This window comes from Palaemon carinicauda, unplaced genomic scaffold (assembly GCF_036898095.1).
Source record: "Palaemon carinicauda isolate YSFRI2023 unplaced genomic scaffold, ASM3689809v2 scaffold140, whole genome shotgun sequence".
Lineage (NCBI taxonomy): Eukaryota > Metazoa > Arthropoda > Malacostraca > Decapoda > Palaemonidae > Palaemon > Palaemon carinicauda.
In genome coordinates this window covers 133,486-205,574 of record NW_027168927.1, presented here as the reverse complement: position 1 = coordinate 205,574, position 72,089 = coordinate 133,486, and the positions used below count along the sequence as shown (strand labels likewise).

General features: G+C 38.0%; 2 long non-coding RNA genes across 2 annotated transcripts; one reads left to right on the top strand and one right to left on the bottom strand.

Annotated features, from left to right (window-relative positions):
• Positions 1–2,039: 2,039 nt before the first annotated feature.
• On the top strand, positions 2,040–15,592 carry LOC137635554 (uncharacterized). The gene is made up of 3 exons (XR_011042710.1): positions 2,040–2,317; positions 7,383–7,567; positions 10,367–15,592. It is a non-coding gene; the product is annotated as an uncharacterized lncRNA (long non-coding RNA).
• A 31,434-nt stretch (positions 15,593–47,026) lies between these two features.
• Positions 47,027–56,718, bottom strand: LOC137635560 (uncharacterized). The gene is made up of 3 exons (XR_011042716.1): positions 55,579–56,718; positions 55,054–55,227; positions 47,027–49,259 (listed from the first exon to the last, which is right to left on the bottom strand). It is a non-coding gene; the product is annotated as an uncharacterized lncRNA (long non-coding RNA).
• Positions 56,719–72,089: the final 15,371 nt, after the last annotated feature.

The following is a 72,089-nucleotide window of genomic DNA, read 5'->3' as shown; positions in this document are numbered from 1 at the left end:
GTCTTGGATGTCATAAAACGTTTTCTTAGGCATCGAAGAACTCGTCAGCAATGGTGCACTGACAGAATGTGGGCAGCATTTTACCTAGGACTTCTTATTGATTCGCAGCCAAGATCATGTAAGTAGAGGACAACAAGTGTAGCATAGAAGGAGCTTCGTACCATTCGAGCAGTCACTCGACTCAAGAGATATGTACGTCTCTTTGGCATCTGTGACGCACAATTTGGATAAATCTCTTCGTAAAGTTATTTAAGTCTTTCCTTGGAGAAGGAAAAAGAAGAGTTTGAGAACGTTTTAGAAACAATAAATAACTGGATACATAAATAAAAATGATACAGATTTAGGAGATGAAAAGATGTTGGTGCGAAGACTTAAATCTCAAGACTTTATGCAGAAATATGAATTATGATACAGTGCAATAATCATATATGAACTTTTAGTGTCATTGAGATTCTTAGAGATTTTACACTCCATCATTTTTTACATACATACATACATATACCAAGGCACTTCCCCCAATTTTGGGGGTAGCCGACATCAACAAATGAAACAAAAACAAAAAGGGGACCTCTACTCTCTACGTTCCTCCAACCTAACAAGGGACTCAACAGAGTTCAGATGGTACTGCTAGGGTTCCACAGCCCAACGTCCCACATTATCCACCACAGATGAAGCTTCATAATGCTGAATCCCCTACTGCTGCTACCTCCGCGGTCATCTAAGGCTTCGGAGGCAGCAGCATTTTTTAGTTGGAAGAAAAATGACGGGGTCTGGTGTATCCACAAATTGCGAAGGCAGGATTTGGAAGCCGAAGACATGATCGGAATCTCACTTATAAGAGAAGTCCCAACACAGCATAGGTATATTTGATTTTTTATTTCTGTATTTTATTTCATCATCATCATCATCATTTCAGCCTTCAAAAGTCCTTTGTTGGATGTAGGCCTTCCCCAGGTTCCTCCACAGACTTCTATCGCAAGCTATTCTGTGCCACTGTAGCTTATGTTGGTCTAAGTCATCTCGCCAGCGGGTTTTTTGTCTTCCTCGGTTTCTTGTGTATCCTCGGGGTGTCCAGAAGGTTGTTCGTGATGTCCACCGGTTGTCTGTCATCCTGGCAATGTGCCCCGCCCAGTTCCATTTGAGCTTGCTAATGGTTTCAAGGATATCCATTACTTTAGTTTTTTAACATATTTTATTTAGGGAAATCTTAATCATTATACTGAGGGGGAATTCAATGCATTCAAGTATATGTGCTTGTAGTTTATTTGTAGGTTGTGTTGCGTCTATTGAAAATGCCGTTTAAATCTAAAAACTTTTTATTATGGTTTTGTGCTTGAATTTACCTATGATGTTTTGCCTGTTAGAGGCGAAACAGTACTCTGAAAATGAGTCTTAAGTTTCATGGAAAATGGAGTGTAGGATGTGCATGATTTTAGACGAGACGTTCATATTTTGAAGACCCTTTATTATTCATTGTGGAATAGCTTAACGAATATGTAGTCTGCTATTAGGCTGAGAAATAGGTAAAAGATAAGGCTTGCTACCTTATAGATGCATTTATATTAACCCTTTTACCCCCAGGCTATTTGGAAATTTCCAACCCTTAACCCCCAGGGGGTTATTTTTTTTCCCAGCACATTTTGCAGTATATTTTTTTAAAATTGCTCTAACAGCCTTAATTTTTGTCATAGAGAGGTCAGGTTGGTCTCATTCTCTTGGAATATGCCTGAATTTTCTCAAAAAATTCTCAAAAATATGAAAAAAATTTTTTTTATAGCATTTTTTTGCAAGGACGTACCGGTACGTCCATGGGGGTAAAGGAATGGCTTTTGTGAAACGTACCAGTACGTCCTTTGGGGGTAAAAGGGTTAAAGATAGGATTTTCTTCATATTGAGAAAGATCAGAATTAGGAAGTATTCTGGTTTGAGAGTAAGTTGATTATTGTTGAGTCATGGCCATTATAAGCAGCTTTGATATCCACAGAATAGTTTTGGCACTTCAAAATATATCATTAATTTTTTTCTTTTTGCAGACCCTGTGAATGATGCCTCATTTGATGTATGACTGCCCTTGGCAGCAGTGAGTGTCTGGAAGAAAGTGACGACTCTATATCGAACAACAGAAGTTAATGATTTCATCGTAGTGGCTCGTATGGAAAAGAAGCTCCAGTTCAGGGAAAGTCTTCTCATGGAGAATTATCTTGACACATGTTCCCGGGATTGCGGGATATCACATGATCATATTAAGACGTAGAAGAAATTACCGATGGAGATCCCATTGGAATAACAAAAGTCATATTTAGATGAATATGCCGTGGTAAGTAGTGTAGATGTGACTTATACAAGCTGTAAGCAAACACTGTGTTCCATTTTCTATTTTATAATCTTTTGTTAGTATCAAAACATCTTTGAATATTTTGTGCTTCATAAACCCTTTTTTGTTCCTACACACAATACAAACGTTCGACTTCGGCAAGGCTGGAAATGGCCGGTTAAACTTTTAACGAGGTAGTACCGTAGTAGTTGGCGGGTGGCAAGTAGGCCACCCCCAAGGTAGCGTAACATTTGCTTTGACTTAAGCCACTGAAGAGTAAAGACGTACTTTTCGGTGTCATTGTGCTGTTGTGGCCTCTCCCCTGTGAGCGTGTTATTATCAGCCTGCACAATTCCAGAGAAGATCTTAGAGTTCTCCCTTCTCCCGTGTCGTCTTTGCTGAGTATTCGCCGCAACTTCTGAAGGAAAACGAGTAGTAGTAGTCCAGGAAGTCCGATCAACAGGAGTTACGCCCGACCGTTTCTCTCCCGTTGGAGAGACATTGCTGGTCGCAGTAGTTTCAGAAACCTCCCTTCTTGAGTGAGTTCCAAGTGTTGTCTAATAGCGGGAAAAAACGCTGGTTTACACAACATTAACCCTTTTACCCCCAAAGGACGTACTGGTACGTTTCACAAAAGCCATCCCTTTACCCCCATGGACGTACCGGTACGTCCTTGCAAAAAAATGCTATAAAAAATCTTTTTTTCATATTTTTGATAATTTGTTTAGAAAATTCAGACATTTTCCAAGAGAATGAGACCAACCTGACCTCTCTATGTCAAAAATTAAGGCTGTTATAGCAATTTAAAAAAAATATACTGCAAAATGTGCTGGGGAAAAAATAACCCCTTGGGGGTTAAGGGTTGGAAATTTCCAAAGAGCCTGGGGGTAAAAGGGTTAAGGAGTGTCTGGATACTCGGTGGAGATGTTTTCACACCAATTTCTTGTGCTTGGTTTAGTGCCAGTTGTGAAGGTTGAGAGTTGTCCCATAATGGGAAAAAACATCTGTTCTCACAACTTACAGACTGAGTATACCACCAAAGAATGGGAGTGCAGGGCATTACTAGCCAGAAACTAGCATTCCCTTTTATTCTGGCTCCATGGGAACAGGAATACTGGATGTAGAGAATTCATAGCTTCAGTTAAAATTACAAATATAATCATGAAAATTTTGAAGAGGAAAAGAAATTTTTTATTTTTATTTTATTTGTAATTGTTTTTTTTACGATTTAATTTCATGGAAGTGATTCTGAATGTGATTTTTTAAAAAATCAAACACTTGTAAAATGTAAACAAAAATATGTTGAGGTTCGAGCTGCAAGTTAGGAAGTCATTTGGAGTCACGAGCTTACGGAAGCAACACAAGAGTGTGACTCTTGTAAATTGTTCAACCTTATTTGGAGTTGTCGACTGTTTTTAACCCTTTTACCCCAGGCTATTTGGAAATTTCCAACCCTTAACCCCCAGGAGGTTATTTTTTCCCCAGCACATTTTGCAGTATATTTTTTTTAAATTGCTCTAAAAGCCTTAATTTTTGTCATAGAGAGATCAGGTTGGTCTCATTCTCTTGGAAAATGCCTGGATTTTCTCAAAAAATTATAAAAAATATGAAAAAAAATTGTTTTATAGCATTTTTTTGCAAGGACGTACCGGTACGTCCATGGGGGTAAAGGGATGGCTTTTGTGAAACGTACCAGTACGTCCTTTGGGGGTAAAAGGGTTAACTAATTAGAGTGTATTTGCAACATGCTAATGCCCCCATCAGTATTTTTAAGTGCCCTGTACTTGTCTGAATAAAGTCGTCTTAAGTTCAGCATCTTGTGTGTCCGTTGGAAACCTAAATGGACTAGCGTGGGTAAGTGCTTGAATGCCATAACTGTTTTTCCAGTACAGTATCTGGATAATTGTTAGCCTGCTTACTAACTCGGAACCTGAAACTTTGGGGAATTGAAAACTGTGCAATGATTCTGCCATGAAAATAAATAATATTCACTCGTGATCTGCAAGAATTCACCACACTGGATGATCTACCCTGGTAGCTGCATAACGATCCTCAACATGGGATCTCCTCACCTTTGGGAAATCTGTCGTCCATAGACGCATCGGGGAGGCATGGGATGCCCACCTGAGTATCCAATACGTCTCTGGGATATGATACACAGAAGAAACTCGCCTGCTTTTTAACCTACCTGTTGCTACTTTGAAAGTTTTCCAAAGGAGTTTAGCAAAGTGCTCGGTATTGTTGACAAACAGCAATTTGTTGAGTCTTCTTGCATGAATATGACAGTCTAGCTTGAAATGCTTGTGCCACTGTGGGAAGATGAAGGTACAGAATTTAATCGCTTTAACTTCAGCTAGCCATGAGAGGGTTTGGTACATCTGGTGATATGCCATGTAAGGTCAAGATAACAGAAGTTTGCAGAAGAGAAGTCATGGTGAAAAGTTCTAGTAAACCTTTCATTAGTCATACCTTTGGAAATTTTGTCATTAGAAGTAAGGTGAACATATATTTGCCAGGCTACTTGGAAGCTGCCACGAGTGCATGATGATATTGGGAACTGGGATGGAACATAGCTAGAAATTCCACTTAAATAACCATGAATTCATTGGTGTAAAAAGTGGATTAAAAGTCTTCAGAATATGAACTAATGCTAGCTTCATGTTAGACGATTCATATGCGGTTTTGTTCGTGGGGGGAAGGGGGGTGGGGGATTGAGTGTTATATCGTTTTGTTCGTGGGGGGAAGGGGGGTGGGGGCTTGAGTGTTATATCATTTTGTAAGGTGTTGCTGAAGATTTGTGTAAGGTAAATGCAAAATAGTTTCCCATATCTTCAGTAGTGATAGACAAGGAGGTCTTTCCTCCAAGTAATTGCTTCACCAAAGTCCATTCATTGAGCATTGTGGAGTTCTTGTTCGGTTTAGTCATAGGTGTTATAATACAGAAACCTCTAGTATTATGCTCACTCTTCTTAATCTAGCAGGATGGAGGGAGTTTCCCCTCTATGAAAAGTTTGCCATAGTTACTTCATTTCACCCTAAAAATGTTTGTAAGGAGGAAGCCGACATACAAAGAAAATCTTTGAAAAAAGGTGAAAAGAGCAGACACAAAATATCACACAGAAGCAAACAAGTTGCGGAGAAGGAATGAAGCGGCAGGGTCGTATGGGAGCACCGAAAGGTGATAGGATATGTAATGGCTCCTCTCTTATCCTTTCCCTTAGAGGATTAAACTGGGAAAGGTTTATTCAGGGTGCAGATACCTATGGTTATCTTAGGATACGTCTCTTGATTATAAACGATATCTTCGGATAGTCGTTCAGGGGGTTAGAACCCCGTGATACCTGACGGTAATTCTCTTTTAATATCAATCGCAGAAATATTATACAGTAGAAAGTTAAAGTTGCTGGAGGGAACTTCCATCAGGACGACATGGCTATCTCGCCCAAAAATAGATTTATCCTACTTCAAAATCCCTTTTTATATCTTTCCATTAGGGAACTCCCTCAGTTATTCAAGCTTCTCAGTCAGACCCACTTCAGATTGGCATCTGAAATGCTTGCTCAGGCCTTATTCGTATTCATCCCAATTTTGTTGGGTATATATTGGCTTGTGATTCTTGTCATGTGTTTTCGTCCTAACTATTATTGATTAAACACACAGGAAGAAAATGGTTTTTATGATATGAAACACTATTTTATTATTATTGCTGTATGTTATTGAAATCATTATGACTTTATTACAAAGATATCATATCCAAGATACAGAGAAGTGTAATGGACTTTGTAGTACAGTATTACCTTTGATTGGGGAATGTATTACTTGTTCCAGAAAATTATTATTATTTTAAGTGTTATTATTTCCGGACTTTAAAATGGTTCACACGATAGATTTCATGATTAACCCCTTTTACCCCCAAAGGACGTACTGGTACGTTTCACAAAACTCATCCCTTTACCCCCATGAACGTACCAGTACGTCCTTGGAAAAAACTGCTATAAATATTTTTTTTTCATATTTTTGATAATGTTTTGAGAAAATTCAGGCATTTTCCAAGAGAATGAGACCAACCTGACCTCTCTATGACAAAAATTAAGGCTGTTAGAGCAATTTAAAAAAAATATACTGCAAAATGTGCTGGGGAAAAAATAACCCCCTTGGGGTTAAGGGTTGGAAATTTCCAAATAGCCCGGGGGTAAAAGGGTTAAAATGGCTCACACGATAGATTTCATGTTAATTAAAGATGGAATAGCTAGCGAGATAAACTTTAAAAGAATAGATAATCTGTTTTATGAAGATGAATTATACAGATAGGCTTAGTAAATGATCGAGATATTATGTTGAAGATAGACAAGTTCAGTAATGCATATGCTTATACATTTATAAAATAAAAGTATTGAATGGAACTTGAGAGATTTATAGAAACAATTTTTATGATGTTCATAATACTTTATAAATATTTTAACCCTTTTACCCCCAAAGGACGTACTGGTACGTTTCACAAAACTCATCCCTTTATCCCCATGAACGTACTGGTACGTCCTTGCAAAAAACTGCTATAAATTTTTTTTCTTCATATTTTTGATAATTTTTTGAAAAAATTCAGGCATTTTCCAAGAGAATGAGACCAACCTGACCTCTCTATGACAAAAATTAAGGCTGTTAGAGCAATTTAAAAAAAATATACTGCAAAATGTGCTGGGAAAAAATAACCCTCTGGGGGTTAAGGGTTGGAAATTTCCAAAGAGCCTGGGGGTAAAAGGGTTAATTGTTGGTTATGTATTGGTGATTGCATCATGTTCCGGATGATAGTACGTTTCTGTTTGCTTGCAAGCTCAGTTAGTAGCTCATTACGGATTTACTTTGGGTAAATACTAACACTTGCTTTTAGTACCCGGAATGTGATTCAATCGGCCATCTTTAGCTGATACAGCAACAATAACAAAAATATTTATAAATCAATATAAATATCCAGGGAGGTTCATAGAGATACTTATTACAAAAATTTCCCATGTCTATTTTTTAAGATGTTTTTAAAAACGTGGCTAGAATATTTAATTTTCTTTTTCAGAGGTATTGACATCCGCATGGTTGAAGTATTGACGATACCGCTGAAGAATTGTTTGATGGAAATTACTGCTCGTTTACAAGGAACGCCATTGCTTTTTGGCTCATTATAATGGCTAATTCTGTAATTTATATGTGTGTTTGGTCGATGCATGATCGTCTGAATGTTAGTTAGTTCACGGATGATAGGTAATTATGTTGAGGAATTTATACGTTCTTACATGAAAATTGTCTTTTGCTGCTCAATGACCAGTGACTGAATGGGTATATTAACTGAACTGGGTCTTCATATTGATTGACAGGTGCATTTATATGTTCAATATTGATTTATTCTTCCTTTCCAAAGATCTAAGTCTGTTTGACCTAAACTGTTCTGTCAATATTGTTAATTATTATTACTAGGCAAGCTACGACCCTGGCAAAATGCCTCGAAGTCCAAGAGGGAGAAATGAGCTGGATATAATTAACCCTTTTACCCCCAAAGAACGTACTGGTACGTTTCACAAAACTCATCCATTTACCACCATGGACGTACTGGTACGTCCTTGCAAAAAACTGCTATTAAAATTTTTTTTTTGCATATTTTTGATAATTTTTTGAGAAACTTCAGGCATTTTCCAAGAGAATGAGACCAACCTGACCTCTCTATGACAAAAATTAGGCTGTTAGAGGAATTTAGAAAATATATACTGCAAAATGTGCTGGGGAAAAAATAACCCCTTGGGGGTTAAGGATTGGAAATTTCCAAAGAGCCTGGGGGTAAAAGGGTTAATGAATAAAGAATTGATGTTGTAAGATCAGTAACAACGTTTAAAGTAGATCAGTCATATATACAATATGGAACTATACATATCAACCTGGTCAACAGAAAAGCATATATACAAAAAGTTTGTTTTCTGTAGGTTTTTTTAAGTTCAAGGTTTAGTTGAAGGGCCATTATAGGGTTTTAAAAATGGTTTCCCCGAGTTCATATAATTTCTTTTTGTTTTAACATTTCCGGAGACACATTCAGTACATACTTGATTTTGTAATGTCAATCCCAGTTAGTTAGTTAGTTAGTTGTGATTCCTACATCACTGCGTGGCAGAGAGGCTTCTTACGTTAGGTCTTCACCATCGATCGTTCGGCTTGCCATTCAGCTGAAAGGGAAATTTCCCGTATTCCCCAGTCTCCGTTTGTCGGCAGCATTTAAGTATGCCATCCAACACCCATTGGAATTCTAGACGTTTACTCCTTTGTGCCCATTTTCCTTTTTTGCTAATTACTCAGCAGTTAGTAAACGACATTGAAGCTTTGCATGACTCGGATCTTTTCCGATCGGCCACATGCCTATGTCATCCAGATCAGCTTTTTTCTTTCTTCGTCCATCAGGGAAGCTCCTCAGTCTTCATGGTAAAAGATTCTGCTCGCCCCTCAATACCAGTTTTTCAACTGGGAATTGGGTTAAGACTCCTCCCAGAATGGTCTACACTCATTAGGAGCTTATAGGGAGCTCAAGCTGCGGGAATCTTTCAGGAATTTCCAGGTCCCTCAATCTACCTTGCTCGAACCCAGGTGACGAGCGGTAGATAGGGCTTCTTGCCTCGTGACTATCCTAGCCTTGACTAAGTAGGTAGGAGATTGTATATATTGGCCTGTGTCATAAGTCATTCTTGAGGATATATTATCTCGATCGCCTTGGTTCATAAGTTCGAGGTCAGTACCTAGAACCCAGCTGTCCGTGAGTTCAAGTGCATCTTCATCTCTTCCCTACAGAAAGTATACTGTTTCTTCATGACTTCGTAGGAAAGTAGTCATTGGAATACTTTGATATTTCCCTGGAAAGTAAATCAGTTAACCCTTTTACCCCCAAAGGACGTACTGGTACGTTTCACAAAACCCATCCCTTTACCCCCATGGACGTACCGGTACGTCCTTGCAAAAAAATGCTATAAAATTTTTTTTTTTCATATTTTTTATAATTTTTTGAGAAAATTCAGGCATTTTCCAAGAGAATGAGACCAACCTGACCTCTCTATGACAAAAATTAAGGCTATTAGAGCAATTAAAAAAAAATATACTGCAAAATCTGCTGGGAAAAAAATACCCCCCTGGGGGTTAAGGGTTGGAAATTTCTAAATAGCCTGGGGGTAAAAGGGTTAATAGCCGCATCTATCTTTGCTGGTAGCATACTCCTATTGAAGGGCTCAGGTTTGTATAGTAAGGTAAAATATAAATTGCTTTACAAATTTGTAAATTTTTTTTATAGAAACGTACAGTACAGTAGTGCACAAATCGCAGTTTTCAGTATTTTAAAATTTCAAATGCTGATTAAAATTTTATCTGGAACAGAATTACATCTTTATAAATTTGTGTTTTTTCAAAATTTAAATGTATTCTACCAGAAATTGAAGTTTTAAATATTTTAAAATTTCCAATGCTGATTAAAATTTTATCTGGAACAGAATTACATCTTTAAAAATTTGTGATTTTAAAAAATTTAAACGTACAGGACTGGAAATCGCACTTTTAAATGTATCAATTTCCAATGCTAATTGAAATTTGAAGTTACAGTGTACTACTGGTACTATATTCACAAACTGCAGTTTTAAGTACTTTTAATTTCCAGTTCTAATTAAAATTGAATCTGGAACAGTAAATTACATATTTAAAAGTTTCTGATTTTAAAATTTAAATGTACATTACATGTATTGGAAACTGCAGTTTTAAATTTTTTAATGAAAGTGCTATTTGAGATTGAGTCTGGAATAGAGAATTAATCTTCAAGATACTCGCTTAATTAAGCTAGGTTGAACTGCAATACTTATGTGATGCATGTAGGCGCATGTGTGTGTGTGTGTGTATGTGTGGGAGAGAGAAGTAGTATTTTCTGGAAGATAGCATCATTGACATGCTTCTTTTCATTTACCTTCTTTTCATTTACCTTCTTTTGTTTGTTTAATCATTATTATTATATTCTTTTTACTTGCCTCTTTTTTCTTTTTACAGTGTGCCTTGAGCAGCCTAGAGATTTATTGTTGAGGAAGAACAAACTGCATTTACAAAGAATCAACGACAAATTTCTGACTGCCAAATTGCTTTGTTAATACATTTAAGCCTTCCACTTGAATCTAGTAGTTAGACTTTTCTTTTTTTTCTGATGCTTGAGGGTACACTTGGGCACACAATTCTATTTTATTTCTCTTCCTATTGTTTTGTTGAAGTTTTTATAGTTTATATAGGAGATATTTATTTTAATGGTACCTTTCTTAAAATGTTTTATTTTTCCATGTTTGCTTTCCTCACTGGGCTATTTTTTCTGTTGGGGCCCCTGCTTTTCCAACTAAGGTTGTAGCTTGTCAGTTGATAATGATAATAACAATAATATTGATTAATGACTGCCTGTAAATCTAAGTACTTGGATTGGTTTTCCTTTATCATCTTACTGCTTTGGCTTAGCATTAACCAATTCTGTCAAAAATGTCTTGTTTAAAATTGTGGCTTGTTTAGATGAGAAATGTACAGTATAACTTTTGAGAAAAACTTCATATTAGGCATACCTTCACTAAAGGTAAACTGATTTAGGAATAGTAGAGTATAAAAAAATTAATAATTATGGTATGCTTTGTTAATATATTTAAGTTAGATAATTCATCTTTGTGTAAGCTGTGTAGTATTCAGTTTGTGATTGAAAAACTAGAATTTTTAGAGAATTCAATATTATTTCTTTGAATCTCCCCTGATATTCATATTGCTTCTCCAGAAGCCCATTGTAAGCAACACTTATCCGTAGAGTTTTTAAAATAGAATATTCCCGTTCCCTTTTATTTCAAATAATACATTCCCTTGGCAAAGGAACAAAGCCCTCGGCTGTAAGTGGTAGGAAGCCCAGGTGGCCACCTCGGGCAATACAGATTTCATTTTTGAAGTCGACGTTATCCATCCTCTTCATACTCTTGAGTTAGTGGAGAGGAGGATGGGCATGTATGTGAACAGCAAGCGAGTATAGAATTAAGAAATTCTGTTATTAAAGTTCCAATACAACGCTTCCAGGTGGCTCAAATCACTGGCAGTTCTTACCTCAAACAGCCTCTACAACATGTACAATGCTCCCAAAAGCCTAGAGTTATAGTGATGGGGAGAGAACACTGCCTTGACAAACTAATGATAGTAACCTGAATTATGGTCCTATATATTCTTTTATTTTGATCATGGCCACTCATTCTACTAAATTGAATGAATCCACTCCAGTCAGAAAAATTGCTTACTCTGTACCACTAGCATATAGATCTAAATTCAAAGCTTCCCTATGAATTTTCCTTGGAGCTGAGCACAATTGCAGGAAAGAAAGGGATATATTTCAGTACAAGCAATGCAACGAGGTTAAGGTTACATACCTGGGCTAGATTACGCGTCTAGCTTATTTTGATAAACCATTTAAATTGCGGTTTGAAATACTGGATTCCAGATTTTTTATCTTGTCTTAATCCTCTGGCACCCATTGAATTCAAGGCATATGTCTCCTTCCTGTGCCATCTCTGAGCTCAACCCAATTCTTAGATCCAACCTCCCTTTGCATTGTCATCAGCCATGTTTCTCTTGGTCGACCATGTCCTCTCCTGCCCAGCAGCTTCCATTCAGGTACATCCTCCCTTTTCAAAATATGTCCCATCCATCTCCATCTTGATAATGTATCATTCACGTTTGGCACCCCTGTCATCTTGCTAATTCTGGCACATGTTATATATTGCTGTCATTTCATGAAAACAATCCTTCTCAATGCGTATTTACTTGTTCTGCCCTCCCTGTTCTCTCCTTGAATTCTTTAACTTGTGATCCATTGCTGGTAATGGTGGTTCCTAAATATTTGGAAGAGGTTCAAATAAGACAATTCGTTTGATCACCACTTTAAATCTGCATGACCTATCTATCTCTGGTTGATTGCCAATCCAACCTTTCTCCCCTCCAGTACTAAACTATCAATAATTTTTTACATTTCAGCCATTGTAGAGGCAATTAGAACTATATTGTTTGCGTATTCAAGATCACATAATTTCTGGTCCCCTTTTCCATTGAATAACACCATTCATGCCTTGCATTACCTTGTTCATATAATCAATCACCAAAATAAACAGTATCGGGGATAGTATTCCACTTTGAAGTACTCCAGTCTTGACTATGCGTTTCCATTATAATGTTTACAATCTTTTCTGGTATCCAATAGTGCCATGGAATCTTTTTATAATATACTACAGGAAATACTATCAAATGCTTTCTCTTATGTAATTGAAAATACAGTGCTATACTGTAGATTGGCTTTTTAAGATAATGTTTTGAGAGTCAGCAATATGAACATCATGGGAGATTCATAGAAGTAATTAGAATTTCGGTAATATAATTTCTTATTTCTATAATCACTTGATGTTCATATACATGCCCACTCTCCATACAGACTGAGTATTCAGAGGAGGGGTGATGTTGGTTTCAAAACAGAAATCTATTGAAGAATTTTTATCAAACGGTTCTATTAAGGTACGAGGAGTCAGAACTATCTTCTTACTTTCAAGAAGGTGGATGAAGCAATAATAAGTGATAGAAATAGAATGAGAGAAATTTAGAGTCAAACTGAGGAAAAGAAATTCCCCAGTTTGAGAGCCCTCTTACCTGCCACAAGGCTTCAGCATTGGAATGATATGCCATGCTGAAGCCCAATGACTTCATCAAGGCATTCTCTTGTTAAGAGATTCTGGAATGCCTCCCCTTTCTATCTGAAGAGAGGAATTGAGTTTGAGGTTTTTATCTAGGTCTCTCAGTATGAAAACAATCCTAACAGTATGTTAAGCCTCCTTTAAATCAAGCTCCTAACAGATTTAGAGTGTCCAAGCTTTTGGAAGTACAACTGAAAAATGATGCTTGAGGAGTAGGTTTGTTAACAGCACAGATAGGAGAGGAAAGATGTCCTAAGTGTCCCCTTTGGTGTAATCCACCTGTTTTATGTTTTACAGTAGGAGGTAAAAATACCTTATCTAGTAAGGTAATGAAAAGCTAGTTTTTAAAATCCACCCTTCAGTGGATTAATGGTCATCTTGTAATTCTAAAAGTAGGAGGGATAACATAATTTTAACCAGGCTGCGCATTGGCCGTACACATGCAACCCACAGTTATGTAATGAATAGGGGAAAGGAGTCAGGTGGTCCCCCTTTGTAATATCTCTCAAGCCGGTTAAAAATATTAGACTCGATACATCATGCAGGTATTAGATTGTCTACAGGAGCTTTTAAAACCTCGCCTATCCCAAGTCTCCTTGTTGATGCTGGAGAGTTACCTCTAGACCTTTACCGAATGTCTTCCATTATTCGGTATTGGTTTAGATTGCAAAGACTCCCTAACTCTCTAGCCTTCCAGACTGCAAGCCTTGTAAGACACGCATCATACTTTGTTGCACCCAAAATCTCCTCAACCTTATGGCTTTCGGGTGAAACGATTATTAAATAGTCTGGATATAATTAGAAATAAGGTACTTCCATTCATTGATTTTAGAAATATTTTAGTCGATTTTCCTGTTTTTAATCCTGAGAGGGGGACAAACCTTTAGGAAATATATTGGTGGAAAATTGTAATACCCTGAACTTGATAGAAGGTACACCGATTATTGGGGTTTATCACAAGCTTCAGTTTTTTTAATTTATTTATTTAATATTTTTAATCCTTACTTATTTCACTTTTAGACATTATACAAAAGTGATATGATTGGTTTTATAGTTTGAAATAATACCAAAAAGGGTGAGTGTACGGATACGGTTGATTAATTCGTCTGGTATAGCGCTGAATGGCCTTTGATGCTCCAGTGCTTGGCTTGAGGCCAAAATTCTATAATCCTATCCTTATCCTGAGGCGACAACTCGTGCTTCCTACCACTTACATTGGAGGGCTCTGTTCCTTTGTTAGGGTCATGTATTGTTTGAAAAAAAAGGAAGAATTTTAATATTTTACGGCTTAGTGTTGATAAACCCTGGCTTCTGTAGAAGTAATATGAACATCAGATGAGTAAAGAAATAAGAAATTTTATTAAAATTCTAATTTTAGATATCAGTTCAAGGTTAATGTACAGAATTTCAGATATCAGTTCAAGGTTAATTATATGATGTACAGTACAGGATGTTCCTTAATGTAAAACAAGTAGAATTGGTTTCATTTGACACATATCATCATCACTTTGTTATTTAACCCTTTTATCCCCAGGCTATTTGGAACTTTCCAACCCTTAACCCCCACAGGTTATTTTTTTCAAGCACATTTTGCAGTATAATTTTTTTAAATTGCTCTAACAGCCTTAATTTTCATCATAGAGAGATCAGGTTGGTCTCATTCTCTTGGAAAATGCCTGAAGTTTCTCAAAAAATTATCAAAAATATGCAAAAAAAATGTAAATAACAGTTTTTTGCAAGGACGTACCGGTACGTCCATGGGGGTAAAGGGATGAGTTTAGTGAAACGTACCAGTACGTCCTTTGGGGGTAAAAGGGTTAAAAGAAAAGTAGGTCCTATTTTTGCCTGGTAGTATTCAATGATTTTGATATTAGAATTGCTGTCTGTTTCCATTATCGTATTTGACAGGTTATTTCTGTAAACAATTCTAGGATATAGTTATGGGCTGAGTCTGTCAGTTTTATTTCAAACAGAATTAAGATAAATCATGCGTTGTGGTTTTTTCTCAACAATATTCTTTATGTCAGCTCTTGATGTTTATGTTATGACTGTTTTTTCTAGTTTAGTTTATGGAGAAAACAGGTAGAAGACAACACGGCCCCTCATTATTTGATGGAGAATTGAATAGTTTAAGAATTCATGACAGTTATAGATGATACAGTTTTTAAGAATTCATGATAGTGATAGATAATACGTTTAAGCATAATACTTTCCGTGTAGGTACAGGTATCGCCTGGGCCCTGTAAGTCAGAAAGGCTTCCCTTTATGGTTATCAGTGCAAGGATTATCAACATGGAGGCTTCCTCCTTTATTGTGGGTAGTTAAGAACCCTTCAGGTTTCCAAACAGATTTTCATGGTCGCAGAAATTACTTCAATCTATATTACGTTTTGTATTTCTTTTTATTACTGCTTCAGTAATAGAATCACTTAAATTTAAATCAATTGTCGATCACTAATAGTTTAGAGTACAAAAATAGATTATTGCATCATAATCTTAATGATAATGCTATATGTATAAACCCTTTTACCCCCAAAGGACGTACTGGTACATTTCACAAAAGCCATCCCTTTACCCTCATGGACGTACCGGTACGTCCTTGCAAAAAATGCTATAAAAATCTTCTTTTTCATATTTTTGATATTTTTTGAGAAAATTTGGGCATTTTCCAAGAGAATGAGACCAACCTGACCTCTCTATGACAAAAATTAAGGCTGTTAGAGCAATTTAAAAAATATATACTGCAAAGTGTGCTGGGAAAAAAATAACCCCCTGGGGGTTAAGGGTTGGAAATTTTCAAATAGCCTGGGGGTAAAAGGGTTAATCTCTTGGGATAAGTTAGTTTTCTGTATGGTTGCCAAAGTGCTGTTTGATAGTTCTTATTGGGCTTCTTACTTTTTATGTAGCGAGATCTCTCGAGTTGGTTAGTTGTAGCTGCGGTAATTGACTCATCAAGGTTTACAATGCTTAAATATTTTTAGTTCATCTGCAGTTAGATGTGTCCCCTAGATCCAACTCCTCTTATTTCAGTGAATCATTTCATATTTCATTGACTAAATGCGTTTTGTACTTCTGCTCGATGCTTGAAATTTAGGTAGTTTTTTATGTTCCTTGCAGTAACTAGAGTTCTTGCACATTCTCAGCATTGCTCCTGCAGATATTGTTTTTTCTATTAACTGAGATAAACGTATTTTAATTTTAGCTTGTGTAACATTATCTATCTTTCAAAAAGATGCTAAAAAAGATATGATGTTGGGAACATTAAGCATTTTTTGAGATACATCTATAGAGAACTTGGGTATACATTTCATTTTTACTTTATGCTTAATTTTGTAGAATTTTAAAGAATTAACTTTACTATTTATGGGTGGGAGTTTCCATTTGCAAAATTTTGGACCATGGAAATACCGTAGCATAATTGCATGTATTAACAAAAAAGTTAGTTGAACATTTGTTGAAATTGCAATGTCATTTTGATAGTTATTAAGTTTAAGAAGTCAAAGTCTCTCAAATTCTCTTGCTATTTCCAAACTCCTTTGCAACCATTGTAAAATTCTTTAGTTAGGAATTTGCAAGTTTTAATCTTGGATCATAGCTACCCATTAGTAATGTTTGTTCTTATGCGAGTACAAACTTGAGTCCTTTAGGTAAGGAATATGTTTTCAATGCAAAGCTTGACGGCCGCTGAATCATTTAACAAGCAGTTAAGCCAAGGGTGAAAGCGAGGGTGTGGAGCCCTGCCTCCTTACCTATCAAAGTTTCTTCACTCATGTTTTTGGCCACATCAAGTACAGTAATACCAGTGTACCCGTAAGAGAACTTTTCATTTTCTTTTTCAGAAAGTGCATTCTGGCTGTTGATCCTTAGAAGGTGAAGCAAGACACTCAATCATGAGAGGATGAACTTAACCGGCTATATATAAACATTCTCACTGCTCCTGCTAGGGGGATGATTGTTTGCAGTCGTCTCTGGTTGCCGACTATAGGTCGTGGCCTCCTTTGTGGTGTCAGGCTTTAAGGGGGAGAAAGAGAGCTTTGCTTCTTCCTTTCGTTCATTGGGTGCAATTGCTTTCGCTACTCCTGTGCTTACTCTCCTTGCTCAATCGCCTGGGAGTATGTGTCAGGAGCAAGTCGGCGATAATGATAATAATAATAATAATAATAATAATAATAATAATAATAATAATAATGTTTATTGGACAAAAAATATTTACATACAAAAATTTACAAAAAGAAAAAAAAGACTCAGTCCAAGCCCATGTGGAGCAGAGCTCTTCGGGCAATAATACAACTAAAATAATATCATCAATTAAGTAAAAATAAAAAATAAAGTAAATATAGATATAGATATACAAAATGTACACATCCATATACATAATCATATGTATACAAATAGATACATATAAATGAGATTCTTAGCCTAAAAACAAATGGAAATGCATATTTATATGATAAAGAAGGATGGTATATGAAAGCTAATGGTATATACATTGAAAAACTGTAGATATTAAGCAAAAAACTCGGTAAAAGAATTAGTTTTACAAATAAAAATATTCTAAACAATGAAACATACTTGCGATCTTTCAGATTCCGTGACACGTCTGGTTCCTCTTGTTTTTGTCACACCCCATTGGAGGTTGGAGGTTCTTCTCCATTTGTGCTACTGCAGATAACAAGTGTGAATGAAGGAAAGTATTGGGGTCCTTAGGTCTTTCATTGAAGGACGTAGTTAGTGTGTCCCCGATGATGTCTGCAGTGATTGGCCCTCCCCCGGGGGCCTAGGTACCAGACTGGTGGGACCACCCGCAACTTCTCGGAAGGAACTGGGGCATGCAGCTCTTCGTGTTACCCTACCTGTTTCTTCCAGGCAGTGGGGCTGTTGAAGAAGTGAAGAAGATGGTTACGCTTTGCAGCTTTCTCCCCCATCTTACATCTAAGAGTAGGGGAATTCTTTGTCGTGCCTTGGACAATCCAGCAGAAGCATTGGGTTGTGTGATTTCTTCAGGTTACTTACCAACATTTTCAGGCCTTTGCTCCCCCGCATCTTAGGTATAGTAGAGTACTTATCCATTTTTTCAACATCAACGAGGACTCTGGCCTTTCAGACAAAGGGAGGAGGAATGTTGGAGTGGATCACGCTCAAAGAATTCTATCGGAGGAAGACTTCTTGCTTTCAGTAGATCTGAAGGATGTGTACTTTTATTACCTAAGTATCTGTCTCCTCTTAGTGACTTCTCCCACTACTACAAAATATTAAACTTGCAGCAAATGTTTTTATGATGAATAGGCTGACATAAGTCTATTTTTATAGTTTATATATGAAAGATCTATTTTAATGATGTTACTGTTTTTAAAATGTTTTGTTTTAATTGTTCGTTACTTCTCTTATAGTATATTTTTTTCCTTATTTCCTTTCTCACTGGGCTATTTTTCCGTTTAAGCCCTTGGTGTTAGCTAGTACAGCACTTCCCCCAATTTTGGGTGGTAGCCGACATCAAACAAATGAAACAAAAAAGGGGACCTCTCCTCTCTACGTTCCTCCCAGCCTGACAAGGGACTCAACCGAGTTTGGCTGGTACTGCTGGGGTGCCACAGCCCACCCTCCCCCGTTATCCACCACAGATGAAGCTTCATAACGCTGAATCCCCTACTGCTGCTACCTCCACGGTCATCCAAGGCACCGGAGGAAGCAGCAGGGCCTACCGGAACTGCGTCACAATCGCTCGCCATTCATTCCTATTTCTAGCACGCTCTCTTGCCTCTCTCACATCTATCCTATCACCCAGATCTTTCTTCACTCCCGTGTCCAGAAAAGTCGCCGTAAACAAGTTTGCCGTAGGAAAACTCGCCTCAGGAGTTTTCGCCTCGGGAAATTTCGCCCAATAGGAAAAATCTGTAGGAGGTGCAGGAGTTACTACCTCATGGGAAGGATCAACTTCCAAAGAGGAATCAATAATAGGATCAATAGATAAATCTACGCTAAGTTCGTCTTCCTTACCACTAACAGACTTAGACTTAGACCTAGAAGCTCTCCTAACTCTATCGAGCTCTAGCTTACGCACATAGCGCTTCATAATTAACCAATCTTTCTCATCCAAAACCTTACATTCCCCGCACCTATTATCAAGGGCATAAACAAAACCCCTACAATGAGAACAAACAGTGTGAGGATCAACCGCCATTTTGGGTAGTCTCACCTTACATTCCTCATTCGCACAGATACGGTAATGACTCTTTTCACTCATAATGAAAAACAGCAAAAAAAAGCTAAGAGAAAACAAAATACAACGATCGCCAAAACCCCAAATCAGAGTACTTCACCAAAAAAGCAGACTGGTACACCGAGCAGGGAAAGCGAAGAAAAACTCTTAATGACGGACCAACGTGTTATCGATCCGGCCGGCAGAGATGAACTGAAGAACAGAAAACGGGAATGATTCCTCCTACCACCCTTTAACGGGTGTTACCACCCAACCACCACAAGGCGGTTGCCTAGTTTTAGAAAAATTCTGCCGAAATAGAGATAATTAGCTATGTATATGTAACTGCCAGGTAAGTATTCACAAAACTTTGTTTTATCATAAAAACTCCATTTTTGCCGTAAAACAAGTATTTGTGATAAAAACACTTTGGTTTCTGAAGTACCATTTTATCTCTTTCAAACAACCAAGTTTGGCTTTCGAAGTTTCGATAAGTAAACAACCAATAAGGAAATCAAGTGATTTTTTTTATCTTTAATTTGATCTTTCTAAAAGTTTTTTATATATTCGACTATAGTTTTTTGTAGGCAGCCAACCCAAGACGATGGTGTATCAAATGAAAACTAGTAGAGGAGGACTGAAATCAGTTGACGATCTTAACTATATTTACCGATTAGATCGAAAATACGGTGAGAAGGCATATTGGAAATGTGATTATATCGAGTGTAAAGCAAGAGTGCAATTGAATGGAGAGTTACTTGAAGAGGTGGATCAGTTTAAGTACTCTGGGTCTGTTGTTGCAGCAAATGGTGGAGTGGAAGCAGATGTACGTCAGAGAGTTGGAAGATGATAGTGTATCTATAGGCAAAACAGTCGGCGAGCATTGCCATCCTTCTCATCCATCTAAGCCTAAAGTTTACGAAGCAAAAACAAAAATGAAATCAATAGCCACCAATTCACAAACCTCTGCACGGTCCGTAATTGCAGAGGTTGCATCTAGTTTAGATTCAAATGCATTGGCGTTGCTGCCCACTCAAGCACATTTGTCGCGCAGTATTAGAGGCTGGAGGCAAAAGGAAAATCAAGGTCCTCCGGTCCCAACCGGAAGAAGTGGGTATATTATACGTACATACATATACCAAGGCCCTTCCCCCAATTTTGGGGGGTAGCCGACATCAACAAAGAAACAAAAACAAAATGGGGACCTCTACTCTCTACGTTCCTCCCAGCCTAACAAGGGACTCAACCGAGTTCAGCTGGTACTGCTAGGGTGTCACAGCCCACCCTCCCACATTATCCACCACAGATGAAGCTTCATAATGCTGAATCCCCTACTGCTGCTACCTCCGCAGTCATCTAAGGCATTGGAGGCAGCAGCAAGGCCTACCGGAACTGCGTCATAATCGCTCGCCATTCATTCCTATTTCTAGCACGCTCTCTTGCCTCGCTCACATCTATCCTCCTATCACCCAGAGCTTCCTTCACTCCATCCATCCACCCAAACCTTGGCCTTCCTCTCGTACTTCTCCCATCAACTCTTGCATTCATCACCTTCTTTAGCAGACAGCCATTTTCCATTCTCTCATTATATTATACCAGAAGAATATAAATTTCTTGAAAATGGTGACCAGTTGTTATTATACGATAGTGGGGAAGATTGTCCAGACAGAATTTTAGTTTTTGGCACAAAAGCTGGGCTAGACGACCTTGAGAAAAAAGAAGGACTGGGCGTGTGACGGCACGTTTACATGCAGCTCAGAGATATATTACCAATTGTTCACATTACATATTGTTATAAAGAATATTAGTATACCATGTATTTTTGTCTTGCTACCTGACAAATCTCAAGTAACTTACAGCAGACTTTTCAGTGCCTTGAAGGACTTACGCCCATCATTACAACCCGAAACCTTGATGGTCGATTTTGAAAAAGCAAGTATTAACGCCTTTTCTGCTGTATTTCCAACAATAAAAGTAACAGGTTGTTTATTTCATATGGCTAAGAATATTTCATAGGCACATTGTGGATCTCGGTTTAAAGTCGCGTTATCAAACAGACGCAGATGTGGATCTCGGTTGAAAGTCGCGTTATCAAACAGACGCAGATGTGGATCTCGGTTGAAAGTCGCGTTATCAAACAGACGCAGATGTGGATCTCGGTTGAAAGTCGCGTTATCAAACAGACGCAGATGTGGATCTCGGTTGAAAGTCGCGTTATCAAACAGACGCTGATGTGGATCTCGGTTGAATGTCGCGTTATCAAACAGACGCAGATGTGGATCTCGGTTGAAAGTCGCGTTATCAAACAGACGCAGATGTGGATCTCGGTTGAAAGTCGCGTTATCAAACAGACGCAGATGTGGATCTCGGTTGAAAGTCGCGTTATCAAACAGACGCAGAATTCAACAACAAAATCAAATGTTTCACCGCCTTAGCTTTCCTTCCTGTGCAAGATGTTATTGATGGATTTATCGAGCTTTCAGATGATGACGATTCACCCCAAGAATTAGTATCTTATTTCGAAACGCACTATAGAGGAGGAGAACGGGGTAGAGGAGAGCGAAGACGAAGAGTGGAGCCTACTTTTCCTATTGCACTATGGAATGTTTTTGAACGAGTTCGAGCATAATAGAAGCAGAACGAACAACAGCATAGAAGGCTACCATAATACACTGCAAAGCTCAATGACAAATATGCATCCAAATCTACGGAAGCTTATTTCGTATATAAAAAAGGAAGAGATTTTAGCAAGAAAGAAAAAGTGTGACTTAGACTGAGGAAACGCTGAAGGAATGAAAAAGGTATATAGTGATGTCAACACAAGACTCCATCGACAAGTGATTGGGTACAGCTCTGCACAGAAAAGAGACTATTTGCGTAGTATTGCGTGGAATCTGCACTCTTTTTAAATGATTGCATTTTTTCTGTTTTCTTGTTTTACGTCAAAATTGTCTTGTGGCGATTTTTCCTATTAGGCGAAATTTCTCAAGGCGAGAATTCCTGAGGCGAGTTTTCCTGCGGCAAACTTGTTTACGGCGAATTTTCCTAAAACCCTTCACTCCATCCATCCACCCATACCTTGGCCTTCCTCTTGTACTCCTCCCATCAACTCTTGCATTCATCAAAGAGGTAGAGCTGGAGGAAGAGTGTCTGCTCCCCGCACTCTAGTTAGCTAATAATAATGATAATACAGTTTTATGTACAAGTTCAGTCCTCTGGGTGCTAAACGGGTTACTGCTCCTCAGGCGTTCATTCAGATGTTCACATGGATAGTAACCTGGGGCCACTACAAGCGATATGTACGACTGTAGATGCATGTCTCGAGTGGGTGATCCTTGCTTCTGTGTGGCCGTGGCGACAAGATTGAGTTCGACTTTAAACTTTCATCATGATCTGGGGATTGTGATATTCAAGGCAAAGTTGAATTGCTTACCCAAGCCAAGGTCGATACACTCGGGCATGTGGGTAGCATCGGATTCAACTAATTAGGTAATCATATCAGCAAGCCTGAGGAGGTAGTGCGTATATTCTGTCGTACAGAACTACCCCAGCTCTGACAGAATCTTCTCAGCCGCCTTTCTTAACTGGAGAAGCTCATCCTTCTAAGAGCTCCTTTGGTAAAGATCTCATCGAGCACTGTTGGAAGAATCGCTGGTTAGCGTCTATGGATTGCCATCTCTTCTTGTGCTGTTGGGACGGGAGATTTGGGTTGATCTTACCTTTTGGTTAATAAGGAATCCCACTTAAATCTTTGACTCCTTACATGCAACTATGCTCAGGTGCATTAAAAGAAGGAAGTCGGGCATGCCTGAACAACCGAGTTGTCTCAGCAGTGGGATCAGCAGAAGCATCTACTTTAATGGCTTGGGTTTAGCAATCCTATAGTGCTGCAAGTCTTCCAAGAGCGTTGAGGAGGAATCCGGTTGGTAGATGCGATAACACCACCTTATTGGCTTACGTGTAGTTCCATAACCCGACAAAGAAGATGCTTTTCGGGGAGGCATTTCATGCTGGTGAGTTGTCAGCCAATCACATTCTGGGCAAGAGGAATGGGCTAGCAGACACAGTAACCAAAGGAAGTTTGTAGGGTCAGATGGTTCCTACTATGCGTAATGAAGTGCGTCCTGGTTGGAGGGTTCTCCAGGAAGTGACTTGTTTGCCATACAGCTAGACAAGAAGAACCCCGGGTTTTCACACCTTTCCAACTCCATGATCTATGTTCGAAGTCACCTTCCAACACCCATGGGATCACTTGGATGGTTACACCCTGTCTCCAATGAAACCTGGTTTGTCAACTAGTCTAACGTATGAGATTACACCGGGACTTGGGATGATTTAGGTGGCTCCCAGATGGCCTCATCCCAAATGGTTTCCTGTTTTCCCTTGTCGAGATATGGAGGAACCCCCTTGGCCTTCACTCGCATGGTAAAGTAGGACATTCTCTATGGTGGATATCAAATAAGGGATTCTTCTCAAGTCAGATCATCTGTAGACAAGATTGCGGAGTTCCACTTCTTGGCTGGGAGAAGCTCCTCTCAGTAGTGGCCATCAAGGCTACCACTCAGACTTGAACATTGTCTTTTGATGGGAGGGGATAGTTTTTCTCTACCGCATCCGAGCCTTTGAGAAGGTCTTGGTCTAAGTTAACCCTTTTACCCCCAGGCTATTTGGAAATTTCCAACCCTTAACCCCCAGGGGGTTATTTTTTTCCCAGCACATTTTGCAGTATATATTTTTTTTAATTGCTCTAACAGCCTTAATATTTGTCATAGAGAGGTCAGGTTGGTCTCATTCTCTTGGAAAATGCCTGAATTTTCTCAAAAAAATTATCAAAAGTATGAAAAAAAAAATTTTTATAGCATTTTTTTGCAAGGACGTACCGGTACGTCCAGGGGGGTAAAGGGATGGCTTTTGTGAAACGTACCAGTACGTCCTTTGGGGGTAATAGGGTTAAGACTCTCAAGACTGTTTCTGCTGCCTTATAATCAGCAATGAGGTTATGTTGGTGACGTGGTCTCTCTGTCTTAGTCTCCCAATCTTAAGAGGTGCGTAGGAGCTACTTAGTGTAGTGCTGCGATGGTTAGCGGGTTGCGGTCGGATGTAGCACATAGATTGACTGTTCTAGATGCCGACCCAACTCTCACTGTACTATATTTAAGGAAATTGTCCCCAGAAAAGTCAGTACTATATAGTATGAGCACTAGGCACCAGCCCCTTGATTTAGTTCTGGGAAAGTGGACCTAACAAGCAATTGAGATCTTTAGGTAGATTCTAGTTTTAGACAAGCATATGAAATATTTCTGTAATTTAAATTTGCTCTACTATCTAAATGGTTAGGAATTGGTAACGCAATTGTTTGAAAAGAATAATCTTAAGATATACTGTACATACATACATATACCAAGGCACTTCCCCCAATTTTTGGGGGGTAGCCGACATCAACAAATTCGTCAAAAAACTAGAGTGCGGGGAGCAGTCACTCTCCCCCCAGCTCCATCTCTTTGTTGACGTCTCACAGGATTATATACAGGAGAGGGGGTTCCCAGCCCTCTCGTCCCGTCCCTTTTAGTCGCCTCTTACGACTTGAAGGGATAACGTTGGCGCTATTCTAATTGTTTTTATGCCCCCGCGGCCACAGGGGGCATAAGATATAAAGAAAAATATTTATTTGTTTAAAGGAAAAAACTAATGTGCTATAATGGGAAAAAAGAAATTAAAAGGCAATGCCTAAAATGGAAAATTAAGACTAAGAAAAAGCTATGAACTTTACTACATATAGTGGTATGTTTTTATCACCAAAACCATATTCTTAGTATATTATGCATGGGCGAAAAATGCATCTATACAAATATGACAATCTTTGTTCATCGAGGAAGAAATATTTTTTACAATACAATAATGATTTCATGAACATGATTTCCAGAATACCCATCACAGTCGGGATGAAGCACTTTCCATAAGTTAAAGCCTCATTGGAGCCTCTTTAACTCTAACCCCCAAAGGACGTACTGGTACATTTCACAAAACTCGTCCCTTTACCCCCATGGATGTACCGGTACGTCCTTGCAAAAAACTGTTTTATACATTTTTTTGCATATTTTTGATAACTTTATGAGAAACTTCAGGCCTTTTTCAAAAGAATGAGACCAACCTGACCTCTCTATGACAAAAATTAAGGCTGTTAGAGCAATTTAAAAAAAAAAATATATTGCAAAATGTGCTTGAAAAAAAAACGCCTGGGGGTTAAGGGTTGGAAAGTTCCAAATAGATGGGGGTCAAAGGGTTAAGTATCACCAACTCTGTAAATATGAAAAAAATAAACGGGTTTAAAGGTCGCTCATGAATGGCAGCGGCAAGGAACAGTTACTATGCCCAAGAGACTGATCATATATACATATAATCAGCACCCAAGCTAGGACCAGGGAGGGCCAAGCAATGGCTGCTGATGACACAGCAGGTAGGCCTATAGACTTCCTCAAACCTCCCATCTTTAGCTCACAAGTATGGTGAGGTTGCAGACATTACAAGAAACTATCGGGCTTGAGAGGGGCTCGAACCCCAGTCCGGCAGATCACGAGGCAGGGACACTTGCAATAAGCCAATGCAGCGTTGTAAATAGTTTATACAAAATTTGCAGTCATTCTATGACTAATGATAATAATATGCTCATCATGAAATGGTCTGTATTGTTTCAAATTAAGTACCTCAGTGACCACTAAACCAGATTGAAATGTGATATCTAACATTTAACCCTTTTACCCCCAAAGGTTGTACTGGTACATTTCACAAAAGCCATCCCGTTACCCCCATGTACGTCCTTGCAAAAAAATGTCATAAAATTTTTTTTTCATATTTTTGATAATTTTTTGAGAAAATTCAGGCATTTTCCAAGAGAATGAGACCAACCTGACCTCTCTATGACAAAAAGTAAGGCTTTTAGAGCAATTTAAAAAAAATATACTGCAAAATGTGCTGGGAAAAAAATAACCCCCTGGGGGTTAAGGGTTGGAAATTTCCAAATAGCCTCTGGGTAAAAGGGTTATAACCTACACCTGTCAAGAAATTTAATTTTGACTAGGTTCCAGGTAGGACCGGAACTTGCAAAGTCCGGGACTAGGCTCCACCCTTGTCTTCAAGAGGAGTCTTGCTGTTAGCTTAGTGTGAAGGTTGGGTTGTTGTAGTTTATGTACATTCATACATATACCATGGCACTTCCCCCAATTTTGGGGGGTAGCCGACATCAACAAATGAAACAAAACAAAAAGGGGACCTCTACTCTATGTTCCTCCCAGCCTGACAAGGGACTCAACCGAGTTCAGCTGGTACTGTTAGGGTGCCACAGCCCACCCTCCCCTGTTATCCATGACAGATGAAGCTTCATAATGCTGAATCCCCTACTGCTGCTACCTTCGCGGTCATCTAAGGCACCGGAGGAAGCAGCAGGAAAGGGGTTAGTTTATGTACCAGAGCATTTTCATGGCCTTTATTCCAGAGGAGTACTCAAGCTTTTGACACATTTGCGCTTGGTCTTGTGATGGTTGCTACCCCAGATCCCTTAGGAGACAGTAAGCATCTCTCTGGTAACATATAAATTCAACTCTGTAAAGGAGGAAGAATGACTGACCCTTCCTCCATTCTTTCTGCCTCTATCTTAGGGACAAAGTGGTCAAAGTGTTACTCGCTTGATCTGGCTTGATGATGTGAACTACACTTCTGAGCTCCATCTTTGAAACCTATGGAAGTTCTCATTCATCCTCCATAGACAAGGATGAGGATGGTAGAGTATATACCAGCGCTTTGTCATCATAAGCCAGGTATATTATTCCTGACTGCAAACCCCTTTGGCTGGAAAGGGATCCCTCCTTTGAGCAAGTACTAGTGTTCTTGAACATCTCCAGGGAAGAAAAAGAACGTACCACTTCCGACACTCCAAGCAGTGAGTCTCCCTACCTAAAAGACGACGTTTAGTATTTGAGTAGAAACAAATCACAAATTTTTTAAGTAATTTGTATTTTTCCTAGCAATACGAACATGCGTTCTTTAGATTATACTTAACCCGTTAACTCTTTTACCCCCAAAGGACGTACTGGTACGTTTCACAAAACCCATCCCTTTACCCCCATAGACGTACCGGTACGTCCTTGCAAAAAAATGCTATAATTTTTTTTTTTCTTATTTTGATAATTTTTTGAAAAAGTCAGGCATTTTCCAAGAGAATGAGACCAACCTGACCTCTCTATGACAAAAATTAAGCCTGTTAGAGCAATTTAAAAAAAATTTACTACAAAATTTGCTGGGAAAAAGATAACCCCCTTGGGGTTAAAGGTTGGAAATTTCCAAAGAACCTGGGGGTAAAAGGGTTAACCACTCCTATCAGTCTTGAGCCAAATGGTTATAATTGAAGAGACTATGACAGGTAAGGGGGTGGGCTCTCGCCTTTGCTCCCAAAGTTTGCTTAACTGCTTGTTCAGCGATTCAGCGGCCGTCCAGCTTTAAGCTGAAAACACACTCCCTACCTAAAGGACTCGGGTTTGTACAGCTAGGAAAAATACAAATTACTTTTAGAAATTTAGGATTTCAGTTATGTTGTGATAGCTGAAGTACATAAATCTATTGTGATAGATTTTGTAATCTTAACTGTGACCATTTTATCCCAACAGCTTTCCGAAATATTTAAAAATTTTGCCTTCTTGCACCTCTTGGGTTGCACGGGGCAGGGAGTGCAGTGTGGCCACCCACCTGAAGAGGAGGGAAAAGGAAAGAATTGGAAGAGTTGATGGAGAGGAATGGGATCCCAGACACTTCTTTTTCATAACCCCCTTCTCTCTCCCTCCCTCCCTACCCCCTTTTCTTATTGATTTGTGTGTATGATTCTTTCCCTCAGTGTCTCTCCTCTCTCTCTCTCTCTCTCTTTCCCTCACCCAGGTCTCTTTCCAACCTGTTTTCTCCAGATGTTCAGTTCTTTAATTTTGGTCTGAAATATGTCTTTATTTGCTTTGTTAGTTAAATTGACTTGATGGAATATTGTATGTAAGTAATTCTTAAATGTTCTTGCCAGTAAGTTTGTTCTTTAGTAAAAGGACCTATAATGTTCTTTATAAAAATTTGTTTACTGCAGTGAGTATTGCATTTGTCAAAATCATTTGCTTATTTCATTGTGTGCAGCTATTTTGATCCATTTATTTTAGTACTGAAATTTTTCTAATGAATGTATATGTAATTTTTATCCTGTGTGCTATTTCTGTTCTTTGAGCAAATTCAGAAATGATTATGTACATGATTTGATGTGTATTGCAAGAGAAAATATGACTTTACATGTAGTGCTTAACACTTTCAAGGTTTATTTTAAATACTTCTTGTTCTCATTAAGGAACACAGAAATGTACTGTCTCATATAAATGGGTAGAAAGATTGTAATTACAACTTACAATCTAACCAATGTGATCTGGTTGATAATATTTTTAAGTCAGTGGTTAAAGTAACAAAGGATAATGGCATTTTTTTGTAATTAAATAGTATTGAAAGTTTTTCAATTTCTTTGGTTGGTATAAATGTCACTTATTTTCAGTTGAACTGAGATGTAAAATGAATTGTAAATTATCATTTAAACGAGTCACATGAAATGTAAAACCCACTTTTGTATAATGATTTTAAAAGACTGTATAATATTCTTTAGCTGCAGTAATTGAATTGAATTTCCGTTAAATTGTCATTAGGAATACTCGTCAACTGTTTTCACCATATGTACAGACAGACTCGCCGATATTGCGGGTGCGTTGAGATCTCTTGGTCCACAGGGCGTCGGACACTGGGGGCCATAGTTAGTATTGCCGTTTAGACCTTTAGCGGCCCTGTAGGAAATTCTGAATAGGGGGGTCATGTTGTCGTCTCGTTCTTGTCTTAGCTATGTCGCTGAACTGGTGGGTTTTCAGATGTCTGGGAATCAAGGAAACATTGTCGGTTGAATATGATGGACCTTTGGAGGAATCATAGGGATCAATGTGTTTGTTCTATGTATCCCAGAAAAGGCTTGTGTCCTTTGTTTCCTGTTTTTGTTCCAGGAACATTTAAGAACTGGTGGGTTTTCAGATGTCTGGGAATCTAGGAAACATTGTCGGTTGAATATGATGGACCTTTGGAGGAATCATAAGGATCACTGTATTTGTTCTATGTATCCCAGAAAGGCTTGTGTCCTTTGTTTCCTGTTTTTGTTCCAGGAACATTCAAAGCTCTGGATGTTTGGCCTTCAGTCTCATCTAGTCGCTGTGCTGACAACTTTTTATGCATTCTTATTCCCGGTTTATTTGTTCGTATTTGAAGAACGCTTGGTACCATTACCATGTTTATGGGAGATAGTTGTTATTATTATTCTCAAAGAAACTGGCTCAAAGTCCTGTATCTTTCCACCCCTTACGTCTTGAGACAAAGAAAGACAAAAGATTATAGTTAAACTACTGATGCTACTGATGGAAATGATAGATAAACCTACATATCTTGTATGCAGAACACATTTGGCTCAAGCTTTGAGACAAATTTAGTGTATTGTGAAAGTTCCTTTACTTTTCCGATGTTTTAAACAAATGTAGAGAGAGATAATGGACAGAGTAAAAAGTTCCTGGCCTGTTGCCTAAATCTTATCATACCAGTACAATCCATTTCATTACATGGGACGTCTATAACTTTTATTAAGGTCTTCCCCCATTCTTCCATTGTTTTTATCGATGTGAGATTGTTATGACAGTGTTCCATTGTAGTAGAACAGAACACTTAGTTGGTTCATAGGATTCTATAGGCTTGGTCCTTTGAAATAAGTGAGTGATGGAACAGAGTTGAAGTTACACAAGTGCAACCAGATAGAATTAAGAGAGCAGACGACCGTTCAAAACCGAGGGTTCAAATTGACGCCTCAAAGAGCCTAATGTACCCAGGGCTGTGGGAAAAGAAAGAGCAAACATTATGTGCGACCCATTTAAGGGTCATCTCTCCTTTCTGGAAGATCAAATTGTGACTGGTTTCAATTTGTCATCTGCTTATCAGATTCAAGTCATGATCTAATGGACTTGAAAAAACATTATTTTTAAAATCATCTAAGAAAGGGATAAGCAAAAGTTGATGAAGATGACAACTGCAATATTTATAAGAGAGACTTCTTGAAGTCTTTATTAAATTGAATCCTGAAAATTTGATGGTTCAGGATAGGAAGAGCAGAATTAGAGAAAATAAGGGAAGATCTCTAGTTTTATCTTCCACATTCCGTAAGCTCACATATACTGTACATTAAAGCTTTTGAACGACACCTCGTAGTAACGGGGGATTTTGAGGAGGGAGAAGTTTAATTGGAAAGGGATCTCTGGTAGTGGTATCACTCGCCCCAGTTTTAATACCAACACCTTTTAGGGGTGAGCGAGCTGGATATATTTCTAGCATTCCATGCAACTTTTTTCTCTGGTATATTTAGCAGTATCTATACCTTTGAAATGGTGCTTTAAGGAGCATTTCACGGAGCGACACAGGTTCCTCGCCCAGAAATAGATTTTTCCTTCGTCAAAATCCCTTTTTTGTACCGTTTCATGTTCAGACTGTTGTCTCAAAGAATATGTTCGGTGGTAAGCGTGCTTTTTTTTTATATGCTTACGAAGCAGTTCATTTTGAACCAAAGATGAGCATGCGTTTGTTTCTTCTCACATAGACTTGGAGCTTTCTTTTTTACAGTTCACGTCCAGTCTGTCCTCTCAAGAAATATGCTCGGTAGTAAAGTGCTTTTTTATATGCATACAAAGTAGTTAATTTTGTACCAAAGAAGATAATTATCTCCTTTTCCATATGGACGGATAGTCCTCTGCAGAGTAGAATGTCCTAATTTTGAAAAAAGAAAGGAATATTCTCATACCCAGTTGATAAAAACGGGTAAAACTTCAAAAGCTATATGGTACTTCACTTTAAAGTACAGTTATAGCATTACTGCTTCTCTGATTCTTAGGAGGGTTCAATTTTTGAAATTTTCACAAGTTAAGGGACAATATCCTTAACTTTTTTGTTCAGGGTGCCAATAGACTATTTGAAATCTTCCTGGATAATCTTTCTCATGTTCCTGTGACTTTTATTATTTCAAGACCCAGATACAAGATGTGGAATTCTCTTCATTGTTTTTCCTGACATATTGTTATTACTACCAAGCTACAATCCTATTTTGAAAAGCAGGATGCTACAAGCCTAAATGCTCCAGCATGGATCAGTAATAATGTTAGGACTTAAGTCAACCTGTCCAACAGAGTCCAACAGAAAACCTTTTGTAAAAAGTTCAAACTTCAGAAGTTCCACTGATTCAACTGCTCGATTGGGAAGGTCATTCTACAATCTGGTCACAGGTGGAGTAAAATTTCTAGAATACTGTGTAGTGTTGAGCCTTTTTGATGGCGAAGACAAAACTGTTAGAATTAACGGCTAGATGGTATGTCACTGTCACCTCAGTTTCTCGAACCCGGGTTCGATTCCCTGGCCAACCAGAAGCTATGATCTTTGAGTCGATTCCCCCTTGGGTCTCTGATCCTGAGGTTTAGAGAGAATCCAGATATTAGGAGGAGGATAATATATGGCTTATTTGAATATTAAAAACATGTCTAAATGTGCAAAATTTATCACCTAGTTCTACATACAAGATGGTACAGACTGGGAAGATCTGAATAAAAAAGAATCTCATATAATATGCATAAAGTGTAATTCAATAAAGTTCCCAGGGAATATCCAGATCATGAATAATTAATTTAATATACCAAGTTATTGTCCAACAAATTGATATGAAAGTCAACACCTTGAGACCAGACAGGACAACAGTACTGTATCATGGTTGAAGGAAAGAATTAAAACATTCCCTGTCGATAGACTAATCACTGGAAATCATAAAAGATATTCTCAAGAAGCCAATTTTTTGTGTGCAATCTACTGTTGGCTATACAGTAAACAGGAAGGCAAAAAGTCCATACATGATTTATTTATATTGTTTATGATGGCACCTTTTCATGTTACACTACATATATGGAGTCTAATACAAATTCATTTTTTTTAAGATGGAATTTCAAGCATGCTTGGTACAGTACTCAAGTTCATGGTCTACCCGTAACCTTACTGCTTGGTACGGTACTCAAGGTCGTGGAATACCCATTATCTATGCAAATTATTTTTCAAAGTCTTTAAAGCTTCTGAGCATTAATTTTTGAGATGATGCTTCACCTATGGCTTATGTACTCAAATAAATCCTCTAGATTTGTCATACCATCATATTTTTCTCTTTCATATTAAGCCTATAGGTTTTAGGTTTAGGAAATGTTATATAGTTCTTTGAACTAGACTTGTGCCTATCAGTCTCACAAGAGCTTTCTTGGTTAAAGAGATCTTTTCTCTTTGGGAATTTCCCTAAAGAACTTCTCATCTATGTCCATGGTGACTTTAATTGCCATTTCCAATCAGGATGGCTGCAAGTATAAACCAATGTCATGTTCATTCTTTAAAGGAAGGTTAAAACTGCATGAATAGTATATCAGTGGTGGTTTTCTGCCTCCATTGATACTAATTTGAAATGGAATCAGTCTTTCAAGTCTTATTTATTGACTATTTTATTCTGAAGGTTGGTGGGGATCCTCTGCCTTCTGTTGTTTAATTGAAGCCGTTTAAAAAGGTTTTCTGATTAAATAATGTTTTAGTAGTTTTACCACCTGACTACCAAGACAGCTTCCTACTTTCTTTTGACTAGTGGATCATTTGTTCTTTATTACATACATATACCAAGGCACTTCCCCCAATTTTGGGGGGTAGCCGACATCAACAAATGAAACAAAAACAAAAAAGGGGACCTCTACTCTACGTTCCTCCCAGCCTAACAAGGGACTCACCCACCCTACCCCGTTATCCACCACAGATGAAGCTTCATAACGCTGAATCCCCTACTGCTGCTACCTCCGCGGTCATCTAAGGCATCGGAGGATCTTTATTGAAAGATGAAAATTGTAGCAAGAAAAGTCTGGTTATCAGATAGCCAGGTGTAGAAAGAGCAAAAGGAAACGAAATCCCGTTTTAATTGTATTATTGAGGGCATTATCTTTGAATGCTGTTTGTTTCAGTGTTCTGTGAAGGAATTGCTTCTCTTGTTACTTTTCTTAAATAATTCTAATGGCAGATAGCCTTTTTTGATGAATTTCTGACAATAAGTCTGTCATATTCATTTTTTTCCTTGTTTCTTTGGAAATAAGTTTTGAGTCTGGTTTCCCATTTTGAATTGGTCATACACACGGATACTTGGAAAGGAAATATTGAAGGTAGAAACTACATTGATAGTGACAATGAGAAACCAGATATTGTTGGTTGACATCTGTCATAGTTCTGTACTCAAATCTCCAGTATTGATGAAGTGATCCACATCCTGTAGAAATTTTTTTTTATGGTCATTTGATTCTTTGCTTTGCATCTGCAACATTAAGGATCCCAAATGCTCCGTAGTTGAACTGTTTGATTATAAAAGTGCATAGAGAGAAGCCGATAGACAGGACTTTTATTCTTTTACGTTGGTGGAGTCCTATTAGTGGAAAGTTGAAGGTCATTTCAAGCTTTAAGGTAACTTGAGTTTATAGAATCAATTTTTCCGTTTGTAGTATTTATCCATGTACACCACATTTGCCAGGTATAGTGATGAGAGGTTGGGTCTTTTTCGTAGTTTGGTTTACTGTTGGCAATGTGAAGGTTTTTAATTTGCAGTGGTGTTTAAGTAGGGAATTGCTTCTCTTTGTATTTCCTCTTATTGCATCTTCCTAATCTATTAGGAGGGAACTACAGCACTGGAAAAGTAGCATTTCTTGATTTCCTAGTACAGGTATTGTCCTCCTGCATCCTTAGCCTCGTATCCTTGTGGGATTGACTCATAAAACCTCATTGGTATTTCATATATGCAGAATCTAAAATAATTTTTGGAAATGAAATTTTAAGTATTCTTGGTACTCAAGTACATAGACTACTCGTTACCTTGCTTTTACAGTTTCTTATACTGGCTTCTCAAGTCTTCTAAGGTTTCTCTTAAAAGCTTCTGAGTTTTGATTTCCAAGATGAGGTTGCTCCACGTTATGCCTTATGTACTTAAAAAAAATCCTCTAAGGTTGTCATATCATCATTATCTTTTCTTACGTAGTACTCCTATAGGTTTTAGATGTGGGAAATGTTGCATAATTCTTTGAACTAAGCGTGTGCCAATCTATCTCATGATTGCTTTCGCAGTTAAAGAATTCTTTCCTTGGTTTGGGAATTTCCCTAAAGATCTGATCTATGTTCATGATGACTTGCATTAACTTATTTTGGAGGATGGCATCTTTTACATGTTACACTGCATATATGCAGTATGTTTTTGCCACCTTTATTCCAGCTGGGTTCTCTTTTCTTTATGATACAGTTTCAGATTTTATTGCATTGAGATGCTGAATAAATTTTTCAATGTAGGATATTGTACTCTCTTGCATGTGATTTCATCAACTTTCCTTCAATGTAATAATGTAAAGATTATATCTAATCTAACAGCAAGTTCTCATCTCGGACAGGTTTGATGAATAGCCCTTTCTTTGCAAAACATATGTAAGAAGTGATTCTTTACTTTTAATAGATATTCTTGTATTGGCATTTTCTGGATTTTGGTAACTCGATGACTGTGTTTCGTAGTCAGGTTTTTTGTATAGTTCACTTCTTTATTTTGGACTTAACTACCATGAAATATAGATTGTTTGGCCAAACTTCAGTAGATGTAACTGAAGGGCATTAATATACAGTTTGGTACTTTCAAATAAAACTACTTATGTAGTGAATTATTGGAAGCAGATCTTCAATTTTGTGATCAAAGATTTGAGAAGTTACAGTAGGTGTCTGGACCCTTATGTCATTACTGTGCTTTCTTGTATCTTGCAGTGCTGTACTGTATTTTTCTTCCTTGGAACATAAAGTTACAAAATTATTATTTACATGCTGAACCAAAACCAATTTAATTGATTTGTCATGATTTCATTTACTTCATAATACTTGGAAGTGTTTCTTAAGTTGGTTCTGAAACGTCATTTGGTTATTTGTTGAACAGAGGTGACTCATATACCCTGGGCATCAGCATTCCATATTTAAAAAACTGAAAGGGAGTTGAAATGCCGATTAATAATGGCAAGCCTACACAAGTGTTTCATACTGTATTCAGCTGATGATGTTTTCCTCACATAGCTCTGATAAGCACTTGGCGATACCATGGTTCTTCTATTCAGGATTTGTTACAAGTCGAGCGTAAGAGGTTCGCATAGGATTCGGTCAAATATTGGCTATGGTTCTCTTTGGAAAATTCTCATGGCTCAAGAGATGGATGCGTGTGACCCATGAAATATTCTGTGTGTCTGTCTGTACATTTTGGTGTTTACGGATTTCGGGCAATTTTTAATGGAAATTGAATAGAAATATATCCGCAATTACTGCTAATGCGAGAAATACTTTAAGGTCTTTTGATACCATTTTATTAAAGTGACTTTTACTTGCGTTTGACCGAGGATGATATTTTAGATAAAAAATTTTGTATCTTATCTCTTCTGAATATAATGTGGCCTTTTTAGCAACCAAAGAAATTTTGAGACAATGTAGCAAATTTAAAGTAAATTTTTAAAATGTAATTTAAAGTTTTGTTTGAGTTTATTATTTTAAGACAAGCAGCAAATTTAGAATAGATTTTTAAAATGTAATTTCAAGTTTAGTTTGAGTTTATTATAAGATTGTTCAACCAGTGATATTGAAGGTTAGAATGTAAGCAGTAAAATAAGCAGTTTATAATTATGCTATGTGAATCTGTGTAGGAAAATAAATTGCTAAAAAAAAAAGAAAAAAAAAAGAGAAAATGAAAACATTCAAGGACCTAGTAACACCTTTTTTTAAAGAATGTAAACTGCTTTAATCATTTGTTACTAGGTGGGACCTGGGGTGGGCCTTGGTAGGGTTTTCATTTTCTCTTTTTATAATAAAAAAACAATCTTGCTAAGTTATGGAGACAGTGCTTTCCTGTTCCTTTGGGAAACATGAAGGATTTAAATAATTCCTTATCCATGTAAAGTCTGTTATTTTCTCATGTAAATATATACCAAATCATGTACTTGTGTTTTCTGTTGACCACCATTTCTAGATTTGCATTTGAATAATCTACAGAAATAATATCACAGGTTAAATTCCGATATTTATTCATTAGAAAACTTCTGTACCAAAAATAATTGGATCAAAGTAACCTCACTCTGAGAAAGTTTATGATTCTTGAATGCAATACTTATTTCACTCCTTTTTTTATGAGGAACATGACTAAGCCCTTTTAGATGGACACTTGAAACTTACTGACTTGAACTATTTAAGGGTCACTCTAAAACATCATATTCCAGCAAGCCAATTTTACCACCTAACATGGCAATATTAAATGACGTATTCTAGACCAAAGTTACAGAACTGAATATCTGGATAAAACTGGTTGGAACAGAGACCTGGGTGAGAGAAAGAGAGAGAGAGAGAGAGAGAGGAGAGACACTGAGGGAAAGAATCATACACACAAGTCAATAAGAAAAGGGGGTAGGGAGGGAGGGAGAGAGAAGGGGGTTATGAAAAAGAAGTGTCTGGGATCCCATACCTCTCCATCAACTCTTCCTCTTTACTTTTCCCTCCTCTTCAGGTGGGTGGCCACACTGCACTCCCTGCCCCATGCAACCCAAGAGGTGCTTTTAGGCATTTTAACTTATGTAAGGTATTTGAGATGTTAATAAAATTACCATGTTTATTTCTTTGATTTTTATTGTATCCTCTTATACATTATTATTTTACATGCAATTCAGTATACATTAAATACTCTCCCTGGAAAAATGCCTTTAGTGCAAGATGTTTGTTGCAAAGCTAGCTTGTTCAATATTGCCTACACCATATAAAGCAAATATAGTTTGAACTGCTGTTTATACTCATTCTAGCAGCAAGCACTAAAGGCAGTACGTTTAATCAAAGTTCAATTTATATTAGTTTTTCATTTTTGATCTTCATTAATTCATACCTTGAACTGGCACAGTCTCAAATTGAAAATGGACTTTAGTGCCGTAATATTTTCTACTCTGTACACAATGGCTGAAAGTATACAAGATTATATCCGGTCAGTTAGTCACTGAGGCTAAAGCATAAAAGCTATCAGCAATAAAACATTAGGGAGAACAAGTCACGGGTGGTACAAAACCTGGCTAGGGTGTAAGGAGAGATTTATCACAATAATAAGTCTTCCAACGGTGTTCATTTGGTAGGAAATTTAGTGTCAAGTTACAACCCTGGGGTATAAATTAGCTGATCCAATGAGTAAAGGTCCAGTGGTTAGAAACCATACTGGAAGGAAAGTGGTAAAAAGTGCAATAGAGCAAAGGTCCAGAGATTGGAAACCCAACTAGTACAAAATTTGCACTAGAGTAAAGGTCCACAGGTTGGAAAACCTAGTTAGAAAGGTGGCAAAAAGTGCACTAGGGGTCAAAGGTACAGATTGGCAACCTAGCTGGAAGTACAGTAGCAATATGCACAGTTGAACCACACATCTGGAGGTTAGAAACCCAGCTATTAGGTAGTGAAAACAGTGCAGTTGCACTATAGCAAAGAATGGAAGCCCAGCTGTAAGGTGGCAAAAACAGCGCAATTGGACTACGAGAATAAAGGTCCAGAAGTTGAAAACCATGCTGGAAGAACAATTATAAAAAGTGCAGTTGCAAGGTGGCAAACAGCACAGTAGCAAAAGGCTACAAGTCCAGGAACCTTTAATAAACTTCAGAATTAGAAAAAGCAACCATTATGAGCAGTATTCAGAGAGGCAGTTTCCTACAGGCCTTGGGAACATAGTTAAGCAGCAGCAATGTGCAGAAAAATAAAACCAAGGTACAGATATAACCATACCTTAAAAGATATTTAACAAAGAATTTCATTATTTAGAATGAGTGACCAATTCATCAACCAGTAGAACTTATCTGGCGGTTGATAAGAACCATGTCTAAGAAAAAATATTGAAATAAATTGCAATATTGAAAATGCAAAGCAGGTCCAAATGGTTATAGTAAAGAACATTACTTGCTTATCAAATGTAATGCAGAGGACACAACGCAGGCCAATTATTTTCCAAGACTTCTTTGAAATGCGCAAGAACTCTAGGAAAAACCAGGAAAGCAACGAAGGTTATTGGAGTCAACATTCAAAACTGTTGAAACTACAAATGACAACAGGAAACCAATAGTTATAAGTGAAATGACCAAGAGGTGTGGTTGCCGAGGGAAGTATAATCCAAAAGACCGGTTTGTATAGCTAGGAAAAATAAAAATTACTTAAAAGGCATGTGAAGACCTAAGAGTTAGTATATATTCCACAATCCTCACCCTCACCTAGGGAGGATAGAAGTTCTTCACGATCTAAAAAATGGAACTCGAAAGTTAGTTCATTAACAAAGTCAGATCTAGATAGAAACACTTTGACCTTAAGATAGGAGCAGAAAGAATGGAGAAGTTACTACAGACAAGATGCTTACTGTCTTTTAAGGGAACGGGGCTAGCTACACCACTAATTGAGCAGCCACCACAAGACCAAACAAATGCGTCAAGAGGCTTGCGAGTACTCTTGCAGAATAAAGACCGTGAACATGGTCTACAGCATACACACCCTATCCCTAATTGCCCAGCAAGATTCCAGGAAGATAAGGTTGGGGCTAAACTTATGAACTCGAGATTCCAGTCCTACCTTGAATCTCTCAGCAGTCGAGGTACAGTATATGCTTTACTAATAGACTCCTGAAGTCTGAAAGCGATAGTATTAGAGACACCTTTCTCTATTCTGCCCGTGCTAGAGAAGTTACAGACACCGGGCTTCTTCAAACACCACTGCAGAACCTTAAAAAGAGCCACAAAAGCCTCTTCTCTCCGTACCACTTCCAGCTCTACACAGAGATGGGATAGAGGACTCAAACCTGGAATTATGTCCCATCAGCGAAAAAGTTTTTCCTTGTGCTTTGGTACTAGACTAAGGAATTCCTACACCTCTTAGAATAGGAGACTAAGGCAGATATCGAGTCATTCTCCTAACCTTTTCACCGATTATAAGGCAACAAAGACAGTTGCAAGTCAGAATCTTGACTGAGGTCTTCTCTAAAAAAGCTCAGACAAGGTATTAAAAACAGCAAGACTGAGTTCTATCCCCTACCATCAGAAGTACCAAGCTCAAGTCTGAGGGTAGCCTTGACTTATGCAACCGAGAGGAGCTTCTCCCAGCCAGGATGAACTGGAACTCTGCAATCTGGTGTAGAAATGATCCAACTCGAGACGAATCTTTTGTGATATCCATCATAGAAAATGCCCCACTTCCCTGGGAGTGAAGGCCATGAGAGTTAGTTTGGGATCTCGACAAAGCAGAGCAGGAAACCATTCTAATGAGACCACCTGGGAGCCACTCGAATCGTGTACTGGTCTAATACCCCCACAACAGATTAGCAAAAGGAACAGGATTGAATGGAGACAGGGTGTAGCCATCCAAGTTATCCCATGGATGTTGGAAGGCAACTTCGATACAGATCATGGGGTTGATAAGGAGGGGTAACCTAGGGCACTTATTATCTAGCCGTACGGTGAACCAGTGTCGATTTCTGTAGAGCCCTGCAACCAGAAGCCTATCTGATACATCTGGATGTAGGGACCACTAAGACCATTGGCAACTAAATTGAATTCTGCCAGCCCATTCTCCTTGCCAGGAATGTCCCCAACTGACGACTCCCAGGTATGTAATGTCCTGAAATGCATTTGCTTTGTCAGCTTGTAGAGCTACACATGGTGGTGGTGTGTCAGCAACTAACTGGATGTCTCCATAACGTTATTGGAAGGCTTGTAGCACTGCAACGGCTGCTAATTCCAGGACTTCAAAGGAGTTGCTTCATCTGACCACTAATATGACAACCCTGTTGTTAAGGTGTGCTGCAACCAGTGACACATCTGCGTACCATTGCATGTCAATATGCAAAGTAGAGTGGGACTCTCATACAAGGATTCCTCTTTAGCCAAGAGATAAGACCTACCAAAGTGTCCTATTCCCATCAGCACGAGGGATGGCAATCCTTGGCGACGAAGCAGATTCTTCAAAAAGTACCTGAAGAGATCTCGTGCAAAGCCACTTGCTTTTGAGGTACCGCACCAGCTTCTCAAGTGCAGAACAGCAGCCAAGATTACTTTGTGTAATCAAATATAACTTTCCAGCATCGCAAAGTGTTTAAACTCAGCTTGGGTAAGGAATTCAACTTTGCCTCAATTATCACAATTACAATATCATGATGAAAGCGCAAAGTTAACCTTAATCATGTCACTACTGACATATGAAGAAGACCAGGATCACCAACTTGAGGAATACATATTTGAACGTACTGTATTCCATAAAAGGGTCCGTAAATTACTATCCAGAATATCATCTGAACAAACTCCTGAGGAGCAGTACCCAGATTGAAGCCCAGAGACATGAAAATAGCATATGAAACCATTACAGAAGGGAAGCACTAATAATGATCTAATGCACAGGTAAAGTACGGATCTTTCAGATTCACTGAAAGCATAAAGTCGTCACCCTATGGGATTCTCTTGCGGATCCACTCAAAACTCCCTCTTACCTATTCCTGCAAGGCAAGGGCTCTTGGTAGAATGGATGCGTATACTCTTGGCAAAAGAGAAAAAGGAAGGGAACATTAGGAAGAAGAGGGTAGTAAGCAGCAACACACAGTGCCGCAAAAGCATCAGTACCACTTAGCTATAGAGGCAGTCCAGAACGCAAGGAGTCACAGTGAGGCCGAGGATCGAAGCTGCGACCAAAGATCACAAACCAGACCATGTACATCAGCCCTGTGGGCCTAAAAAAACAGAGCCATAGCAACATTCTGGTAGCAAGGGACCCAAGCCTGGCTCTAATGGGGCAGATGATGGAGGTCGTGACCCTCGACCTCTGTATTGGCCCTTGGTAACTGAAGTGTCAATAAGGAGCCTTTCATACAGCTACCAAGACTTTCTCTACTTCATCTAAGGAGTTAATAGTTGGAAACCAAAGAGGACGATGAGGAAGAAAGTGCATAGTTCCCACCCTCCATTCAGGCACTAAAAGCACAGTAGTCAGAGTCTGAGAGACCCAGACGACTCTTCCCCAAGGGAAGAAACCACAGGGGTTGCTCCAACAGGAACCACAACACTGGGAAATAATGTCTCGAGGAGGGATAGTCACATTTACAGGGGAGCGAAGCCAGAGAACCCCAAGCAGAAGTAGAGGTGAAGCACAAGGGAAAGGTGGGGATGAGTGACTTGGTGAAGGAGATGCACAGGTAACCCCACCTGCAAAACTGTCCTCCCTATCCGAAGGAGGGAAATCACAGCAGACACCATCAGAAACACATGATTAGCCTACTGTACCTGAAAGACTTAAGGGGACCAAAACCTCCTTTGGTTACACTCATCCTCAGTGGTAGGCAAATGTAGAAGAGCCTCCAACCTCTAAGGGTTGGGGCGATTGCAGGAGGAACCGCATATGCCACCAGAGCTTGAGAGATCACAGACGTACATCAGAGGGCTCCTTGCTCCTATAACATTCCCTGGGGATTGAGCCAGAGTAAGCAAAGCAGCAGCTAAAGCAGAAGCACGTGATAAGCGTGAAGAAAAAGCATAGCTCTTCCTTCCCCTCAAAGCATACGTCTGCCACCACAAAGAGGTCACAACTAACACTCGACATATGGGATTGACTGCAAACAATTATGCCCCTAGAGCACAGGGTGTGGATTTACAGCAGGTTCAGTGATAAAAATAACCTGGATGTAAAGTCCACCTTCCCACAATTGAGTCTCACTTCACATAATCTGTAGACAGCATTCACTTCCTGAAAAAGAAAAAAGAAAAAAAGTTTGATGCGGCCAGAAACCAAAGTGAATAGACCTTGACAAGGGGGTGACACTCCTCCCCCTTTGGTCCAACCTGTTGCTTAACTGCTCGTTAAACTATTCAACGGCACTTCAGCACCAGGCTGAAAACATACCCCTTGTCTGAACGATGGTTTGAATTTGCATAGGAACAAATTCCCGTGACTAATTGTCTCCAGATACAATTTATAATACAATACTTATATATTATAAAACACTAAAAATGTGATTTACCTTAAAATACTTTCTTCTGCCATTTGATTTTACTCATCATGAAACTTTATTCTACGAGACAAATTAAAAACGCTTTGAGCCAATAGTAAAAAAAACTCAGTGAGGCTATACACAAACTATAAATTAACCAAACTCTCAGACAGCCGATATAAGCCTAATAAATAAATTTACTTTGGACCAGTTTTCTAACATGAAAACAAAGAAATTCTAATTGCTATAAAACTGTCAATGAATATATCTATGCTTTGACGTTATCGAACCTATTAACTGCACATTTTAATTTTACTTCCCTCACTGTAAGCACAATTCTGACCAATGTTCTTTCGAGCTAAAAGAGAAAAGTCATCAATTTAAAAAAGGTCTGAGCTAAAAGAGAAAAGTCATCAATTTAAAAAAGGTCTGAGCTAAAAGAGAAAAGTCATCAATTTAAAAAAGGTCTGAGCTAAAAGAGAAAAGTCATCAATTTAAAAAAGGTCTGAGCTAAAAGAGAAAAGTCATCAATTTAAAAAAGGTCTGAGCTAAAAGAGAAAAGTCATCAATTTAAAAAAGGTCTGAGCTAAAAGAGAAAAGTCAATTTAAAAAAGGTCTGAGCTAAAAGAGAAAAGTCATCAGTTTAAACAAGGTCTGAGGTAAAAGAGAAAAGTCATCAATTTAAAAAAGGTCTGAGCTAAAAGAGAAAAGTCATCAGTTTAAACAAGGTCTGAGCTAAAAGAGAAAAGTCATCAGTTTAAACAAGGTCTGAGCTAAAAGAGAAAAGTCATCAATTTAAAAAATGTCTGAGCTAAAAGAGAAAAGTCATCAATTTAAAAAAGGTCTGAGCTAAAAGAGAAAAGTCATCAATTTAAAAAAGGTCTGAGCTAAAAGAGAAGAGTCATCAATTTAAAAAAGGTCTGAGCTAAAAGAGAAAAGTCATCAATTTAAAAAAGGTCTGAGCTAAAAGAGAAGAGTCATCAATTTAAAAAAGGTCTGAGCTAAAAGAGAAAAGTCATCAATTTAAAAAAGGTCTGAGCTAGAAGAGAAGAGTCATCAATTTAAAAAAGGTCTGAGCTAAAAGAGAAAAGTCATCAATTTAAAAAAGGTCTGAGCTAAAAGAGAAAAGTCATCAATTTAAAAAAGGTCTGAGCTAAAAGAGAAAAGTCATCAATTTAAAAAAGGTCTGAGCTAAAAGAGAAAAGTCATCAATTTAAAAAAGGTCTGAGCTAAAAGAGAAGAGTCATCAATTTAAAAAAGGTCTGAGCTAAAAGAGAAAAGTCATCAATTTAAAAAAGGTCTGAGCTAAAAGAGAAAAGTCATCAATTTAAAAAAGGTCTGAGCTAAAAGAGAAGAGTCATCAATTTAAAAAAGGTCTGAGCTAAAAGAGAAAAGTCATCAATTTAAAAAAGGTCTGAGCTAAAAGAGAAAAGTCATCAATTTAAAAAAGGTCTACAACATCTAATTTGGTAAAAGAAAATCAAGACCAACAGAGTATTCCAGAAAAATTCTAAAAATTTCTATAAAACCAGATATGGGAATAACAGGGTGCAGAATTGTACGATATAAGGGGGGGGGGGACATACAAGGAATTCAGGTTTGAATTACACAAGGAATTCAGGTTTGAATTACACAAGGAATTCAGGTTTGAATTACACAAGGAATTCAGGTTTGAATTACACAAGGAATTCAGGTTTGAATTACACAAGGAATTCAGGTTTGAATTACACAAGGAATTCAGGTTTGAATTACACAAGGAATTCAGGTTTGAAACAAGGAATTCAGGATTGAATTACACAAGGAATTCAGGTTTGAATTACACAAGGAATTCAGGATTGAATTACACAAGGAATTAAGGTTTGAATTACAAGACACACAAGGAATTCAGGTTTGAATTACAACACAGAGAGAAGACAGGGGACAGCCATCAAATCAAGTGTAAACCCCTAAGTTATAGTCAACATAGAAACCCCTAAGTTATAGTCAACATAGAAACCCTTAAGTTATAGTCAACATAGAAACCCTTAAGTTATAGTCAACATAGAAACCCTTAGTTATAGTCAACATAGAAACCCCTAAGTTATAGTCAACATAGAAACGTTTATATACAGTATGTAGTGAAGAGTTGTCTAGCGACAAAGTTTGAAGTGTATTAAACAAGATGTTCATATATAGAACATGGCAGGAAGAATCGATGAAGACCCAAGAAAAAGAAATTCTTAAAGTTGACTTGAAAATTGGATTAAACACAGGATAAAGAGTCCATCATTATTAATAGCTAAGCTACAACCCTAATGGGAAAAGCAGCATGCTATAAGCCCAAGGGTTCCAACGGGGAAATATAGCCTAGAAAGTTAAGAAAACATGGAAATAAACAAACTACAAGTAATGAACAGTTAAAATATTTTTAAAACCTAACATTATAATGGATATTTCATATATAAATTATAAAAAAAATAAAAACAGGAAGAGAAATAATATAGAATACTGTGGCTGAGTGCACCTTCAAGCAAGAGCTAAAAAAGAAGGGAGTTAGTAATTCAAATAAAGTCTGCAACATCCCCTTCAACAATAAATTAGGACTATACAGTATTCCAGAAATGCTTAAGAATTTGTAGAAAACCAGTAGATATGGAAATAACTATAAGCAGACCTGTAAGAAGGCACAGGAAATTAGGGACAAAAGAAGACATAAAAGGAATTCAGGTATGAATTACAGGGCAAAAATAAGACAGTGGACAACTATCATATGAAGAGTAACTCCACAAGAATTTGTAGCCAATGTAGAAATGCTTTTAACTATAGTGAAGAATTATATATAATGAAAAAGTTTGAAAATATGATTATAAAAGATGTTCATAAACAATGTGACAGGAAGGCCAGCTTACAGAAATTACTGATGAATATATCGACCCAAAGTAAAAAATAAATTCTTGAACAAAGTTGACGACCTTCCACTTGCTGTCAAGAATAGCAAAAATGTGGCAGCTTTCAAGAAAAACCTGAAGACTTATCTTTTTAGAAAGTGTTATAATAGTGACCTGAAAACTATTAAGCCTGAATACAAATGCTAGCGAAAAAACTGATAAGATACAGAGTAAAATATTAACTGGAAAGAAATTATTTTCACACCCCAAGGCCCGCCTGAACAGACTTTAGTGTCTGATGAAGGGCGAGAAATAAACCCGTAAAAGTAAAAATTAAAATGGGTCTTGTTACTTTTAATAAGTTAAAAGTTCCAAACAATCACAGTACAGTAGAGGATGGAAATGAAGACCAAAAGTAAACAAAATAGAAGTGAGGAACACACCTAATACTAATCTTGCAAAGATTAAACCTAGATGGAAAAAGAGACACTTTCCAACATACTGGAGTCAACATCAATAACAATCTGACATCATGGATAGAAATAGAGGAGTGCACCAGGGACGTGTTTTGTCTCCAAACCTATTTGCAATGATAGAAATAGAGAGAGGAATGCACCAAGGATGTGTTTTGTCTCCAAACCTATTTGCAATGATAGAAATAGAGAGAGGAATGCACCAGGGATATGTTTTGTCTCCAAACCTATTTGCAATGATAGAAATAGAGAGAGGAGTGCACCAGGGATGTGTTTTGTCCCAAGACCTATTTGCAATGAGGACAGAAATAGAGAGAGGAATGCACCAGGAATGTGTTTTGTCTCCAGACCTATTTGCAATAAGGAGAGAAATAGAGAGAGGAATGCACCAAGTATGTGTTTTGTCCCAAGACCTATTTGCAATGATAGAAATAGAGAGAGGAATGCACCAGGGATGTGTTTTGTCCCAAGACCTATTTGCAATGAGGACAGAAATAGAGAGAGGAATGCACCAGGGATGTGTTTTGTCTCCAAACCTATTTGCAATATATGGGGAAAATACCTCGAGAAACACTATAGATACGGTATTAGTATTGGAGGAGTCAATATAACTAACATCAAGTATATGACAGTAATCATTGCTGACACTACCAAAAAGTTACAACAATCAAACAACTTTGTTTACCTGGGTAGTATGGTGACTCAAGATGGAAGAGAAAAAATGAGAAATAGAGAATCCTGATAGCCAAAAATGCATTTAAAAATATAAAAAAATATGCCGACATATAATAGAGTTGGTGTACAAACAAGAATTAGAGCTTTAAGAACATGTGTGCGGTCCACCCTTATGGATGGGTCGGAAAGCTGGACAATAAAGAGGGTTGAGAAACAAGCTAAATGCGGCAGAGATATTTTACAGGAGTATGGTCAGAATATTTTTGATGAACAAAGTAACAAAGGAAAAGATAATGGCAAGTTTTGGAGTGCAGAGAGCGATGGCAAAGGAAATAAGAGAGACAAAACAGTTTTGTTGGGCTATTCATAAGGAGAGAAAATTGAGCACAATGTCTCACTGGGAGGATGGAGGGGAAAGCAGAGAGTAAAGTACATGGACAGCATTGTGGTGGTCTTTGAGGGTAATTATACAAACAAATGAAGTGATACAAATGGCTTAGAGGCAGGGAGAGGTTGAGGTGGAGGCAACTGACCTCACCGTCCAGGACATGGCACTTCCGTAAGTATTGTAATGGATGGAAATAAGGTCATAAATGATCAAAACAATTGAGAACGAATGCGTCTATAAAAGTTAACAATGATAATGTTAAATTTGTAGAAGTATTCAGGTGAAAGAATGCCAGGAAAACAAAGAGAAGAGTTCAATGGCTTGTCAGAGACCGAAGCTATTACAAACAGACAAAATGATTAATAATTTTCTCTTTAGTTTGACAGAACATTAGACACACCTTTACTAAACATCTAAGTTATCAATAATCAAAGAATTTTTTACTTCCTTCAACTTAACTCCTGTCACATCTGTTAAATTTAATATTATAAAAGTTTGGAATCTTGTCTCCATTTCACAAATTAAAAAAATCTAAAATGGGATTTTAGCAGAAATATTCAATACAAAAAAAAATACCTATTTACTCCACTTAGGACAATTCTAATACAATATATTACTCATATTTAAAGGCAATCCCATTTCAACTCCTCTACAGGGGCAATCCTATTATAACATATTACTCCCCTACAGAGGTAACTCTACTCACAGCTTTCAACATTGACCCAAGATATAATTCATGAATAAACCTATAATGGTTCTGGCCCCATACCACCAAGTCAATAGTCTTTTCCCTATGATTTAGAAGACAAGTTACATTATGTTTGAAATTACTGTCTACATATTCCTCAACCTGAAAATTTCTTCAGATCAAAGCAAACATATATACCTCATAAGTCCAAATAGATAACCACAATTCTTTCACTCTAACATAGTTTCATGATTTTGGCAGTAAAAATGTAAAAACAACAAAATCCTTCACTGCAAAGGTTATAAAGATAACACCAAGATTTTATTTACATAAAGTTGATGTTCGTTCCGATACCACTTGTAAAGTAAAATTCAGCCTTAAACACCTTTACAAAAGTATTGACAAAATTCTTGAAAATGTTACAAACAAATCTTTAGTGCTATTGAAAACATTTGGTTGTTTAAGGTACCCTGAAGCCTCAATTATATGACAGTTATCCATGTTTCAAAGTTCATCTGAAGTGAACGTTGGATTACGGAGCAATGATGACTTCTGCTGTTCAAATATAATCAGGCAAAATGCTTTTAGCATCGCAAGGAAGCATATAATTTCTACACAAGTAAAAGGGACCAAGAGCACAGCACCAAGAAAAGGGGAGGGTCTCTAGTGATGACTTCTGCTGTTCAAATATAATCAGGCAAAATGTTTTTAGTATCACAAACATATAATTTCTGTACCAATATACTTCAAAACTACTCGGTAATAAGGAGAGATCTGTGTACATTTTTCTATTGAAATTTCACTGAAATTCTTCAGAGATATTAGAGAATACCAAATTCTCCGTTTGGATAATAATGAATAAGTAGAATAACAAAAAGCCCAAATGAAAGTTATCAAGCGGAGAAAAATTCTTGAACATGAATTTGGGGAGAACAATCTGACAGTCAACAGTTCAAGTGAACGGGATGTTTTACACTTTAACAAATTGAACATGTAATTTAGTAGCATTCTTGCAATTAGGGAAAATGATCTAGTGGTTCAACTGCCCCATATAAGAAATGTATTTGACAAAGAGAGAGATGTCAATTTCAAAAGCTGATGGAGTCAATAACAGAATATCTTAAAGATTTCTTATCAAGTGCCGGAAAATTGAGGGGACGTGACACAACAGACTATAACTCAATGAGCTTGAAAATATCTAGGAGGGAGGAGAAAAGCAAATTGAAAACGGGGAGGTCAATGTAAATATGACGCTCTATGCTACATGTTGACTTGGGGGGACACTGCCTTTTTTTATGGTTTGAAGTTACCAAAACAGCTGCTAAAATGGCTTTTGTACCTCATCCTATATGCATTGGAAAGTCTACATTATCAACATACACGACCTACATGCAGTATTAACATCATACCTTCCCCATAAGGTATTGACTATAGTTGGCAAAGAGAACTGCATGCATTCCAAAGATTACGATAAACTTATAAATATATTGCATCGTTTTAATGTAATGCTGAAATATTACGTCCAACAAGCTCCTATAATTTGAAGATTACAGATTTCATTTTATCTTAAGTGACTGATTTCTCTTTTTTTTCCTATTAAGTGCAGATTCAGTCCAAAGGTGCAGCTGCTCCAAAGAGTGAAGTTCTTGTAAAAGTTCCACAGGAGAATGTCGACTACTGAAACGCGGCCCCTTCAAAATACGAAACAGGGGAGCAAGCATACCTGAAAGATATGAGAAGATAATTAGATCACTGTATTATAAAGTTGATGTACACATGAACTACCACAGAAAAGTAAAAATAAAAAAGTTCTGTTGATATTGAAGAACTTACACATCATGAATGGTAAACCTAACCTAACCTAACTTCCTTGACATAAGTCTTCAAAAGACCAAACAATCATATCTTTATGCTATCGAGAGATTTATTTTTAAGGAAAGGTGGACGCCAGAGAAATATCAAGTTAAAAAAGCAAACAGCTGGGTACAAAGATGTCTAATGATAAGGTTCACATTAATTACCATAGAAAAGTTTTGGTGATATATCAGATTTTAAACAACATGAAATGGAAAAGACTTCCTTGACACAGTCCAAGCAATCACGTCTCTAGGCTATTAAGAATTTACTTAAACGTAAGGTGGACACTCTAGGAATAAACAGCTAAAAAAGGGGAACAGCTGGGCACCAAAACATCAAAGTTCAAAGATGCAAGAGAGGATTGTACTGCAACCTGCATTCGGTAGCCTCAAGAAATCACTGGATTGAAATATTTTCTAGTACAACAGTATCTCCTTCCAGGATACACACTTCTACTCTGGATACTCTTCTTTTTTTCCAACTACTATCCCTACATTAAGGGGTTGGTTGCCTGATACGCCCTCTCCAATGCCTTCTACCAAAGGCATCCTTTTCCACCAAAACCTTTTCTTTCCACTCGACCTCATCTCTTGCCATCTAATTTTTAACCTCCTGCTCGATCTCCTCCCCGTAACAGGTTCCTCCCAAGGCCTCCTAACTCCCTCCCCACCATCCATCCTCGACACGTGCCTACACCATCTCAGTCGGGACACACTGACCGCCTTGGTTATCTTCACTACACCTGCCATTTTCATTTCATCATTTTACAATCTATCAAGCAGTGATATTTTTATTATCCACCTCCGCATTCTCATCTCTTTCTCTCAAGCATTGCTTGCTATTTTTATCTTACAACCCACATTTCAAATCCATACATTAGCACTGGTCTTACTACTGTGCTATAGAATACTCTACAATTTTGACATTAATCAAAATACTTCATAAATATAATAGATAACAGGCATGCCCTAACTTCCTCCCAATAAAAGGATAGAGGCCATGGTTATAAAATAGTTGCTAGATTTAGGAAAATTTTGGGTGGATATCTTTAAGAAAAATTTGTTAGCCAATAATTACACTGAATGTTGGATAACCATTTGTTAATGAAAATATTTTACATGCAATTATATATATAATTGAGAGAGAGAGAGAGAGAGAGAGAGAGAGAGAGAGAGAGAGAGAGAGAGAGAGAGAGAGAGAGAGAGAGAGAGAGAGAGAGAGAGAGAGAGATTTTTTTAATGATCATTTTCATCTATCATTCTATTTGTCATTCCAAAGGTAAAGCTATGAGAGTTAAAGAGAATCTTTGTTGTTAAAAGTGAGTGTAAATTAATAAAACAAAGATGCGAGAGAATTATTATACAAACCTTCATGCTATATATAGGAAACTCATCCTTGGGGGGGAGGAAGTTCCCATTCAAACTGGACAAACTTTATCCGGGAGACGGATACTCGAATGATGTGTTGAAGACACAGTGAAGGATCCCAACACCAGGTGGACCAGTGGTTTAGCAATACAGTACCAGGTGGTCCATGGTCCTTGCAACAAGAGATAGAATTATTATAAGACAATCTTAAATAAATACCAAATATACAGGGAGTAACTGTAACACCCCAATAATAAATACCATAACAGCTCAACAAATGCATAATGATTGTAAACGAAGTATAATTAGACAATGCTGTACTACAAATAAAAACAATTACATAAGATCCTCAACTTACATAATAATTGGTTCAAAGAAACTGTAAGTTGAATTTTATTAAATTTTGGCTTAGGGTAGGCCTAACCTGACTTACATGCCTACAATTTCCTGCTACGAAACTCAACGAATAGTCCCTTTTCATATGAAATAATATCCTTTTATTGCAAAGGTCATTTTGCTTACTGTATCAAACTATAAAAAAACTGCTTTATTACTATATTTCTTTATCTTGTTACAGTGTCTGAACATATGATACACTATCCGAGATTTACGATTTCAGTTGGATGTGTTTGTACCTACAAATGTCTATAATTTAAGGACCTCCTCACCAATTTGTATCTATTTAACATGCAAACCGGAGACCTTTAATGGGAGTATGACTTTGGAACAGCTGGAAAAGGCCGTTAACCCTTTTACCCCCAGGCTATTTGGGAATTTTCAACCCTTAACCCACAAGGCGTTATTTTTATCCCATCACATTTTGCAGTATACTTTTTTTTAAATTGCTCTAACAGCCTTAATTTTTGTCTTAGAGAGGTCAGGTTGGTCTCATTTTCTTGGAAAATGCCTGAATTTTCTCAAAAAATTATAAAAAATATGAAAAAAAAAAAATTTTTATAGCATTTTTTTGCAAGGACGTACCGGTACGTCCATGGGGGTAAAGGGATGGCTTTTGTGAAACGTACCAGTACGTCCTTTGGGGGTAAAAGGGTTAAAGAGTGGAATAAATACATAAGGCTGGGAGGAACGTAGAGAGTAGAGGTCCCCTTTTTGTTTTGTTTCATTTGTTGATGTCGGCTACCCACCAATATTGGGGGAAGTGCCTTGGTAGATGTATGTATAAAAATCATTGAAGTTTCCACATCAGTTTATGCAATATATAATGCCAAAAGAATAAAAAAGTTATTATTATTACTAGCCAAGCTACAACCCTAGTTGGAAAAGCATGATGCTTTAAGCCCAAGGGCTCCAACAGGGGAAAATAGCCCAGTACAGAAAGGAAAAAGGAAATTAGCTCCAAGAGAAGTAATAACAATCAAAATAAAGTTTCAAGATAATTAACATTAAATCATATCTACCTTATATAAACTATAACTTCATAAAAACAAGAGGAAGAGAAACCATATAGAAAGAGCGTGCCTGTAAAAGGAGACTTATCCTAAGTTGAGTGGAAATCCCTGCATGACCAATCTGACTGCTTTACTGACCCAGGAAATGTCAACGTACTTTGGTCCTGAAGAGAAGTGAAAGTCATGATTCCTGTTCAACATCCTAACTAAAGATGTTAGGCTAGGCCTCCCTTAGGGATTATCATTATTATTATTACTACCTGCTAAGCTACAACCCTAGTTAGAAAAGCAGGATGCTATAAGCCAGGGGGCTCTAACTGGGAAAATAGCCCAGTGAGGAAAGGAAACAAGGAAATATAGAATATTTTAAGAACAGTAACATTAGAATAAATATCTCCTATATAAACTATAAAAACTTTAACAAAACAAGTGGAAGTGAAATGAGATATAATAGTATGCCTGATTGTACCCTCAAGCAAGAAAACTCTTAACCCAAGACAGTGGAAGACCATGATACGACCCTAGTTGGAAAATCAAGATGCTATTAGCCGAAGGGCTCAAACATGGAAAAACACCCCAGTAAGGAAAAGAAAGGAGATAAATCAACTAAAATAGTATTGAATTGAAATAAAATATACTGTATTAAAATCAGGAACAGCATTAAAATAAATCTTTCTTATATAAACTATAGAAAGAAACTCAAGTCAGCCTGTTCAACATAGAAACACTGCAAGTTTGAACTTTTAAAAGTTCCACCAATTCAACTACCTGATTAGGAATATCATTCCAATGCTGGAATAAAACTTCTAGAATACTGTGTAACAGTGGAAAGCCTTACGAGAATCTAAATTGGTTTTTCCCAAAGTGGGCAGTGGATTGACATTGTGAGCGGTGAGGCAAAAGTTGTGTCTGGGCGCGATAGTCGCAATAAGAGCCTTTAAGAAATAAGTAGTTTACTTTTTCCTTTGTTTTTGCATAATCTTATGTCAAAACATGTACGTTTACAAAATACAATTGTCATTAGAATTATAAAATGCATTGCTCTGTTACATACTTCAAAGTGTATCAAGGGGGATGGGGTCTTTAGGAGTTCATCTGGAAACCAGGGGGACACCAGCCTGAAAAAGTTTGGAAACCACTGATTTCAGTCCTATAGGACTGAGTGACTGAATGTACATACATACATATACCAAGGCCCTTCCCCCAATTTTGGGGGGTAGCCGACATCAAACAAATGAAACAGAAAAGGGGACCTCTACTCTCTACGGTCCTCCCAGCCTAACAAGGGACTCAACAGAGTTCGGCTGGTACTGCTAGGGGTGCCACAGCCCACCCTCCCCTGTTATCCACCACAGATGAAGCTTCATAACACTGATTCCCCTACTGCTGCTACCTTCACGGTCATCCAAGGCACCGGAGGAAGCAGCAGGGCCTACCAGAATGTAGTAGCATCATATGATTAATGAGAATGTATAAATTTTCAACATACTTCCCCTCGTAAAGAGTTTCAGCCAACGATAGAGACTGTTGAGAATGGTTTAACGAGTGCTTAAACTATTGATGGAGGGTGCGGATATGAAGCCAGGCCCTCTCCCCAGTCTGAAAGCTTTACTTATGACCTTTCGGTCCAGGACTGGGGTGGGGGGGAAGTTAGCTTATAGTCGGGTTTTTATAGCTATGAATAATTTCTGTAAATAGGGACACTCACTGCTTAGTGGGTTGGTAGTCCCCCTAGAACTGAACTGGTTGGTTCTTCCCTGGAAGTATCCAACCCCCTGGTCCCATATGGGAGCAAAACTGATTCCAGGAAGCTCCTATTTCTCTTTCGTAGGGATGAAAAGACTGATAGAACCTGTCTTGTACACAGAGACATGTATTGGCCAAATGAAAAAACCTTTAAATGGGAGATGTCAGTTTTGAATAATTTACCTGTATGATGATTAATGGGTTTGTATAGATTTCACCATCCCTCGTATAGGAAGAAGGTGGAAGATACCTCTTTTAAAGATAAAGAATGGAGCTCTGATATGTAACTTTAAAACAGTGTGGCAGGATGTAAAACCCACACCCTTTATTAATCCTACCGACGATAGTCCAACAGAAAAAACTTAGCCGTTACTTTATCAGTACCGGGACTTTCAGACAAGGATATTAACCCTTTTACCCCAAGGCTATTTGGAAATTCCCAACCCTTAACCCCCAGGGGGTTATTTTTTTTCCCAGCACATTTTGCAGTATGTTTTTTTTAAATTGCTCTAACAGCCTTAATTTTTGTCATAGAGAGGTCAGGTTGGTCTCATTCTCTTGGAAAATGCCTGATGTTTTTCAAAAAAAATTATCAAAAATATGAAAAAAAAAATTTTTATAGCATTTTTTTGCGAGGACGTACCGGTACGTCCATGGGGGTAAAGGGATGGCTTTTGTGAAACGTACCAGTACGTCCTTTGGTGGTAAAATGGTTAAAACTACAATCCTTAAAACAACAAATGTTAACACCTGTATTAATCTACAACAACAACAGCCACTGTTTCTAGTCCACTGCAAGACATGGGATGGAGAAGGTCTCGAACCTGGAGTCATATACTACAGAATGGGACTTCTTTGGAGCCGCCTTTTGGCTTTAGCTGTTTGGAGTCAGCTAATTGGCACCAAACTTGGTTTACCGACGTCCTTTTCGAGGTAGCGACGTCCTTCCTGAGGCCAGGCTATTTTGGTACTTGAGATGAAATGAAATGCTGGATCTTTTTTTCTAAATGGGATCATTTTCATCTATAATTCTTTTTTTCATTCCAAAGGTAAAGCTATGAGAGTTAAAGAGAATCTTTGTTGATACAAGTGAGAGTAAATTAATAAAACAAAGATGCAAGAGAAATATTATACAAACCTTCAAGCTATATACAGGAGACTCATCCTTGGGGGGGGGGGGGAGAAAGTTCACGTCCAAACTGGCTGAAATTTATCCGTGGAGACCGACACTAGAGTGGTATGCTGCAGAAACAGTGAAGGATCTCAACACCTGGTGTACCACCGGTTTAGCAATACCAGCCGGTCCATGGTCCTTGCAACAAGAGAGAGAGCATTATTATAAGACAATTTTAAATAAATACCAAATATACAGGGAGTAACTGTAACACCCCAATAATAAATACCATATCAGGTCAACAAATGCATAATGATTGTAAACGAAGTATAATTAGACAATGCTGTACTACACATAAAAGGAATTACATAAGATCCTCAACTTACATAATAATTGGTTCAAAGAAACTAAGTTGAATTTTATTAAATTCTGGCTTAGGGTAGGCCTAACCTAACTTGCATTCCTACAATTTCCTGCTACCAAAGTAAACAAATAGTCCCGTTTTATATGAAATAATATCAGGTTACAGGCAAATGTCCTTTCACTTACTGTATTAAATTTTCAACATTGTTTTATTACCAAATTTCTTCATATTTCGGTAGTAGACCCTCTTTCAGGCAAGTTTTGTTGAATATAACGGCTGCCTCAGTTGCACTGATCTTATACTCCGTCTTCTCGATGGCTCTTATTATCGTCTTTTCAGGATTACTGCCTACAGCCACTACTGAGAAAAAGTCATCCTTCACAGGGGGTAGTCTAATTCAGGAATTGGCGAATCAAGGTTAAATGTAAACTTTACAAATCAGGTAAAAGAACACAGCGAACAAGCTACGCATTTCGGGAGTGCTGTCTCCCTTCCTCAGGCTTGAGTGTTGGAAACGATGGGAGCTACGTCCTTATGTTTCTTTAACTTATTACAATATATGAACATTTGATACACATCTGAGATTTCTAATTTCATTCGGATTTGTGTTTCTATATACGAATGTTAGTAAGTTAAGGACCTCCTCACCAATTTGTATTTATTTAACCATGCAAACCGGAGACCTTTAATACGAGTATAACTTTGGCACAGCTGGAAATGGCCGTTAAGCGTTCAATGAGGTAAACACACCAGGGTGTCAGGGCCCCTGCCCACCTGATAGGTAGCACTACCTTCACTTTGACCTGGGACTTAAAGAGTGAAATAAATACATAAGGCTGGGAGGAACGTACAGAGTAGAGGTCCCCTTTTTGTTTTGTTTCATTTGTTGATGTCGGCTACCCGCCAATATTGGGGGAAGTGCCTTGGTAGATGTATGTATAAAAATCATTGAAGTTTCCACATAAGTTTATGGAATATATAATGCCAAAAGAATAAAAGAAGTTATTATTATTATTATTATTACTAGCCAAGCTACAACCCTAGTTGGAAAAGCATGATCCTATAAGCCCAAGGGCTCCAACAGGAAAAACAGCCCAGTACAGAAAGGAAAAAGGAAATGAACTCCAAGAGAAGAAATATCAATCAAAATAAAACATTTTAGGATATATAATGCCAAAAGAATAAAAGAAGTTATTATTATTATTATTACTAGCCAAGCTACAACCCTAGTTGGAAAAGCATGATGCTATAAGCCCAAGGGCTCCAACAGGGGAAAAATAGCCCAGTACAGAAAGGAAAAAGGAAATTAGCTCCAAGAGAAGTAATAACAATCAAAATAAAGTTTCAAGATAATTAACAACGTTAAATTAGATCCACCTTATATAAACTATAACAACTTCATAAAAACAAGAGGAAGAGAAACAAGGTAGGAGCGTGCCTGTAAAAGGAGACTTATCCTGAGTTGAGTGGAAATCCCTGCATGACCAATCTGACTGCTTTACTGACCCAGGAAATGTCAACGTACTTTGGTCCTGAAGAGAAGTGAAAGTCATGATTCCTGTTCAACATCCTAACTAAAGATGTTAGGCTAGGCCTCCCTTAGGAATTATCATTATTATTATTACTACCTGCTAAGCTACAACCCTAGTTAGAAAAGCAGGATGCTATAAGCCAGGGGGCTCTAACTGGAAAAATAGCCCAGTGAGGAAAGGAAGAAAGGAAATAAAATAATTAAGAACAGAACATTAAAATAAATATCTCCTATATAAACTATAAAAACTTTAACAAAACAAGTGGAAGTGAAATGAGATAGAATAGTGTGCCTGACTGTACCCTCAAGCAAGAGAACTCTAACCCAAGACAGTGGAAGACCATGATACGACCCTAGTTGGAAAAGCAAGATGCCATAAGCCCAAGGGTTCAAACATGGAAAAATACCCCAGTAAGGAAAAGAAAGGAGATAAATCAACTAAAATAGTATTGAATTGAAATAAAATATACTGTATTAAAAAAAGTAACAGCATTAAAATAGATCTTTCTTATATAAACTATAGAAAGAAACTCAAGTACAGCCTGTTCAACATAAAAACATACGCTGCAAGTTTGAACTTTTGAAGTTCCACCAATTCAACTACCTGATTAGGAATATCATTCCAATGCTGGAATAAAACTTCTAGAATACTGTGTAATAGTGGAAAGCCTTACGAGAATCTAAATTGGTTTTTCCCAAAGTGGGCAGTGGATTGACATTGTGAGCGGTGAGGCAAAAGCTGTCTGGGCGCGATAGTCGCAATAAGAGCCTTTAAGAAATAACTAGTTTACGTTTTTCCTTTGTTTTTACATAATCTTATGTCAAAACATGTCAAGTTTACAAAATACAATTGTCATTAGAATTATAAGTGAATGCATTGTTCTGTTGCGTAGTTCAAAGTGTATCAACGGGGAAGGGGTCCCTAGGAGTTCATCTGGAAACCAGGGGGACACCACCCTGAAAAAGTTTGGGAACCACTGATTTCAGTCCTATAGGACTAAGTGATTGAATGTACATACATACATATACCAAGGCACTTCCCCAAATTTTGGGGGATAGCCGACATCAAACAAATGAAACAGAAAAGGGGACCTCTCCTCTCTACGGTCCTCCCAGCCTGACAAGGAACTCAACAGAGTTCGGCTGGTACTGCTAGGGGTGCCACAGCCCACCCTCCCCCATTAGCCACCACAGATGAAGCTTCATAACACCGATTCCCCTACTGCTGCTACCTTCGCGGTCATCCAAGGCACCGGAGGAAGCAGCAGGGCCTAACGGAATGTAGTTAGCATCATATGATTAATGAGAATGTATAAATTTTCTCCATACTTCCCCTCGTAAAGAGATTCAGCCCACGATAGAGACTGTTGTGAGAATTAACGAGTGCTTAAACTATTGATAGGGTGCGGATATGAAGCCAGGCCCTCTCCCCAGTCTGAAAGCTTTACTTATGACCTTTCGGTCCAGGACTGGGGTGGGGGGGGGAAGTTAGCTTATAGTCGGGTTTGTATAGCTATGAATAATTTCTGTAAATAGGGACACTCACTGCTTAGTGGGTTGGTAGTCCCCCTAGAACTGAACTGGTTGGTTCTTCCCTGGAAGTATCCAACCCCCTGGTCCCATATGGGAGCAAAACTGATTCCAGGAAGCTCCTATTTCTCTTTCGTAGGGATGAAAAGACTGATAGAACCTGTCTTGTACACAGAGACATGTATTGGCCAAATGAAAAAACCTTTAAATGGGAGATGTCAGTTTTGAATAATTTACCTGTATGATGATTAATGGGTTTGTATAGATTTCCCCATCCCTCGTTTAGGAAGAAGGTGGAAGATACCTCTTTTAAAGATAAAGAATGGAGCTCTGATATGTAACTTTAAAACAGTGTGGCAGGATGTAAAACCCACACCCTTTATTAATCCTACCGACGATAGTCCAACAGAAAAAACTTAGCCGTTACTTTATCAGTACCGGGACTTTCAGACAAGGATATTAACCCTTTTACCCCCAAGGCTATTTGGAAATTCCCAACCCTTAACCCCCAGGGGGTTATTTTTTTTCCCAGCACATTTTGCAGTATGTTTTTTTTAAATTGCTCTAACAGCCTTAATTTTTGTCATAGAGAGGTCAGGTTGGTCTCATTCTCTTGGAAAATGCCTGATGTTTTTCAAAAAAAATTATCAAAAATATGAAAAAAAAAATTTTTATAGCATTTTTTTGCGAGGACGTATCGGTACGTCCATGGGGGTAAAGGGATGGCTTTTGTGAAACGTACCAGTACGTCCTTTGGTGGTAAAAGGGTTAAAACTACAATCCTTAAAACAACAAATGTTAACACCTGTATTAATCTACAACAACAACAGCCACTGTTTCTAGTCCACTGCAAGACATGGGATGGAGAAGGTCTCGAACCTGGAGTCATATACTACGGAATGGGACTTCTTTGGAGCCGCCTTTTGGCTTTAGCTGTTTGGAGACAGCTATTTGGCACCGAACTTGGTTTACCGACGTCCTTTTCGAGGTAGCGACGTCCTTTTTGAAATAGCGACGTCCTTCCTGAGGCCAGGCTATTTTGGTACTTGAGATGAAATGAAATGCTGGATCTTTTTTTCTAAATGGGATCATTTTCATCTATAATTCTTTTTTTCATTCCAAAGGTAAAGCTATGAGAGTTAAAGAGAATCTTTGTTGATACAAGTGAGAGTAAATTAATAAAACAAAGATGCAAGAGAAATATTATACAAACCTTCAAGCTATATACAGGAGACTCATCCTTGGGGGGGGGGGGGGGGAGAAAGTTCACGTCCAAACTGGCTGAAATTTATCCGTGGAGACCGACACTAGTGTGGTATGCTGCAGAAACAGTGAAGGATCTCAACACCTGGTGTACCACCGGTTTAGCAATACCAGCCGGTCCATGGTCCTTGCAACAAGAGAGAGAGCATTATTATAAGACAATTTTAAATAAATACCAAATATACAGGGAGTAACTGTCACACCCCAATAATAAATACCATATCAGGTCAACAAATGCATAATGATTGTAAACGAAGTATAATTAGACAATGCTGTACTACAAATAAAAGGAATTACATAAGATCCTCAACTTACATAATAATTGGTTCAAAGAAACTAAGTTGAATTTTATTAAATTCTGGCTTAGGGTAGGCCTAACCTAACTTACATTCCTACAATTTCCTGCTACCAAAGTAAACAAATAGTCCCGTTTTATATGAAATAATATCAGGTTACAGGCAAATGTCCTTTCACTTACTGTATTCAATTTTCAACATTGTTTTATTACCAAATTTCTTTATATTTCGGTAGTAGACCCTCTTTCAGGCAAGTTTTGTTGAATATGACGGCTGCCTCAGTTGCACTGATCTTATACTCCGTCTTCTCGATGGCTCTTATTATCGTCTTTTCAGGATTACTGCCTACAGCCACTACTGAGAAAAAGTCATCCTTCATGGTGGATAGTCAAATTTAAGAATAATTTGTGAAGTTTACAAATCAGGTAAAATTTACAATTCGGATAAAACAACACAGTGAACAAGCTACGCATTTCGGGAGTGCTGTCTCCCTTCCTCAGGCTTGAGTGTTGGAAACGATGGGAGCTACGTCCTTATGTTTCTTTAACTTATTACAATATATGAACATTTGATACACATCTGAGATTTCTAATTTCATTCGGATTTGTGTTTCTATATACGAATGTTAGTAAGTTAAGGACCTCCTCACCAATTTGTATTTATTTAACCATGCAAACCGGAGACCTTTAATAAGAGAATGGCTTTGGCACAGCTGGAAATGGCTGTTAAGCGTTCAATGAGGTAAACACACCAGGGTGTCAGGGCCCCTGCCCACCTGATAGGTAGCACTACCTTCACTTTGACCTTTGACCTGGGACTTAAAGAGTGGAATAAATACATAAGGCTGGGAGGAACGTACAGAGTAGAGGTCCCCTTTTTGTTTTGTTTCATTTGTTGATGTCGGCTACCCGCCAATATTGGGGGAAGTGCCTTGGTAGATGTATGTATAAAAATCATTGAAGTTTCCACATAAGTTCATGCAATATATAATGCCAAAAGAATAAAAGAAGTTATTATTATTATTATTACTAGCCAAGCTACAACCCTAGTTGGAAAAGCATGATCCTATAAGCCCAAGGGCTCCAACAGGGAAAAAATAGCCCAGTACAGAAAGGAAAAAGGAAATGAACTCCAAGAGAAGTAATAACAATCAAAATAAAGTTTCAAGATAATTAACAACGTTAAATTAGATCTACCTTATATAAACTATAACAACTTCATAAAAACAAGAGGAAGAGAAACCATATAGAAAGATCGTGCCCATAAAAGGAGACTTATCCTAAGGGGAGTGGAAATCCCTGCATGACCAATCTGACTGCTTTACTGACCCAGGAGACGTCAATGTACTTTGATCCTGAAGAGAAGTGAAAGTCATGATTCCTGTTCAACATCCTAACTAAAGATGTTAGGCTAGGCCTCCCTTAGGGATTATCATTATTATTATTATTATTATTACCTGCTAAGCTACAACCCTAGTTGGAAAAGCAAGATGCTATAAGCCCACGGGCTCAAACATGGAAAAATAGCCCAGTGAGGAAAGGAAACAAGGAAATATAGAATATTTTAAGAACAGTAACATGAGAATAAATATCTCCTATATAAACTATAAAAACTTTAACAAAACAAGTGGAAGTGAAATGAGATAGAATAGTATGCCTGAGTGTACCCTCAAGCAAGAGAACTCTTAACCCAAGACAGTGGAAGACCATGATACGACCCTAGTTGGAAAAGCAAGATGCTATAAGCCCAAGGGCTCTAGCATAGAAAAATACCCCAGTAATGAAAAGAAATGAGATAAATCAACTAAAAAAAGTAATGAACAATTGAAATAAAATATACTGTATTATACACAGGAACAGCATTAAAATAAATCTTTCTTATATAAACTATAAAAAGAAACTCAAGTACAGCCTGTTCAACATAAAAACATATGCTGCAAGTTTGAACTTTTGAAGTTCCACCAATTCAACTACCTGATTAGGAATATCATTCCAAAGCTGGAATAAAACTTCTAAAATACTGTGTAATAGTGGAAAGCCTTACGAGAATATAAATTGGTTTTTCCCAAAGTGGGCAGTGGATTGACATTGTGGGCGGTGAGACATATGCTGTGTCTGAGAACGATAGGGTCGCAATAAGAGCCTTTAAGAAATAGCTAGTATACATTTTCCTTTGTTTTTGCATAATCTTATGTCAAAACATGAGAGTTTACAAATTCCCCCAATTTTGGGGAGTAGCCGACATCAAACAAATGAAACAGAAAAGGGGACCTCTCCTCTCTACGTTCCTCCCAGCCTGACAAGGGACTCAACAGAGTTTGGCTGGTACTGCTAGGGGTGCCAGAGCCCACCCTCCCCCGTTATCCACCACAGATGAAGCTTCATAACACTGATTCCCCTACTGCTGCTACCTTCACGGTCATCCAAGGCACCGGAGGAGGCAGCAGGGCCTACAGGAATGTAGTAGCATTATATGATTAATGAGAATGTATAAATTTTCTCCATAATTCCCCTCGTAAAGAGTTTCAGCCCACGATACTGTTGTGAGAATGGTTTAACGAGTGCTTAAACTATTGATAGGGTACGGATAAGAAGCCAAGCCCTCTCACCAGTCTGAAAGCTTTACTTCTGACCTTTCGGTCCAGGACGGGGGAGGAGGAGGAGGAGGAGGAGGAGGAGGAGGAGGAGGAGGAGGAGGAGGAGGAGGAGGAGGAGGAGGAGGAGGAGGAGGAGTTAGGTTATAAGACTCAGGTTTGTATAGCTATGAATAATTTCTGTTAATAGGGAGACTCACTACCTGGTGGGTTTCTAGTCCCCCTAGAACTGAACTGGTTGGTTCTTCTTCTTCCCTGGAAGTGTCCAACCCCTTGGTGCCATATGGGAGCAAAACAGTGATTCCAGGAAGCTCCTATTTCTCTTTCGTAGGGATGAAAAGACTGATAGAACCTGTCTTGTACACAGAGACTTGTATCTGCCAAATGAAGAAACCTTCCCCTACAGATGTCAGTTTTGAATAATTTACCTGTATGACGATTAATGGGTTTGCATAGATTTCACCATCCCTCGTTTAGGAAGAAGGTGGAAGATACCTCTTTTAAAGATAAAGAATGGAGCTCTGTGTAACTTGAAAGCAGTATGGCAGGATGTATAAACCCACACCATTTATTAATCCTACTGTCAAATAGTCCAACAACACAAATTTACCCCTTACTTTATCAGTAACTGACTTTCAGACAAGGATATTAAAACTACAATCCTTAAAACAACAAATTTTAACACCTGTATAAATCTACAACAACAAATGTAGCTGTTTCTAGTCCACTGCAAGACAATGGGATGGAGAAGGTCTCGAACCTGGGGTCATATACAACAGAAAGGGACTTCTTTGGAGCCGCCTTTTGGCTTTAGCTGTTTGGAGACAGCTATTTGGCACCGAACTGGTTTACCGACGTCCTTTTTGAGATAGCGACATCCTTCCTGAGGCCAGGCTATTTTGGCACTTCGAGATCAAATGAAATGCTGGATCTTTTTTTCTAAATGGGATCATTTTCATCTATAATTCTTTTTTTCATTTCAAAGGTAAAGCTATGAGAGTTAAAGAGAATCTTTGTTGATAAAAGCAAGTTCAAATTAATAAAACAACGATGCAAGAGAATTATTATACAAACCATTAAGTGTTATACAGGAGACTCATCCTTGGGGGGGAAGGAAGTTCCCGTCCAAACTGGCTGAAAATTCATCCGGGGAGACAGATACTCGAGTGGTATGCTGCAGACACAGTGAAGGATCCCAACACCTGGTGTACCACCGGTTTAGCAATACCAGCCGGTTCATGGTCCTTGCAACAAGAGAGAGAGAATTATTTTAAGACAATTTTAAGTAAATACCAAATATACAGGGAGTAACTGTAACACCCCAGTAATAAATACCGTATCAGGTCAACAAATGCATAATGATTGTAAACGAAGTATAATTAGACAATGCTGTACTACAAATAAAAACAATTACATAAGATCCTCAACTTACATAATAATTGGTTCAAAGAAACTGTAAGTTGAATTTTATCAAATTTTGGCTTAGGGTAGGCCTAACCTGACTTACATGCCTACAATTTCCTGCTACAAAACTCAACGAATAGTCCTTTCATATGAAATAATATCCTTTTATTGTAAATGTCATTTTGCTTACTGTATCAAACTATAAAAAAACTGCTTTATTACTATATTTCTTTATCTTGTTACAGTGTCTGAACATATGATACACTATCCGAGATTTACGATTTCAGTTGGATGTGTTTGTACCTACAAATGTCTATAATTTAAGGACCTCCTCACCAATTTGTATCTATTTAACATGCAAACCGGAGACCTTTAATGGGAGTATGACTTTGGAACAGCTGGAAAAGGCCGTTAACCCTTTTACCCCCAGGCTATTTGGGAATTTTCAACCCTTAACCCACAAGGCGTTATTTTTATCCCATCACATTTTGCAGTATACTTTTTTAAATTGCTCTAACAGCCTTAATTTTTGTCTTAGAGAGGTCAGGTTGGTCTCATTTTCTTGGAAAATGCCTGAATTTTCTCAAACAATTATCAAAAATATGAAAAAAAAAATTTTTATAGCATTTTTTTGCAAGGACGTACCGGTACGTCCATGGGGGTAAAGGGATGGCTTTTGTGAAACGTACCAGTACGTCCTTTGGGGGTAAAAGGGTTAAAGAGTGGAATAAATACATAAAGCTGGGAGGAACGTAGAGAGTAGAGGTCCCCTTTTTGTTTTGTTTCATTTGTTGATGTCGGCTACCCCCCCAAAAATTGGGGGAAGTGCCTTGGTAGATGTATGTATAAAAATAATTGAAGTTTCCACATAAGTTTATGCAATATATAATGACAAAAGGATAAAAGAAATTATTATTATCATTACTAGTCAAGCTACAACCCTAGATGGAAAAGCATGATGCTATAAGGCCAAGGGCTCCACCAGGGAAAAATAGCCCAAAGAAGAAAGGAAACAAGGAAATAAATAAACTCCAAGAGAAGTAATAACAATCAAAATAAAACATTTTAGGATATATAATGACAAAAGAATAAAAAAATTATTATTATTATTATTACTAGCCAAGCTACAACCCTAGTTGGAAAAGCATGATGCTATAAGCCCAAGGGCTCCAACAGGGGAAAAATAGCCCAGTACAGAAAGGAAAAAGGAAATGAACTCCAAGAGAAGTAATAACAATCAAAATAAAGTTTCAAGATAATTAACATTAAATCATATCTACCTTATATAAACTATAACAACTTCATAAAAACAAGAGGAAGAGAAACCATATAGAAAGAGCGTGCCTGTAAAAGGAGACTTATCCTAAGTTGAGTGGAAATCCCTGCATGACCAATCTGACTGCTTTACTGACCCAGGATATATCAACGTATTTTGGTCCTGAAGAGAAGTGAAAGTCATGATTCCTGTTCAACATCCTAACTAAAGATGTTAGGCTAGGCCTCCCTTAGGGATTATCATTATTATTATTATTAGAGGCTGAGCTACAACCCTAGTTAGAAAAGCAAGATGCTATAAGCCAGGGGGCTCTAACTGGGAAAATAGCCCAGTGAGGAAAGGAAAAAAGGAAATAAAATAATTAAGAACAGAACATTAAAATAAATATCTCCTATATAAACTATAAAAACTTTAACAAAACAAGTGGAAGTGAAATGAGATAGAATAGTGTGCCTGACTGTACCCTCAAGCAAGAGAACTCTTAACCCAAGACAGTGGAAGACCATGATACGACCCTAGTTGGAAAATCAAGATGCTATTAGCCGAAGGGCTCAAACATGGAAAAATACCCCAGTAAGGAAAAGAAAGGAGATAAATCAACTACAATAAGTAAGGAACAATTGAAATAAAATATACCGTATTAAAAATAGTAACAGCATTCAAATAGATCTTTTTTATATAAACTATAGAAAGACCCTTAAGTCAGCTGGTTCAACATAAAAACGCTGCAAGTTTGAACTTTTAAAAGTTCCACCAATTCAACTACCTGATTAGGAATATCATTCCAATGCTGGAATAAAACTTCTAGAATACTGTGTAATAGTGGAAAGCCTTACGAGAATCTAAATTGGTTTTTCCCAAAGTGGGCAGTGGATTGACATTGTGAGCGGTGAGCAAAAGCTGTCTGGGCGCGATAGTCGCAATAAGAGCCTTTAAGAAATAACTAGTTTACGTTTTTCCTTTGTTTTTACATAATCTTATGTCAAAACATGTCAAGTTTACAAAATACAATTGTCATTAGAATTATAAGTGAATGCATTGTTCTGTTGCGTAGTTCAAAGTGTATCAACGGGGAAGGGGTCCCTAGGAGTTCATCTGAAAACCAGGGGGACACCACCCTGAAAAAGTTTGGGAACCACTGATTTCAGTCCTATAGGACTAAGTGATTGAATGTACATACATACATATACCAAGGCACTTCCCCAAATTTTGGGGGATAGCCGACATCAAACAAATGAAACAGAAAAGGGGACCTCTCCTCTCTACGGTCCTCCCAGCCTGACAAGGAACTCAACAGAGTTCGGCTGGTACTGCTAGGGGTGCCACAGCCCACCCTCCCCCGTTATCCACCACAGATGAAGCTTCGTAACACTGATTCCCCTACTGCTGCTACCTTCGCAGTCATCCAAGGCACCGGAGGAAGCAGCAGGGCCTACCGGAATGTAGTAGCATTATATGATTAATGAGAATGTATAAATTTTCTCCATACTTCCCCTCTTAGAGTGTTTCGGCCCACGATAGACTGTTGTGAGAATGCTTTAACGAGTGCTTAAACTACTGATAGGGTGCGAATAAGAAGCCAAGCCCTCTCACCAGTCTGAAAGCTTTACTTCTGACCTTTCGGTCCAGGACTGGGGGGAGGGGGGAGTTAGGTTATAGTCGGGTTTGTATAGCTATGAATAATTTCTGTCAATATGGAGACTCACTGCACCGGGTTGGTAGTCCCCCTAGAACTGAACTGGTTGGTTCTTCTTCCCTGGAAGTGTCCAACCCCTTGGTCTCATATGGGAGCAAAACAGTGATTCCAGGAAGCTCCTATTTGTCTTTCGTAGGGATGAAAAGACTGATAGGTCTTGTACACAGAGACATGTATTGGCCAAATGAAAAAACCTTTAAATGGGAGATGTCAGTTTTGAATAATTTACCTGTATGATGATTAATGGGTTTGCATAGATTTCACCATCCCTTGTTTAAGAAGGTGGAAGATACCTCTTTTAAAGATAAAAGAATGGAGCTCTGATGTGTAACTTGAAAGCAGTATGGCAGGATGTAAAACCCACACCTTTTATTAATCCTACTGTCAATAGTCCAACAACACAAATTTACCCCTTACTTTATTGGTAACTGGATATTCAAAGCAAACTACAATCCTTAAAACAACAAATGTTAATACCTGTATAAATCTACAACAACAAAAACAACAACAGCCGCTGTTTCTAGTCCACTGCAGGACAATGGGATGGAGAAGGTCTCGAACCTGGGGGTCATATACTACGGAATGGGACTTCTTTGGCGCCGCCTTTCGGCTTTAGCTGTTTGGAGACAGCTATTTGGTGCCAAAGTGGTTTACCGACGTCCTTTTTGAGATAGCGACATCCTTCCTGAGGCCAGGCTATTTTGGCACTTGAGATGAAATGAAATGCTGTCTCTTTTTTTCTAAATGTGATGGATTTCAATATGATGCAACATAGAAACCTAACCATGCTATTGCAGAATATCTAAAAGCATATAACATGGTCAAGAAGATGAAAGAATAATTTTTGGAAGGCAAAGCTGGTTAGCTTTTTTTATCACAAATCCGATGTGTGGTATGCAGAGGGAATTTTTAAGATGTTTTCATTGTCTTATGGCAGGACACGGTGGTGTTTTCCTGTGTTGTATGCCCTGTTATCAAATAAACACAGAACATACTTTAGACTGTTCCAGATGATAATTGAATTGTTATAAGATTTACAGCCAAAAGGAATATACTGTGATTATGAACAAGGTGCCTTTTTGCCATGAAAGTAGGCTTCTTCCAATTAGGCCATTATATACATAAGTATTTGAAATATCTTGAGCTCCAAATGGAATTCAATAATGGTCCCCACTTTGACTTAAAAGCAACAATTATAGTAGCATTAACCTATGCACCAGAGTCAGAGTGTCCCGAAGACCCAAATGAATCCCTCGAAGCCATTTGATGCACAAACTTACTAACAACTGCATCCCTTCTCTTAGGGATGCAGTTACCCCAGAGGGAAGCACATTGGTGAATCAGGAATTCTAGTGCTTTAGCCTGATTGCACAAGTTCTTTGTGCTGTTTTTGTACAATTGATCCAACCATGAGCATGCTTACAAGGGGTAATATAGAAGCCTTTCTAAAGTTTACATCTCTGGCGCTGAGAAAACCACCAATTGCCGAGTTTCTCACTCGTGAAACAAGGGGTCAAGGACGCCACACCAGGACCCAGAGGCAGCGGATTAGGATATATCCCTTCTGGGACGCAGACCTTTCTCTATGTAGAAAGCACTGCTGGAATTAACTTTGACGACATCTCAACTTTAAGAGAATCCTTCAAAGCAGAGACCTGCTGTTTAATCTTATGAATGGTGTCTTAACCCTGTCAGGACCAGAGTAGTTCCAGCCTATGTTCAGGGAAGAACCCACCAATGGATGTCTTCCTCCCTATGGAAGGTAACAGAGGGACCTCTCCAAGTTTAACCTTCGGATTACTCCAAGAACCAACAGAAAGGACGACTCCTCACCCAGCTCTGCTGTAGGAACTTCCATAGGATCTAAGCCTGTAGGATCTGAGCAACCTACCTCTACAGTGGCGGAAGACGTACCTCTACAGTGGCGGAAGACAGATCCTAAATCATAATTGGAGAGGGAGAATTAGCGAGGTCTACCCTAGCCCTTTTACTTGGCGGGGGAACAGAAGCATCTTCATGCTCGACTACTGGATGACAATTCTTACACAATAGAAGAATGTCTTTCCACTGTCTTCCCAACTCTAGTGCAGGAATGGGGGAAAGTCCGATCATGCGGAAACAACTCCGTAGGCGAAGCAGGGTCAGGATATCGTTTAGCAAGAGGAAGTGGTGGCTTATCATCATCCTCATTTGAGGTGGTCGAGAATAATAGGGACCAAATGGAACTCCTTTTCAAGTCACTCACTCTTAGATGTCGTAACAAAAGGATCTAGAAAACTTGCATTATAAGCAGATGGAATCAAGGGAGTATGAGATCTAATGGGCCCATAAGGATGATCCTGGGGAATCACCTTATGAAAAGGAGAGAAAGTTTCAGGACATCCCTTCTATCCACATGCAGCCGAGACAGCCACATTCCATGTTCGTAGGAACTGGGACATTTCCGTTTCTCTTAGAAGTTGATCTAGGATTGATTGATTGATTTTAAAAGTTTTCAGATATCCTGACATCTAAGGTCATTGACACCGATATCAATTAGTTTATATATATAAAAAATAAAAGAATATTCAATTAAAACCATATAAGTTTAATGTCATTAAATAGTTTTCAGAAGACCTGCTTCTGAAATAAATCTAAAAATGCCACTTGCATAGTAAGACACATCATGTCCTAGAATCTTGGCAAGGATGAACCTGCCACCCTCACCTCGAGCCTCAAACAAATATCTATTCCTTAAGTTGTTATAATTGGGGCATTCGGTCAACAAATGCCTCACTATTAGAGGTACTAAACAGTCGTCACAATACAGTTGGTGTTGGGCCTTCAGCAGAAACTCGTGTCAACCGAGTGTGACCAATACGGAGACGACAAAGAGACGTCTCCCATTTTCGGGGCATCATGTTATACCTCCAAGGAGATATAACATATGTTACTTCTCTCATTTTACTCCCATCTAGGCTATCCCATTGCTGTTGCCATTTATTGCAAACCAATTTCTTGATGTCAGGTAAGAAATCATTACAGGGAATGGGATACCTTCTTGGCAGCACCTCGGATGCAGCATTCTTAGCCAGTGAATCTGCCTTCTCATTCCCAGACACACCTACATGTGCTGGAGCCCAACAAAATCTAACCATTAAACCTCTCCATCCAATAATAAAAAGCCATTCTAAAATCTTTAAAACTAGAGAGTTGCTAGAATTATAAAATTCTAGAGCTTGAAGGACACTCCTTGCATCACTAAAAATTGTAAAATTACCCTCCTTCTCCAACGCTGTTTTCTCAATAGCGGTTAATATGCCATACAGTTCGGCAGTAAATATGCAAGCGGTCAGAGGAAGTGCACCTCTACAATTAAAACCATTACTATGTACTCCAAATCCAACGCCAGCATCAGATTTGGAGCCATCAGTATAGATAAAAGTTGATCCTCTATGTTCTTTAACATGTTCATTAAAAAGAGACCTGGCTTCTAGGTCTGACATATTCTTCTTATCTCCAATAAAATATTTACAAAAAGATATCTCTGGTAATTTCCATGGAGGCGTTGATGATACCTTGAATGGAAGTACCTTATTTCTAATTATATCCAGACTATTTAATAATCGTTTCACCCGAAACCCAAAAGGTTGAGGAGATTTTGGGTGCAACTCAAAGTAGGTTGAGTGCCTTACAAGGCTTGCAGTCTTTAAGATTGTAGAATTAGGGAGTCTTTGCAATCTAAACCAATACCAAATAATGGAAGACATTCGGTAAAGGTCTACATGTAACTCTCCAGCATCAACAAGGAGACTTGAGATAGGCGAGGTTCTAAATGCTCCAGTGGACAATCTTATACTAGCATGATGTATAGAATCTAATATTTTCAACCGGCTTGGGGTGGCTGAGGAGTATATTTCGCATCCATAACTAATTTTGGAAAAAATCAAGGCCATGTATAATTTTAAAATAGTATTGCAGTCTGCCCCCAGGATGTATGGGACAATACTTTTAAGATATTCAGAGCTTCAACACATTTAGCTTTTAACGCTTTTAAGTGAGAAACCCATGTAAGCCTACAATCAAATATCAAACCTAAAAATTTAGCTTCACTTACACATGGGATAAGTTGCCCTTTAATGTATATATCCGGGTCTGGATGTACTCCCCGTATACGACAGAAATGGACAATTGTAGTTTTACTTGTCGAGAACTTAAATCCATTCATATTGGCCCAATGGATAATTTTGTCAATAGAGAGTTGGATTTTTCTCTCAACCATTGCCATTCTAATGCCAGCAAATGATATTGAGAGATCATCCACAAATAATGTTGAGAGAACATCCCGGGGAATGACTGAGGATATCCCATTAATTGCTAGTGCAAATAGGATTACACTCAGCACACTACCCTGAGGAACTCCTCCTTCCTGGCACTTACTTTCTGATAGAGCTTCCCCAACTCTCACTTGAAAAACTCTACGTGAAAGAAATGCCTGAATAAATAGTGGTAGTTCTCCTTTTAATCATAATTCATGAATTGTTTTAAGTATACCTTATCTCTATGTGGTATCATATGCTTTTTCAAGGTAAAAAAACTGTCACATGGTGCTGTTTGGAAGCAAAAGGCTTCACAAATAGAGCAATCAAGTTGTATCAACACATCAGTTGAGTGCATTTTTCTGAATCCACATTGAATCGGTGATAAAATACCCTTCTTTTCAAGGTACCACAGTCTTACATTGACCATCTTCTACATGATTTTACATAAACAAGATGACATTGCAATAAGTCGATAGTCGCTGCTAAAAAAGTTGTCCGTACAAAGTTTTAAAAAGGCTAAAATAATGGCTAGTTCCCAAACACTTGGATAACTATGATCATGCCATATTCTATTAATAATGCTTAAAATAAATAACCTTGTATTAAAATGTACATGTTTAATCATTGCATATGGAATTCCATCAGGTCTAAGGGCTGTATCGTTACAATTATTAAGAGCGAAATCAAATTCTCTTTCAGTAAAAGGAGAATTATATGACTCTTCCCTTCCTGTTACAAAATTTATAATTTTCTTTTCTTCGTTGCTCCTATACTGGTAACCAGGAGCCCCTTCATACTTGCATGAT